Genomic DNA, 72,089 nt, shown 5'->3' with positions numbered 1-72,089 from the left:
AAACCATGGTTGTTTACAGTTGGGAAAATTAAGGCAAATATTAATAATTCAATTACTTATTCTTATTCTAAGATAATGGTATTAAGAATATTCTAATCTATTACAAATTGTGCAATTCATGGTGAACAACTATCTTTCTATCCGACTATTAAGGTAAGATCACTCCTACTGCATAAATTTACCTCTTCAAGAAGAGCTTTTCAGAATGCTGTTTATAATTAGCGCTTCCTCAAATAACGACCTCATTAATTTGAATAGTAATATGACTTGAGCAAGTACGTAGCTTCAGTATCCAGAAATGGATGAATCTTGTTTATATCCAGTATTGAGACATATAAATATTCTCATTTTCAATTTCCTCTTCAGGAAAATCACACCGACACATCAGTTACTTTGCTCTTCTTTTGGCAAACAAAATAATTACAGCCACCTTGGTATTTCTGCAGAAAATATTAATGCCATATCTCCGACTTTCAAGGCTTCACCATTGTTTAGACATTTTGTATTTTGTGATATTCACAGTAAACTTCCTCCACTCATATTATGGATGATTTTTTACCTGCAGAAGCAAATGAGAGTTTTGATACACATGTATCTTCAAATGAAGACAAATATCAAACTAAATTTAAGGACAAATGATACAAACAAACGTTTGTCAAAGAATTTGAAAATAACGAGTTGGGTCATGTTTATTTGTGTAAATTGAATAACTTTCACCGCGTATGTCTAAATTTTTTATTCAAATTCGCACAAAAATGGAATTAAAATTGAAAAATATTTGTATAGATTAATAAGAATGGTTTCCGAAGGGCATACTTTTGAACATCACAGAAGGTTAACAACTGCTTTTATTTTCTACAAATTTATTATTTGCATCATTTGCAATGAAATTAGGCCAAAAAATATATACCAATCCAGACATCCATTTTTTGTTTGTATCATCTGTCCTTAATATAGGTAAATGTAAAGCAAACCCTTTAATCAAGAAAGGTGTTTTCTAATGTTCATTATGTCAGTTGTTCAAGTTAAACATGTTTTTTTGATACATGCATATATGACAATGATTTTGATAAATACAGAGAAATAAGCAGACCATATACTTGTATGTGCTTTTTGTATGTACTCCGAGTCTCCGACCCATATTTTTCAGAGTGGGTAGCTAGGTAGGCTTTTAATATTTTTAACAGTATTGAACAAATTGATAGATGATATAACAATAGGCCCATGGGCCTTATCGCTCACCTGTATAGCTTTGACCATGTTTTTCTTTACCAGATTTCCCCAATGTAATACCTTAAGTGACCCAACCCTACCCCCAGGGGTCATAACTTGGACAATTAAAAATCTACAATACCCAACAATGCTTTTGCATAAGTATCAGCTTTTCTGGCCCAGTAGTTCCTGAGAAGAAAATTTTTTCAAGATATTTCCTATTTATTTCAATGTAAAAGTTGGGTTCCCTATTGTGGCCCTGTCCTACATCAGGAGATCATGATTTGAATAATTTAGAATTTACACTAACCCAGGATGCTTCCACCTAAGTTTCAGCTATTCTGGCCTTGTGGTCCTTGAGAAGATATTTCAATGACCCCATCCTATTTTTGTCATTTCTTCATTATCCCCCCTTGTGGATGGACTTGGTCCCACATTTTCAAAATTTACACTCCCCTTCACGCAAGGATGCTTAATGTACCAAGTTTGGTTAAAATTGGCTGAGTGGTTTTTGAGAAAAAGTCAAAAATGCCAAAAGTTTACAGATGGACGGACGACAGACACAATTTGATCAGAAAAGCTCACTTGAACCTCCAGCTCAGGTGAACTAAAAATCAGTGTCAGAAATTTATTATTGTTTTCATTACACACTGTTTTAAAAAAAAGTTCAAAAAATTAAGGAGAATTAAAGAAGTGTGGTGCATTGTTTGGTAAAAAGTATATCATATCTCATGCAAAGTGATCAATGGAGATTTATGAAGAGACTTACTTTTACAATCGACGACTGACTTTTACAATTTATACATAGACCAACTCCATTACTTAAAATGTAAAAGTCAGCTGTCGAATGTAAAAGTAAGTCTCTTCATAAAACTCCAATAATGCTATGTAAGCTAGGGATAAAGAATAACAGTGCAAAATTATTGGTTACATTTTTTTTCAGTCCCATAAATTTATATGTATAACATTGAATTCTGCAAAATCACAGGCAATTATTCTGTATTTGTCCTGTTTAGAGTATTGATTCCCCGTTTATGCTTTGTAGATTTGCAAGAATTTTTTTTTTTAATCTCAAAATATAATACCCCCTATTTTTGCCATTTTGGCACTGAAAATTTGAATTCATTTAGGATATGACATTCCACACAAACTATCATATTCCACTTGGACAATCGGTTCAAAACTGGAGGAGACAATCCCCCCCCCCCCCCCCCCAAAAAAAAAAAAAATGAAAAAAAAAACAAACAGACAGGCAAAAAGCTATAAAATTATCATATACCAATTATAAAACTTTATTTGTTTAATAAATATTTTTACACACCTGGAGCAAACCCCTATGCATCAGGATGCATTTTTTAAACTTCATAAAAAGATTGCTGACATGAGGAAAAAGTGTGATAAGAAATGTACAATGCAAAACTCTAAGTACACAGTGTAAATTAGATAGAATGTTCTATCGTTAAAATGATATGTGAGGCCTGTACCGAGACACAGTTAGATTATTCTAACTAAGTGTTTATATGTAAGGAGATTGTGTCTGACTTACATGGTCTGTCATAAATATGTATTTTAATCTAATACTTCATCGTGAAATTTCATGGGAGAGCCAGGGCAGAGGTCCTTTCATGTGTCACAATCACAATTTTCAAAACAGAGGAATCTCGGGTTATATGCATGCATTGTCAATAAAATGGAGAGAAACGTACACATACTTAACATTTATAATGGCTATAATTACCTTTTGTCTTCATTTTTTATTATATCTTGGTCCTTTTTCTGCTAATCTTCGCCTGCTTGGATAACTTTCCTTCTCACCAAATCATTTTATTTACCATTACAATGTCTACATATGTACCTCCAGGCGCTAGAGAGTAACCCAAGGGAAGTAATCGGGAGGCAAAAAATGCTTCAAAATGCAGAAAAAATGAATATTTACCTTTGAATTTCTTTTACAAATATCATTTGCCCACCAATTTTAAAACTGTTTTGATATGATCAAACAGCGGCCTTTCATGTTTTATTATTGCCTTATTTGCACACAGCTGCATTTTTTTGTGTTAAGTCTCTAAAAACTGAGTAAAATTTACCATATTTTTTATATTTTGCTATGTACCGTAAATCTGGAAATTTTTGCTGTAGATAAATTTTTAGCAAATTTGCGAGTGCATTGATTTCGCAAAAATATTTTTCTTAAAAATAAACCACCAGTAAGAAAACGTAAACAAAGCAGTGGTCATTCGCAAAATTTTGAAACGTAAAAATTAATCAACAGCATTTTGACCCGAATTCGCAAAATAAAATCGACGTAAAAATTTCCAGATTTACGGTATAACATAACAACTTATGAGCGTGAAATTAAAATTTAACGACAAACATTGTTGTTTGAATCTTTAGTATTGAATTAAAACAATAAACACAAAATTAGATATCCCATTTCATCTCTGGACATGATTTTTCATGAAAAGCACAGATTTTTAAGATTTACCAAAATGAGAAACTTTGTATCCCGTTTCCATGGCAACCAAGATTATAATCAAAAAACTATTTATAGTTTTAACAATCACTCACACATCTGTATTAAATTATGATAGAAAAATCAAAATTCGTAACTATGCGTGGCCAGCCAATTTTGATAATTACAGAGAATTGGTCTTTATTATTTTTATCCCTCAAAAAGAAAATGATTAGGGCTTTTTGTATAAATAATTTTTTCCTAAACTATGTTACAAAGTATTTTTTTTAGCATATAAAAGCGAATAGCAGTTATTTTACGTCCATGATGGATATCAAAATAATCGTCAGATGATGCACGATTTTAATTTGTCAATTGCAATTTCATATTTTTACTTTGTTTTGATTAAAAAATCGGTATTCAAAACCCTAACACGATTATGAGAGAACTTCAAAGCCATTGATTGTTTACAATTTCAATTTCAATTTATTCTCTCAAAACCATGTAAATGGTACATGAGGTACAAAACATATAAAACATGTATACATATAATACAGTGGGTCAAGCGGAAGGTGATAATTAAGGAGAACAGACAATACTATTAATTTTAGAAATGAATGTACATAATTGTTTCAAAGAATCAACATCATTTTGGCACATGATTTCACAAAACTTAATGATATTTGGATAAGAACAAAACTTTTGGTTCAAATAAACTTTTCTTAATTGGTTTAAAGCACTACATTCTAAAATATAATGATACTCATCTCCTATCTGGTTATTACTACATAAGCTACAGACTCTTTCATTTCTTTGAGTACCATTCCATCTACCTGTTTCAATTGGGAGGTGGTGATTTGTGGTTCTAAACTTAACAAAAGTTTTCCTGAATTTAAATGATAACAGAGTTAAATATTTTTTGCACTCAAAATTGGTTTTAAAAATTCTATAATTTAAACTTTTTGAAGATTCTTGAACTTCACTATTCCACTTTTGAATATATTGATCTTTCAATCTTTGTTTGACTGTAGCAGTTATCCATTCTACATTATAAAAATGATGTTCGTGCTCATACCATATATTTGATAAACCACATCTATCAAAAATCTTTTGTACAAATGATATCCATGAATTTTTCATTTCCTCTTTATCATGTTGTTTACGTAAATACATATATACTATTCTACATAATTTGCTTTCTTTTCCATTCACAAGGTTTGCCCACTATTTTATCATTCTTGAGTAAATATTTATGTGTAATGGAAATCTACCAGTTTCTCCTTAAATCATATAATTCGGAGTGCTACTTTTCAAATTCAATATATGTTTTAAATAACGTAAATGTGCTCGTTCAATAATATCGATATTTTCATACCCCCATATTCCACAGCCATATAACAGTACTGGTAAAACTACTTTATCAAACAAATCCAATTGACATTCGAAGGGGAGATTAAACTGCCTAATTTTACGTATCACACCATACATTGCCTTTTGTGCTTGTTCACATAGGTGTTTTCTTGCTTTACATAGTGAGCCTGTACGGGAAAATACAATCCCTAAATAATTAAAATCTTTGACTACTTCTATGACACTGCCATTATATGTAAAAATATTCTTTGGCTGTCTACCCTTTGAAAAAATAAGTATCTTTGTTTTCTTGATATTCACAAATAATTTCCATTCTTCACAATATTTGTAAAATTCATTTAGTGCTCTCTGAAGATCTTCAGCAGTTTCGGCAAGAATTACAGTATCATCGGCATAAAATAAGATAAACAGTTTCATATACAAAAACAAATCATCTTGTATACCTTTGCTAATACTAGACAAACCAACAATATTCTTTTCTGTCAAAAAATCTTCCAAGTCATTAATATATAATGAAAATAAAAAAGGCGATAAGTTTTCACCTTGTCGTACACCAACATTACAATTAAAAAATTCAGATGACAGACCATTCATTTGTATTTTAGATTTTATACCACTGTACATATTTTTAATAAAAGTAAAACATTTACCATTGACCCCACTTCTAAGAAGTTTGCACCATAGTCCCTCGCGCCAGACTGTGTCAAACGCTTGTTTAAAGTCTATAAACGCACAAAACAATTTTCTTTTGCTGTTAATTAATGTCTGAGATAAAAATTGTAATAATAGGATATTGTCTAAAGTAGAGTAACCTTTTCTGAACCCAGTCTGACTCTCTTTAATAAGCATAACTTCTTCTGCATAATTTTCTAAACGACTACCTAATATCCTTGTAAAAAGTTTACCTAAACAGCTTAAAAGGGTAATCGGGCGGTAATTTTCAGGATGCGTCGGGTCACCCTTATTTTTGTAGATTGGTTTCAGGATACCAATTAACCATTTTTCTGGTACGATACCAGTTTCAAAAATAAGATTGAAAAAAAGTTTCATAAATTGGCAAAAATAATGGCAAAGTTGTTTTTATGTGCTCATTTAAAATATTATCGAAGCCCGGGGCCTTATTGTTCTTCAAATCATTGACAGCTGATGTAATTTCCTCCCTGGTAATTGGATAGTCTAACAACTCATTATTATTGTAATTATCTACATGTAAATAGTTCGTCCAGTTAACCTCAGTGTTTTCAATATTACTAGTTTCATTCAAATCTCTAAAATAGTAAAACATCGAGTCAAAATCCGCAGAGCTTTTTTCTGATCTTTTAGTACTATTAAGAATGTTCCAATATTCTTTTGTATTTGTTGTACGTAATTTCATAAGTTTCTGCGATAAGTCTTTTCTGTACTGTTTTATTGAGTTATCCATTACCTTTTTGTAATATTTACTTGCTTTCTTCAGACTTTCTTTTTTTCACTCGTTTTATTTGCGTTATTTATGCGCTTCGCTAAATGAAATTTTCTCCTTGCTGTTTTACAGTTACTGTTAAACCATGGTTTATCTTTTTTCTTTACATTACACGTTCGAAAACTTTTCCTTCCGAATGATTTTTCAGCAGCATTGAAAAATGTATCACACATTCTTGAAATTACATTGTTGACACTTTCATTAGTAATATTATTTGATGTTCTTAAATTTAATAGTTCTTGTTCGATACTTTTTAAAATAGACGTGTCGATGTTCTCACGAAAATCGTCTGCTTTGTCATTCGACCAGAGCGTTACACGTGATTGGTTATTTACAGGTGGGTTACTAACAGTAGATATAATTTGCTCAATAACAATGCTAAATGAAACAGGGCTATGTACGTCTGAAAACATTTCACAAAATTCTAAGATGTCAAAGTTTCTTAACAGTTTGAACATTTCCATACTTGCTAGAACATAATCGACTGTGCTAGTATTTTTACAAGTGAGTGCTCCTACATCTCTATCGCCACCTACGCGGCCATTGACAATATAAACATTATCATTTATACAAAAATCTATCATCTTATAACTGAAGTTATTATTTGAAAAATCTTTAACAGTCCTGTCAAGAGGAATGTCTAAATTATCAAAAAACGTTGCAATATCGTTGTTATCAACGCCAGAATTACATTGTTTAACATTTGTTAAAAAGTCATCTGTTATAATAAAGTCATTCAATTTACCCACTCTGGAATTAAAATCCCCCAACAAACAAACATTTTTACAATCTTCGGATATAGACATGAGCTCTTGTTCTATTTCAGTAAAACAATCTGGGGATGAATACTTGCTATTTTCTGGAGGGATATATACAATACCAAAATAAATGTCCTCCTCGAGATGAAAAAGCGATCTATTACATTTGAACCATAATACATATTTACAATCTGTGTTGATTATTTTTATATACTTGACAATGGAATCTCTAATTAATAAAGCAATGCCACCTGATTTTACTCTTGATAATTTACATCTGTTTTTTTAAAAAGTAGAAAATCCAGGTATTTGCAAATTATCAGTGTCGTCTGTTTTAGTTTCAGTTAAACCAATTATATCATAAGAAGAAATAAGATCATTAAATTCCATATACTGAAGTCTTCTATTTACACCACAAACATTTAATGATAAAAACTTTATTTCATTATTTTCTGTCTGGCCTCCGGCATTGTCCTAGTATGTGGAAGAAACTGGACCATTATAACGGAATTTTTGTGTACCGGTGATCTAGTGTCTGTATCACTGTCACTGTTTGCACGGTTAGTAGCTGCGGGGGTTCCACGATGAGTCCACGGTGTGTTTGCGAAGTTGGCCGAATGCCCTCCTGATGCCTGATCGAACGAGCGCGTCACTTCCATGCGGGGAGCGGATTCCTGATCTTCGGGCACGTACAATTCCCCATCAACGTATAAAGTGTCTTTTACGAGTTTTACACGCCTGCGTTCTTTTCTGGCCTGACGGATTACAGGGTACAGTTTTTTACGCCGCTCTTCAACCTCCGGGGGGTACTGTTCATTGACCCAAACGTGAGTTCCCTTTAATTTCCGAGGGGCTTGTGATCTAACGTACTCTCTGTCTTGGAAGAACGAGAATTTTGCCACTATGTTTCGGGGTTTTGTGTTGAACTCCTCAAATTTTCCCATTCTGTGCACTCTCTCGAACGATATGTAATCGTAGATTAGACATGTACAAGGGACATGGGGTACACAGTAATGACACCTATTGTCTTTTTCACTGACCACTATACCTTGTTTATTTTGTTACAGATTCAAGTTCAAGTTCATTTATTCGCTCAACACCATATTAAATACATGGTACATGAGGACAAAGATAAATATTTACAACATGTATATATATATATATATATATATATATATATATATATATATATATATATATATATATATATATATATATATATATAATCAGGTCAGAGGTATAAGTATATGGTATACACAAAGAAAATGAAGAAAAAAATTAATAGATAAATAAAACATGTAATAATGAGATAACCAAGGGGAACAAATTATGGAGGACAGACTAAATCGTATATTTTTGATATAAACATACAAAGTTTTTTAAGCGACATAACATCTTGTTTTTTCATCTGTTGAGAAAATTTCAAAATATTAGGTCTAGTAAAGTAGTACTCATTAATATACTTTTTCCTGATTTTTGACATTGCATTACATTCAAGTATGAAATGAAATTCATCGGCAACATGTTTTGCATCACAGAGTGTACATAATCTTTCATTTAATGGTATACCAGTCCATCTTCCCATTTCAACTGGTAGACGGTGATTAGTAGTACGGAGTTTAACAAGTATTTTTTCTGTATTTTAGAGGTAAAATACTTAGATAATTTTCATACTCAAAATTTGTTTTAAAAGTCTTATACAAAATACCTTTAGAAGAACTATTAATATCAGAATACCATTTTTGTATAAATTGATCTTGCAATCTTTGTTTAACAACAGCATTAACCCAGTCTTGATTAATATGATAATAAAACTGTTCATTCCAAATATGAGATAGTCCACATGAATCAAAAATGCGATGAACACAGTCAATCCAAGGGTTTTTACCAATTTCATATTGTGAATTAGCAATTGAATATTGATACAATATACATGAAATTTTCTTATCTGTGCTATTCAGTAACTTAGACCAGTATGAAACTATTCTTGAATGTATAATTACAGATAGTGGGAAACGTCCTGTTTCACCATAAACCATATAATTCGGGGTACTACTTTTTAAATACAGAATATGTTTCAAAAATTTTAACTGTACACGTTCAATAATATCTAGGTTTTCAAAACCCCAGATTTCACAACCATAAAGTAACACTGGTAAAACCATTTTATCAAATAAATCAAGTTGACATACTACAGGGAGGTTAAATTGTCTTATTTTTCTTATAACACCATACATTGCTTTTTGGGCTTGGTCACAAAGATGCTTCTTGGCTTTTAAAAAGGAGCCAGATCTTGAAAAGATGATACCAAGATATTTAAATTCTTTGACAGTTTCTAGACTTTCTAGACAGAGCTACTGTGTCCTATCTAGGGCTGTTTGAAATAACATTTTCTCTTTGTGAGAGAACCGTTTTTTTTTCAATCAAAACAAAATAAAAGTATCAGAAAAGCGTTTGACGGATTAAGATTGTGCATTATGAGACGATTATTTTGATATCCAACACGGAAGTGAAATAATTAAAAGTAGTTTAAAATGCTTCAAAAAGACTTTTAGAGACATTTTAGCAGAAACTTGTTTACATTAAATAAGCCAAATTAATCCAACTTTCGGGATTATGATTAATTAATTTGCTTGTATCGTCAATTAAAAAAATAAATAGATAAATATATTGTTCTTTTAACAATGATAAAAATATGTGCTTCAAATCAGTTTTATTTATTTATTTTCTAACAATTGTGTGTAGTCAATTTTAAAATTAGAATAAATTATTTATTTTATTTATTTACCATTTATTTATTTCTCTAACACCGATTTAATCCTCAATATACTTGGAATGGCTTTTTGTACCTGTTGGAAAAAAAATTACACACACATATCTTTACAACAAGAATAATGCTGCTTATTTAAAATAAATAGTTTTTAAAATCAACTCAATAATTGATTTTAAATGGTTAGTGAATAAATAGATGAAACAAATTTACAGCACGTATTTAATCATTGTAAAAAGAACAATATATTTATCTATTTATTTCTTAAATTGACGATACAAGCAAATTAATTAATTATAATCCCGAAAGTTGGAATTATTTGCTTTATTTGATGTAAACAAGTTTCCATTAAAATGTCTCTCAAAGTCTTTTTGAAAAAAATTTAAACTACTTTTAATTATTTTACTTCCGTGTTGCATATCAAAATAATCGTCTCATAATGCACAATCTTAATCCACCAATAGCTTTTTTGATACTTTTATTTTGTTTTTGTTTGTCAAAAATGGTTTTCTTACAAAGAGAAAATGTTTATTCAAACAGCTGCAGAGTGGACACGGTCGCTCTCTGTCACTAAATAAACAAGGTATAGTGGTCAATGAAAAAGACAATAGGTGTCATTACTGTGTACCCCATGTGCCTTGTAAACAATCAATGGCTTTGAAGTTCTTTCATACCCGTGTTAGGGTTTTGAATACGGATTTTTAAAAATCAAAACAAAGTAAAAATATGAAATTGCAATTGACTAACTAATATTGTGCATAATCTGACGATTATTTTGATATCCATCATGATCGTAAAATTATTGGAATTTGTTTTTATATGCTTAAAAAATACTTTGTAGCATATTTTAGGAGAAAGGATTTTTACATGAAAATAAAAGTAAAAAAATCAATTGGGGGGCGGGGTGTATATTTAATCACTATGTCTTGTCAGTTATTAATTAATTTTTATTTATTTTGTTTATCTATGTGTTTGTAGATAAACTGATAAATAAACAAGATAAATAATTAGTTCATTTATTAATTTTGTATTTTTAAAGTCATTTATTTTATTTAATTTTCACTTTCCACCTCACCTTATTTATTTTGTTCCGTGTTTACTATGCAGCTCTGTATTTGTCAAGAAATAGATTGATTTGTTTTTAAAATGATTAATTTCATTTAATTAATTTTATTTATTTTTTCAAGGAAACTATATCAATTTCAAAAACTACAATTTTCCAAAATTCAGCATTACCCCGGCCGTGTTTTTATTTAAAGTTCGAAGTCACTCCAAGTAATTTATGGATTAAATAGGTTTTTGCAAAATAAATAAATTAAGTAGTAAATCAAACCAAAGAATAATTAAATAATTAATTTTTAAAAATTGATATATAAAGATTCTTTGAAGCAACAATTTATTAATATTTCATAGTTATTTCAGAGTTAAAAAAAAAACACAATTAGTCTATTAACACTTAAATAAAATACTACCATGTGTTTAAAATAATGTTCAAAAATTTCTTAGGTAAGTAACTCTGTGTACTAAATTGACAATCCCACATCTTAGGTAACCGTACAGTGCTTTGAGAGTGTGCAAACTTCTTCTTTTTGCTTCAATGAACATATACAGGGGCGTACTGTGGTATATACTGTGTTTTACCGTAGTTGTCTGTAGGAAACAGTAGCCATACAGTGGCAAACTGTAGGCGTATCGGGGCCTACTGTATGTAACTGTGGCATGCAGGGGATACATACAGTGGCATACAGAGATTTACTGTATATACAGAGCTAGCATACAGTAGGATACTGTAGAAATCCTGTAGATTACCGTGAAAATGCTGTAGGATACAGAGAAAGACAGTGGATTTTCATACGGACAGGGGTTTAAAAGCCAGTAGTGTAAGTATATAGTGAAAATGCATTATTTCTTTGAAAATCTTCTTCTCTGCTCCTGGGTATTAAATAAACTAACTAAGAGCATAGTTATGATGAGCAAGAGTGTCTCTACCAAAATTATGAATTTTATGGCCCCAGGGTCAGGGGTTCTACTGTTAGGGTGGGGCTAAATAAGTATATAGTGAAAACATGAAAATGCATTATTTCTTTGAAAATCTTCTTCTCTGCTACTGAGTGTTAAAAAAACTAACTAAGTGCATAGATATGATGTGCAAGAGTGCCTTTACCAAAAATGTGAAATTAATGGCCCAAGGGTCAGGGGTTCGAGTGTTAGGGTGGGGCTCTAAAGATTATATAGTGAAAATTCAAGAATTCTTTGAAAATAATTCTTTTTTGCTCCTAGGAATTGAACTAAGTGCATAGTTATGCTGAACAAGAAAACCTCTTCCAAAATTTTGATTTTATGGCCCTAGGGTCAAGGATTCTAGTGATAGGGTGGGGCTCTATTGATTATATAGTTAAAATACATTAAATTTTTGAAAATTTTCTTCTCTGCTCTTGGGTATTAAGCAGATGAACTACCTATGTAGTTCTGATGAGCAAGGACCCTAATTTTCCAGAATTGTGAATTTCAAGGCCCTAGGGTCAGGGGTACCATAGGGGGGGGGGGTGTACGTATTGACTGAAACTGGATGAATTGTTCGAGATCTGCTCCGTGGTATTAGTCGAATATTTTTGAAAAGAAAGGGTGCCTTTTCAAAAATTGTGCAATGTGTGGATCTAGGCCTAACGGTCAGGGTGTTCATGTGTGATAGGGGCATTACTGATATTTGCTTAATATTACTGATTACTTGAAATATTTTTTGTTCCCACAGCCTGCCTATCGGTATTAAGTAAACAAACTAAGCAGCTGCTAAGTGTATCGTTATGATGATCAAATGGTGCCTCTTTCAAAATTGTGAATGTCATAGCATCTTGCTTAAAACATTAATCAAATTGAATCGCTGGAAAGTTGTTGCATAATGCTCAGGTGACCTATAAGGCCCATGGGCCTCTTGTCTAAATGATTCTGCCTAAGTTGTTAAGTACGTGAAAAAGAAAGTTGAAAATAATTATGACATCATAATAGATCTTGCATCACAAAATCAGTCTAAAGTCCTTCATTAGATCGTGTTGTGGTCGCTACCGTCTAGAGGGACATGGTAGTGACAATCCCCAGACCATCAGTCAATAATAGCAGCTTACATCAGACTTTTAGCATTCATCTTAATGAATCAATTTTCGAGAGAATTCAAACTGAAAACAAGCAAGTAAAAAAATTGGATATTATGAAGCTAAAAAATATTGATGTTCCGACTTTTCATAAATATTTAACAAACATAATTGGAAATTCTTATCCAATTCACTGAAAGCTTTTGAAATTTAATGAGTATGTCTTTTTTTATTATTATTTAGCAACGCTTCTATATAAACTGTCATGGGAGACCTCATCAATCAGTAATAAGCAGACCTTAACGACTACTTTATATGTTTCAAAATAAAAGTCTTAAGATATGCCCTGGTAGAAAGCAACACAAATAGAAATGTTTAAAATATGTGATAGTGTAAGGATGATTTTTCTTTACTGTTTTGTACAAGTTCTAGTTCTGTTACAGACATGCAACTCCCAATGCCTTAATTTATTTGACCCAAAGACTTTGCTCATTAGCAAGTATGAAAATTCATCAATTCCTGGTTTTAATCTTTTAACAAATGCTGACATTTTAACGTGCATGGTGGTTTGTTTAAAGTTTGAGTTGTGTCGCTCGGTGGATTGGATACAAGAAGAAAAGACATGCCGGCTAAACACGAGATTTGACCTGAGGAATGACAGCAGTCTAATGACTCAAGGCCCAGTTTTCCGTCTCCAAAGAGAAACAACAGTAAGAAATAGATCTTTACACAATTAAGAGAATGAATGTACAGGTAAAACTATTTACAAAATCGCAATTCTTTGACTTTAGCACTTCATGGGCAATTGCTTGAACTTCCTCTGTACTGAAGATGAAATCTGTATTGCTGGAAAATGTGTTCCTCTTTTAGAAGGTCAGATATGTCTTAAATTAAATCTATTGATGAAATGTCTTTTAAATTGATTAAGCTTGAATTACACTTTCTTTTGTTAAAAAGAAATTAAAATGTTTAATAATGTTTGATTAAGATTGTAATCTTTTGTTGATATATGTTGTTTGTTCTTTAGATGAGTGTGTTATATCAAGGTGTTATATGATATATAAAACGCTTTATATCTGATCGGACTAATTTATTACATTAAATGAATAATATATAAAACGGGAAACCATTGATAGATGATTTAATAATACACTGATTGGTAAATTCGAATGAGATGTTGCGTTAATGTATGCTAAATCATTCGTTATGGGGAGGTCATAGTCTGAGTACGAGGGTTGTCCTAAATGTTCTTGGACAATGACTTTTTGTGAAAATAAATGGTTCTAAATAAATTTGTTGTATATCAAACTATTTCTTTTTAAGTCAGAATTATTTAGTTTTTATTGATGGAATGTAATATTTTTGTAATAATCAGGGTCTTTAAAGATCGCAAATAGAGCGCACGGACCAAGGTTAAAATGACATAAACTCTGATATAAAGTATTCGGATTAAAATGGTTATTTTCTATATATAAAACAAGTTAAATATTGATAAAAAAAATTATGTTACACAAATAAAGAGGCTATAATCATTTTATGATATCTTAGGTATCCCTTTCTATATAGACAGTGCAAATACTAAACAAAAACCCTAACAAATATGTGTCTAAACTCGACTGAAAAAGCGACGCCGGCCGTCCGAACGAGGCAGCGTCCTTTCAAAAAAGTATTTTTAAAGCATTTAAAACGACGTAAGAGACAAAATATCTGTTAAAACAACTAAACATTATTGAAATATATTAAGTGTATTGATTTGAGATTGGTATGTACGATTTTTCAACGGTATATACAAATCTGGGGGACACTACAAAAATTCAAAAACACACGTCATTTACTGAAAATGGATATTTCTATTCATGACGTTGTTATAAATTTTGTTTTGTCCCGTTCTAGAATTTTTCGATAACGTATGGACTCCACGAATCCTAGGAATGGACTTCAATTAAGGAATAACTGTTTAGTTGCTTTGGTTTTATGATGTGATGAAACATATGAAAATAACGATCAAAAATCCAGAAAACAATGCAAAATAGGATCAGAGCAAACACGGACCTTCAAAACATCTGAGGTGGGAACAGGTGCCATGCAAGAGTGAGCATTCCTAGCCGACCGGTCTCACTCGCCGTATGCTCCTTGTCATGATCTGGAAATAACGGAAAATCCGTCGTCAATTCAGTGTGTAAACAATGGACTAACAATTAGTATGAAAAAAATCAGTCAGTATTTGACTCAGTGATAAATTGTATTTGCTAAAAAGGTCATTGTATCGACACTTAAACTTATGAAATGATGACTTTAAACGAGACGGTTGATATTCCTGTTTCATCAACTTGTCTGTCAATAATTTACCTTGTTTTAGAAATTGTTCATACGTGGAACAATCTCTTGCGTATCGAATCAACTGAGATACATATAACTACATAATTAAAAAATTAAGATAGAAAAGTTAAAGTCATCCCGTTTATCATAGAGCTTGGTTGTAAGATTACCATTACCGTCTTTTTAAAGTTAAATATCTTAATATGAGACAGATGTGTCAGACTCTGTTGTGTCTTTTATCAGAAGCTCACCGGGATATATCGTATAGGAGTGAAAATTACAATTATTTATGGCTAACAATCAGCATATGAAAAGTCAATCAGCATTTTACTAAATGATACGTATTTGCTGAAAAGGTCGTAGTATCGACCAAAGAACTTACGAAATGATGATTTTAAAATAGACTGGTGATATTCGTGCTTTATCAACTTGTTTGTCAACAATTTACCTCGTTTAAGACATATTCATACGTATAGCATGTTCTTCCTTGTCGAATATACTGAAAGATATAAAAACCGTATGCAGGTGATGTAGGTATCTTAGTAAGGGAATTTGACAATTAAAAGTTCACATTTATCATTAAGCTTGGTTGTTATTGGAATGTATTGTATCGATATTAGAATGGATTTGGGGCAAATCCTGCTTCATATGTTGTTGTGTATGAAGTTGAAAAGTTGTACGTTTCTAATTAGTTGTTGATTTTAATACAATCTTGTGATTTGAAATCGTCCAAAAGGTATTTGGTTTATTTTAGTATCTACACTGATTTACACCAATTCTTGAATATGTTTTTCCACAGTACTCTTGAAATTTCTCCCTCACTTCTGTTAATATCTTAGTGAGAAGTAAAGAAAGGGGCTTGGTGGAATATTTACTGGAACCCGCTTTGTGTCTCTATTTGAAAGATTTCTTTACCATGAACGACTTTTTATTCATTCCTAATTTTACAGTTTATTATTACAACTTTTGACTAGATATTTCATTATCCCGATTGTAACTAACTAGCTTTAGATACTAAAAGATGATGTGAGAGGTCCGCGAATAAATTATTCAAGTTTGAAGAGTACTGAAAAATCACATATTTTCGTGGGGTCAAATTTTTATGGTTTGAGAAAAAAATCTTGGTCGGAGTGGATTTGATTTCGTGGATGTAGATTTGTTGAATAGTAACGTATGTCACATTTTACATTTCGTTGTGCACATGAATTCGTGGGTCTCTTCATACATCGAAAACAACGAAAAATACCCCCCGCCCCACGAAAATTTGGGATTCCAAAGTATTCGATTAAAAATCAAACAACATTCATTGAATCTATAAATCTTCAATAAATGATGAGTTGTAGAACGTGTTATCACTTAGATTTGATTTTTTTATTTTACATTGAATAGAAAAAATATATAAAGACTGTTCCGACATTATGCAAAGAGATCCAAGCAAGAAAGGACAAGATGGAGTGTATGTTATTTATGCTGACACTCGGAGAGAGGTCTACTGTGACATGACGACAGATGGAGGAGGGTGGACGGTGAGTAGTGTGTTTATTGTCAATGTTATACATCGACAACACCTGGAGAGAGGTATACTGTGACATGACGACAGATGGAGGGGGTGGACAGTGAGAAGTGTTTTATTGTTAGTTATATACATCAATAACACCTGGAGAGAGGTTTATTGTGATACGACGACAGTTGACACTGACCTTTGAATGACTAATTTGACCTTTGACGAAACCCTAAAGTAAACATGAACTGTAAACTGTTAAAAAACAATCTCTGCCAAGAAGATGAAAAATAAGAGCATATCTTAAATCTGTACTTTTCTACATATTGAATCGCCGAAGAACCTAATTAAGAGTCAAAATCAGCAAGCATCGAGCATTTAATTAAAAAATGTGGAAAGTGGCCTAGAAACAGATTTGGTTACAACTCATATATAAATTTTCAGAACAAAGGGTATGATAGAAAAAGGCAAGCAAAAAATAATTTTTCGCATTGTTGTTATGGAAACCACGCGCCTTTCAAATAGCGTGTTTTGTACTTATCATGATACTTGAATTTATGGTTAAACAAATACTTTTTTATTACTAGTCATTAAAAAGGGCTTCTTAAATTATTATTCTATTTATATAAATATACTCTATTTTAACAACTGTTGATTATTGAAATTCTCTTCACCTTTTGATGAATAAAACTAGTTTTTGGAGGTTTGTTTTGATTTATAAAACAGCAAATTTGAAGTACTCTATAAGAAATCTACAACCACATTAAAGCTTATCAACATGAAATATTTATTAAACAGTATTTGTTCTAGAAGAATCAAGAAAAAAATCTGCAGGCAACTAAAGCATTTATATATGACAAATGATTTAAATCCATAATTTTCTGTCACTTTTGCTTCCAATTACCTCCCTTTGGTTTAGCTCTTTAACATAGGAGGAATAAACGGTAGTTTGCTTACATTGTTTTCAATAACAATGTACAGAAGACTAGCAGAAAATTACAAACTTGGAGCAGTGTGAGCCTCAATTTTGGCGTTTTCATGAGTCTTAATTACGGTGAGTGATTGAAATTTTTACTTACCATTACAACAGTTACTGAAGAATGTATAGCATAAATTAACCATGCAGTAAACTATATTACACTTGGCAAGTGTTATTGCACATTTCAAATTTATTCTGATTGATTATATATATTAGCATTACTTATTTTATAACAATCCCCCATGCAGAGTTGTCGTTCGTTCCTCTCTCAGACACCTCTGCGATGGGCTCAAGTCAAGATTTTTGACATAACGTATAAAACGGGATGGTAGAGAGTGATTTTATAACTAAAAAGAAAAGATTATGCATGGCCTGCGGAACCAGGAGGAGGGGGTATGCCCCACAATAATATTGCCGATATTAAACTATAATGTGATAAAATTAAATTCCCAAATTTAGATTGTTTCTGTGGGCCTAACGTGAAAAAGTTCGTCATGATCAGTTACATAACTGTATCCCAAATTATAAAGTTTAAATTGAATTAAGTTTAAGTTTAATTTGTTGTATTCACGGTATGTATGTAGCCAAAGTCACTCACCAGCTTAATATCATGATCATAACTTGATTGATGGTCAAGTAAATAAAAATTTTGTACAGTATATACATGTAATATAGTAGATATCTTTATTTACCATTTAAGATAATACATGCTTTTTACATGAAAAATTATGAATTTATGAAAACCAACACTTATGAAATATTTGTAAAATGGAATGACCTTTGTTATGGCGTCTGTAAAAAAGAAAAAGAAAAAGGGGCAGGTGGTTAACTCTGTACTTAATATATTTTAGTTTAGGAAAGTGGATTACCTTGGAAGTATTGTGATACAGACAAGTGCATTATGCACTCTAGTGGACTAGTAACTGAATTGTATATATACCACAGTAAAATAATTAATTAAAAAAAAACTTTTTTTAGATGATGTCATCCAGTGTTTACTTATAAAAGAAAATTCATATTCAGCTAACATTTTCTCTGGTACCACTGAACTAATTACGTCAACTAGGTTCAAATAATAAGCATCATTAGATTTAAAGCACGTAAATTTATTAAATGAATATTTCTACTCCATTTTTTCTTGGGGGGGGGGGGGGGGGGGGTATTGGAAAGAAATGAAAAACATGATTGAGAGTTTTGACAAAACCTAGAACCAACTGACCTTTTTATTACAAGTTTTTGGATTTAAAGAATATCTAAAATCAATGCGGTCTCAACTTTGTGTTGTATACTTCTGTTTTTAGAATGAAATTCGGCACTTTGAAGCCAAACTCGGAAAGAAGCAGAAACAGAATTGGATGAGCTGATATAGAAATGGACAGGAAAAACATGTAAATAATACATTTAGTAAAAACGTTAACTTTTTAAAATAAAATGATAAACCATTGAGATTTCTTGGAATTTAATTTATTCCAATAAACATGCTTTGCATTCATCATCATTCCTCAAGCTCAACTAGAAATGGTTCTAAGAATACTATATGACGGCAAAGCTGTATAATATTATTACATTTTAATTTTATCACTTTTTTCAGATTATGAGAATACATTATTCCTGTACAGACCATTGATGCTGAAAGTGAGTGGATAGTGTTACCGGAGACCCAGGGATCCAGAAAATAGACCCATAAATTGTACAGTGTATTTATGAAAGTGGATCAAATAAAAATGTTCATTTCAAAAGTAATATTGTTTGTTTGTCTGTTAGCATTTTTTTATTCATATAAATCTTTTAACTATCAATTTTTAGCATGCAGATTCATAATTATTAGATAGTCAAAGAATCTGAAACATATCTTTATATTCTGCATTTTGTAGTATCATAATTAAAACAAGGTCAATATTAAATGATCAATCAATTAATTTTAAAACTGACAAAATATTTTTGTGAGAAAAAAGAAAGAGGGCTAATTTATATATGATGATGATGATGATGAACTAGTTTAAAGTCAGACGACACGTTCCTCAAATTTATGTTTTGTATCTCTAGGTATTATATATATGTAAAATATTCATATTTGTCATTCTCTTCTGATTTCTACATTGTTTTCAAAATGTTTTTAAACATAAGTACATATGTACAACAAAAATTTTGATATATGCCAATCAAAGGATTACCCATTAGGGTTATTAATGAATATCTTTTAGGGTCAGTTCAAGTTTAGACATTCATATATACATGTATATATAACCCTTCAAGATTTTTTTTAGGCACCAGTAGCTACTGAGGTCTTAGCTGTCTTGCAGTATTGTTTCTTAATTAGGACAGCAGGAGAATATATCATCGGTTCAATACCATAGGTTGCAGTCATTCGTTCTTGACAAACATGGTATCATTTTTGAAAGTGCATGGTGTGGGGTAGGCATTAACAAAATGCAAGAAAAAAGTGGGGAAATTCTCCAAACTCGCGGGCAGGGGGGGGGGGGTTTAACATCATGTTATGTTGAGAAAAAAATTGGTTGGGGATGTCATCCCCCCTACCCAACCCAAACCTGATGCTACATGCCTGATTGATATGGTTTTACTTTAAAATTATGTGAGATGTCATAGTGACTCCTTTTCATAAACTATAATTATTGTGAGCAAACTCATAAAATAATGCTATTGCATTAAATGTTTTTTATTTCAAAAAAGGTCCAAATTATAATTTAATACCTTTTTAAAATTTTGCTATAGCAGATATACATACCAAAAATGACTACGACATACATGTATACTCCAGTCATAGGTAGTAAAACTGTGGTGTTGAGCACAAACTTCCAATTTCTCTTCATTCAAAGTTAAATATGTAAATGTGCCAAATTCATATAGTACACTTTTACTGCAATGACCTTGAAAAAGCTATGTCCCTGAGTCAAGGTCAAACATGTCCAAATAAACTTTGGTCAAGGTCATGACAAACCTACAGCTCAAAAATAATATCCGAGATAAAACTTAAGTCTTTTCATTAGAATGTTACAGAATGGACAAAGATTGCACTTTTCTTCTACCAATGACCTTGAACTTGTTCAAATCACCTTGGGTAAAGTTTTGGACACATCTCTAGATCACAAGCAATCTTAATATCAAGTATGAACTTTCAGTAGAACTTCATTGAAATGTTATGGAAAAGGCAAAGTTTTACATACATATGGATGGGTGAACAAGGTGATTCCTACCCCCCCCCCCCCTTTCCAAGTTTCGTTTATGAGGAATATAAAATTCCTTTTGAAATTAAATGTGCATTTCTTTATCAACAATAGTAATATTATGAGTATGCTTTGATCAGAACCAATATGACCAATATAATGGACACTGTACATGTATTCAAATTACCCCCTTCTAAGGTTGCTAAGGAAATGAATTTCCTTGGATACCAGTCCCTTCATACATTCGAAAAAATTTTTAATTGTGTTTTAGCATTAGGTAGGACAAAATCTTTCATATACCAAAAGCTTTTGAAAAAATAAAATTTTGACTTTCCATTCAATGCTCGATGCTTGCTGATTTTGACTCTTAAAGATATGATTTTTATTTGTGGAAAATTTAAGCGTAAACGCTTTGTAGTTTACAAGCGGTTCTAATAAATCTAAAGGAAAAAGGGAGAGTCAAAATTTCTTCAAATCAAGGCAGGTATACACGATGAGATTTGTAGTATAATACAAGTATTATAATACTTTTGTATTATAATACTTTCTTGTACACACGCTATTACATATCTTATAAGATTGTAAATAAACTATTATTTCCACGTGTTTTCTCCTGCCATATTTCTCTCTCTGTCAAAATAATAAAAACGATAATAATAAGCTCTGCTTCTAGCATCTTTTTTGTGGTAGCTACAGCTTGATATATTCCACAAGTCCTCCTCCCCTTCCCATAAAACCACGAGTTTTTCGATATCGTTACTCGAAAAGTCGGCCTTTATTATTTACCATGTGCTTTATTTAGTAATGATATAAATAGGATGACCCCCAATGTAAGTACATTTGATTGGTTGAAAGTGAAAGGTGAGTTAAGACTTGTATTAGGAAACAGAGCATTGCTCTATTCTTAATACAGTCTTATAAGATTCGAAAAATCTTATGATACATTGTATTAGGAGTGTATACACAGTAAGATTTTGTATTATAATACAAATCTTATAATACAAATCTTACCGTGTATACCGGCCTTCAGATATGTCATGGGATATTATATTTGTCAGTGTCTTTTTGGGCTTCCCTAAAGATGAGTATACTGAGGTTTTCTGTTCATGAATAGAAATACTTAAGACAAGTGTAAAGGGTTACAGTGAATGCCTTGAAAGATTAAAATTATTGAGGGTATGTTTTGCATACTTACTAATTTTAGATGATATCTTGGATTATTTATCGAACGACGCTCGTATTTCAACTTCAACTATGAACCATCCAAGAGAGTTTCATATTACAGAGCTAATTATAAAACAAATTAAATTTAACAAAATCATGATGACATTATGCCTTTCGCTCAGCATAACTAGAAACTGTTTCCGCAGGAGAGTTCTCAAGTCAGTAATTAGTATTCGAAACACAACCATTATTTCTAAGTTTTACAACAAACATTGAGGCTAAACATAACAATAAAATGCACTCATCTGGCAGAGAACAAAATAACTGCCCACAATTTCTCGTGTTTGAGTTGGTTCCTAAACCATTTACACAACGAGTATAATGGATGTTCAAACAATTCTACACTACTACGTTTTCTTATAAAGTGCTTTAATAAAATACTAAAAATATTGGACTGGCATATATTTAAACTTTAAATTTAACTGATAATTAAGAGGAATGAAAAATGGTGGTCATTATTCTTCTTTATTAAAATAAAATCAATCATTGTTTAGCCATTTTTCACAATGACAATCATATATGTGCAAACAATTCTATATTACTTGGTTTTGTCCTATAGCGTATTTGTATAAATAATTACTACATAATGGCATATCTTCTTGTTCGGAAATTTACATATAACAAAGTGGTGGGCTTTTTTTTCGAAAGAGGCAATACAGTTAAATATTAATCATTGTTAATAGGTGATTCAGAAACGACACGATGGTGACGTGGATTTTTACAGGACATGGATAGAGTATAGACATGGATTTGGGAATGCCACTAACGATTATTGGATAGGTATTATCATATGGTTTAATTCATATCGATAGGTATTTAACTTGATCAATTTAAGTTATATTTATTAAAGCAGAATGCATATGTGCATGTCTAGTTCACCTGACAGGTTAAATATTTTCGACAAAAAATGTGGAAAATATTGATGAAAAACAGTCATCCAACAAAATTCTATCTTGAAAAAAATACGAATTCTTGAAAATTAAATGCATTCAATTGTTCGTGTTTATTGTCATTTTATATATATATATATATATATATATATATATATATATATATATATATATATATATATATATATATATATATATATATATATATATATATATATATATATATATATATATATATATATATATATATATATATATATATATATATATATATATATATATATATATATATATATATATATATATATATATATATATATATATATATATATATATATATATATATATATATATATATATATATATATATATATATATATATATATATATATATATATATATATATATATATATATATATATATATATATATATATATATATATATATATATATATATTAGGGAATGATGCAATCCACATCTTAACAAAGAATAAAAACCAAGAACTCCGAGTTGATCTCCAGAGTTATAACGGAGAACAGGCCTACGCTGTGTATACCACATTTTACATCGGAGATGAAGACAGTAAATATACACTGACGGTGTCTGGATACAGTGGAACAGCAGGTGAGTAGTGGGATCCGCCCAGAGGTAGTGGGATCAATGTATTGTACAGGTATTTGAATGTACATTTTGTACAGACATGAGGCGGTACATATTGTACAGGAGATTGAATATGTTGAATATACATATTGTACAGACATGAGGCTGTACGATTTGTACAGGTATTTGACGGTTCATAATGTACAGGTGCTTTAATGAACATATTGTGTAGGTATCTGACTGTACGTATTGTGCAGGTATCTGACTGTACATATTGTGCAGGTATCTGACTGTACATAGTGTGAGTAATTAAATGAAATGTATGATGATTACAAACAATTGACACTGTCGCTGGTGTGACGACAAAAGGTGACCCCTGTAGAATATTGCCAAGGTTTATATTTCTTCATAGACATTTATCCCCATACGCCATTTTCTATGTAGAAAAATTACCCAGTTCCCTGTAAAAAATGTTTCCTTGTGGTCATGTTTCTCCTTGTGGATTGCAGAAAAATGACTTGCTAGAATAATGACCTACTTCCATTTTTTGTGCAATAAATACTAGTTTTGGTATCAATTGCTCTTGTTAGGCGAATTCATACGGCTATTGGACTTTCACGAGAAGCACTGAACTTTCACAGTTGACGATTTACTTGACATTTAAACCTTTGAATTTATAATATGTAATAACACCTTTCTAGTGGTCATAGCTAGTGCCCCTAATCTTGTTAGGGGCACTTACATGTGAAGACCGGGAGTTGAGTGTTGGGTGGTTGTCGTTTACTTTAAGGACAACCGATTTACGCTTTGAAATAACCTGTTATTTGGTTGAATTAAATGTTGAGCTAAATATTTATATCGTAAAAGAGCTTCCGTATGTTCGTTCTGGTGTAAAAGTAAGATGTAAACTGTAAAAGTCAGCGCTACTCGTAAAAGTCAAAGAGTCAATCAGCCTTACCCCCGTTCACACATAGACGCCGCTTCTACTACGATCGAAGTGTGGCAGAAAGCGTGGCCGATCGTGAAAAATCGCAGGAGAAACGTCGTGGAATCGTCATAAGCGTACGTAGTATGATCGCAGTAGGGTCTTCATGTTCGGAGAGCTCTACGCTCTCACCACGCTTATTTTGAACATGTTCAAAACAAGCGTACCGGGATCGTGGCCAACAAGAATCGGGGGTTAAGTCGTAAAAAGAGCGTAGTAGAAGTGCCGTAATCGTACAAGCAGCGCGGAAGCATCGTAGAGAGATCTTCGTGATCGTAGTAAAAGCGCCGTAAGAGCGTAGGAACTTACCAAGTACGCTCATACAGTGCTTCCTCTACGTTCTCACTACGATCTCTCTAAGTTCCTGAAGATCCTACGAAGACCTTCAATGACCTTACGCCGATCATATCACGACCAATCCGACAGGAGTTTGTTCTTATAGCGCTAATATTTGACCAATCATCATCTGTAAACTACATGAAAAGGGTAACACTATACATGTACTTGACAATCATTTGCAACTGAGAATTTCCACATCTTCTTACAGTTAAAATTGAAAATACCCTTAAACCATGTGGTAAAGACCGCAAAAAAATGCGGTCGCAAGATATGTATCATCTCTAAAATCGTAGTACAAAAATATGCGGTTGCAAGATATATAGATTTACATCATCGTCAAAATCGTACTAGAAGCGTAATGCAATCACAATATGATCGGCACCACCGTAGCGACATCGCCGTACAGTGATCTAGGTCTGCGTAGCGTCGTCGTATGGTCTTTAATGTCGTAATGGTAGCATAGCGTAAACGCAGTAAACACGGCCGCTTGTCTGCAACGGTCTGCATAACATCGTACTAGAAGCGTGTTAGCATTGCGTTTGACGTAGCGACATCGTAGTACGGTCGTCGCGAAGACCATAATTTGTGAATATTGCTTTATTTAGACGCCGATCGGCTGCAATCTGCCCCGATCTAAAAGAAATTCAGATCGTGGCTTGATCGGGGTGATCGCCGTATAGTCGCAGCTCTGTGTGATTGTGGGGTTACCAACAGAAAAAAAACTACTACAGCCCATTGAGCTCATTTTTGTGGGTTGATATTTATGTGTTATAACGAGAAACTTTTTCGAATAAACGTCTAACTTTCGCGAAATTGTTCGCATTATAACGCGCAACTTTCGCACACTATCGCAAAATTATAGCACTATGTATTACTTTAGAAACCTTTGATTTTGACTGATACACAAGGACCATGACGTACGGGGACCTCTTATCAATTTATATGAACGAGATTTCCTCAGAAGATGTAAAGAAGAAAAGAATAAGACAGATTAGTCTTCAGAATTTTGCATTTTATTTCAAAATCCTTTTAATAAAATCAATTCTAAAGATTTTCTTTTTCTCATTTTCTGAATTCAAGAAATTCTTTAGACTGATACTTTTAAAGGAAAATTTGCATGTCACTTTTCAAGGTGTTTAACTTTTCAAATTCATAACAATTTTATCACTAGTAAATTAACCAATCCATCATTTTAAAATAAAATTACACACTATAGAAACCTGGCGTACAAGCTAAGAAACATTTATTATTTCAATAGCATAACGCGTCATATGATGCTTTATAGAGAATATCTATTATTGGATATTGTTAATTAATTTACCAAATCCTGTAAATTTTCAAAAAACTTTATCTTAATTTTATTTCCTTTTGTATAGAGATTGCTAAAAATTTACGACGTAAATTTCCGAAATCATAACCATAAATTTTCACTTTGGAAAAATTTGCTTAATCTTTCATTGTTTTTAACAGCGTTGAAAAAAAGACGAAATGTATCGTTAAAAAGATGAAGAAAGAGGAAAGACACATACAATGGCGAGAAAACTTAAAATTGGCTTGTAATGGTCAAGAGTTCAAAATAGCCTTTTTTATCGTTGTAATGAACTTGATCATAAAATCAAATGAAAAGACTTCAGCAAATATCTTGGTTTAACAGCAAAGTTCCAAGTTATAACGAAAAAAAAAGTTTTTACTCCCGAAGGTTTCCCTGTATGTTTGTCCGCAAAAACTTTTACCTTGCTCATAACTTCTGCATGGGTGGGACTTTGGCTTTCATATTTCTCAAGTGTAATATATGGAGATAACAAACTGCACTAAAGATCAAAAGTCCATATAACAGTACAAAATAAGAGCAGAGCAAACACAGACCTCCGAAACATTAGAGGTAGGATCAGGTGCCATGGAGCAATGAGCATCCCCTGCTGATCTGTCACACCCGCGTGTGCTCATTGTCGTCAATGCAGTGTATATATAATGGACTAAAAATGAGTAAAACGTCAGTAAGCGTTTGACTCAATGATAAATTGTATTTGCTGACAAGGTCATTGCATCGAACATAGAACTTACGAAATACTTTAAGAGAAACTACTGATATTCCTGTTTCATCAACTTCCTTGTCAATAATTTACCTCGTTTAAAAAATCGTCATACTTACAGAATGTGTTTTTGACTGAGATATATAAACAACTTATGCAGGTAATGGAGGTATTTTGCTGCATAACAAAGGGAAGTTGACGATTGTAAAGTTAACGTCATCATGTTTATCATAAAGCTTGGTTGTTAGATTATCATAACATTTTTTTTTCAAATAAAATGACTTAACATGAAACAGATGTGTAAAACTCTGTGGTTTCTTTTATATCAAGTTCATCGGGATATATCGTATCGACATAAGAATGGAAGTTACCATTGTTGTTTCACAAACGACGTCGATAAAATTAAATGACTGTTGAGTTGAAGGCCGCAGCAGGTGTTTTCTTTTAACAAGATTTTGGACAAATTCTGCTTCATATAAATTAAAAATGGGTCTGCTAATAACGGGGTGCATTAGTTCCCATGGGAATTCCAGTAGATTGTTGGAAGACCTGGTATCCAAAATAGATACTGTCAGTCAAAAACTCCAAATCCAAGTCGTTCTGAAATGCATTTTATATAATGAGCCTTACAAACGAAGACAATGTTGTTTTCGCCTCTAAAGCTCAGGTCAATGACAAATACAGTGGATGTTATTGTGTAACGAAAAATCGTTATAAATTAATATATTTTCATGTTGTCCGGATGCTCCTTGACATGTGGCAATTTATCTGTAATTGGAATATGGCACCAAAGATCAGAATGATGGCTATACTTTCAATATACTCTGTTGCAGGTGACAGTTTGGCTTATCACAATGGTGCGAGATTCAGTACTAAGGACCAAGACAATGACAACAAGAGTAGTAATAGCTGTGCTTTAATGCGGCATGGAGCCTGGTGGTACCGCAACTGTCTCAGGTCAAATCTTAACGGAGAGTATGCCCAGTCGGCAGTGTTCGGTTGGAAATACCCGGTATGGGAATACTGGAAGTATAATGAAGCGTTGAAACAGACTGTGATGATGATTAGACAAAAAATCTAGAGTTTATGTACATTTATCTCGTTAATCCTGAAATTTTAAAATAAAATTATTGTGAATGCTGACTATTCTTAAGTTCTATCTCAGTTAATAGAGGGCGTGTTTTCGCTATTCGAAAGGTAATCACATTTTTGACTACTGGTACTTTGCGGAACGAAACGGAACCCAACCAGTTGTAGCGCAGCCGGGGGGGGGGGGGATGGAATAAATATCAATATATTATATATAAAAAAAATATATATATATAATAAAAATTAATATAATACGTTACTTAATCACAAATTATTCTGCCATTTTATATCTAGGGGAACCAACCAAAAAGTGTCAAGTGTCTGATTTTAAGTAGAGAACCATGAAATAAATACTGTCAATAGCTTTTAATAAAAAGAATATCGTTTTATAAATATGTGCAGTCTAAAGGTAAAGAGAGTTGTCGCGCTTTGCCAGTATGGTCATTGTCTGGTTCCGTTTCGTTCCACTAAATACCAATTACCGTGTGGATATTAGTATTTAGAGAAACAAAACGAAACACAAGATGATACACATAAAAGTATTTTGTTGTTATTCATTTCATCTCGTCTTTTTATTCATTAAAAATTAAATTTAGGGGAAAAAATAAAATGTAAGAGACAAGGATGTTTGAAGAGAACAGTAATTCATCCATCATATATCCAGCACAATAAAACATATATTTATTTTACCTTTCAAACTTCTTCAAAAGTCTTATCTTTATATCAGTTATATATACAAATACAGTTGCAGGCCTTGATGTTCAACTTAAAGGTACTTGGACACAGATTTGAAGTCAATATTTTCTCTATAATATTACGACTTATATATTTTAATAGCATTTCACACAAAAATTAATTAAAAATCTTATGTCACAGCCGCACTATACTTGTTTCTTCATATAAATAACAGAACAGCTGCTGTGGGTTCATTTGTTTATCTGTATATCAGTTACTTTGATGAATATTATAAGAAGAATAACAAGTAATAGAAGGTGACCGAATAGACAGGTTTAATTTGTCATCATTATTAAATGAAATGACTATGAATCTGGAGAGGAGATAAACTCTTCCTTTCTCCTGGTTGTCTTAGGGTGGAGTGAGTTATTAAGGGTGTTTGGCGCCAAGCATGCGTATTGGGTACCAAACTAGTAAAACCACTCACACACTTCTCACACTGAAATATCAACCAATCATACACCTTCAAACCTCACCCATTTTGACACAGACACCTTTGACCTTTCACACTCTCAAAATAACCAATGAGCATTCAACCCCATGAATATCAATGAACGACTTTATGAATGACTGAACACATAGTAAATTCCAGAGTACTGTAATTCACCATGCTGTATAATAGATGAAAATGATGATGATGGTAATGAAATGATTAATATATTAGGTCACAAATTATTAATGAATAAATTATATAGTATTTATAATAATAATAATTTATTCACCCTGTGAAAAAAGTAATAAAAACTTTAAATTTTTTGGTGGGTTTGATTGACGCATCCTTGCACTTTCACAAATTTTAGTCTTATGCTTAATCCTAAGTAAAAGTGGCAATTTTGTTGTGTATTAATGAGAAATATTTAAACTTTTATCCAGAAAAATAATTTTATTCAGAGTTGAAATGTTAGAAAGCAAAACTCCTTCACAAGTAATCGTCATTCCGAACTAAGAGTTGCCTACAGAGTTTAGCAAATCGAGCACACTCGTGTTATGTACACAGTTTTTGTAAACAGGGCACAAGTTATGTTATTGTTTATGTTTTGCAATTCACAGGGTGCGTTCAATCCAGTCAGCTTACCAAAATTGCACGGACTGAAGATATATTATGTGTTTGTTTTGCTTTCGAAAATGTCTACTCTGAATTTTCTGATTATAGTATTAATATTTTTCATTTATACACAACGAGACTGCCACTTTTCCTAAGGATTAAGAATAAAATTAATTTGTGAAAATGCAAGGATGTGTCAATCAAACCCGCCAAAAAATTTGAAATTTAAATATCTTTTATTTTAAATAAGATTTTTAATTAGTTTTTGTGTGAAATGTTGAAAATAATAACTTCAAATCTCTGTTCAAGTACCTTTGATCGATATGCGAAATAAGTTTAACATTATTATGTAAAGGTAGATCTTAAAACGCGTGAATTGCAATTTGATGTATGCTAATAAATATGTTTACTACCTGAACCTTGATTGTTATCTTAAAATATTCAGTTCTGCGCTGATAAAAAAGAAACACACACAACAGGTTCCGTTCCGTTTCGCAAAATACCATTATGCACTACAATATAAGTACTTTGCGAAACGGAACGGAACTACAATATCAAAGGTTTTAAAACCCTGTGAGTGAACGACGTCAGATAAGTTTTGTGCCCTGTAAGGATGTGAATTAAAAAATCACGCTTAGCAAGAAAATTAATTTGACCGGCGACAGTCCGAAAATTAAGATTAAAAGAACATCAGCATTACTTCCAAACTGCGTATCCTCAACTCATATGTAGAGTCCATGTGTGATGCAGAGACGTGAAGGTTGACCAAAGCAGAACCAGATATTTTACAACACCTGTCTGGTGGGCATCTTCAACATCCGATGGCCTGTAAGGATCTCCAACAAGGATGTTGAAGAACTATCAAAATCAGCAGGGTAATCTAGTCATACCATTCCACTAGTGAACTCCTGAATCTACTTATACTTTTAGAAATAGTAGAAGCCTATTAGTTATGCCTTAGGGTTCCCTGCCATAAACTTTGGACATGGGGACAGCTAAATCTGATACATCTATGCACTAGACTAAGTATACCTTAGAACTCATTGAACAAGCAGACTTCAATCATACAATGCAGCATTTAAAAAAAACTTTCAAAGAACCCATTTAATCCCTCTCCACCAAAAAGAGAATCAACAAAAATTCCAAATGCAGAATGAGTTTATTGTGTCTAGAGCAACTACATCTGATCAACAGAAACTTACAGCTCTCTACAAAAGTTCTCACGCAGATCTGAACAAAACTTGCTATAGTTCTGTACAAAAGTTTTCAAACAGATCCTAAAATATAACATTTATTATGGCAGCATCGGTCATTTTTCGTTTGTCAGAAATAAAGTCAGAATGTTTCTATGCATTGTTTAGACAGAAGTTGTGGTGGAATTTACACTCACTTGACTTTTACTTCTGTTTCACTTTATTTGCTTGCTTAAGAAATCATTGCCAAATATGTCACAAACACGGGAATATATTATGACAATCTATTTGCTTTAAATTGGATATATATTTAACGAAGACATTGTATCTATATTAATTGTAGGAAGTCCACACTACATATTTATCCCAGATTTTGACAAAGAAATCCAAATTATACATAAAAAGTACAATGGTAATAGCTGTAAACCAATTCCAGGATGGGTCGGCGTTTCTGTAGAACGTTTGAATTAATCAAGTATAAGATTTGTAACTCTATGGAATGTGTCTGGGTTGACGTTCTTTAATACACGTGTCCGTGCCAATAAACAATCACAGATAATTGAAGTTCTGCATAATGAAAGAACTAGGACCACTTAGGCCCTATCTTAAGAGTCCAAGCTATATTTGAGGTATCAGAAAACGGCCATAGTCATTTTAAACTGACCATGACCTTTATATGGGAGTGACCAACACATTTTGACATCAATTTAAAATTCACCAACAATTCTCCTTATTTTGATATTTACATATAGTATATTCCACTATATAATTTTACAACATTGAATAATATGTGTATATATCAATATTATTTTAATGTATTTTAGCACCATTATACTAAAACTTAACATTAATATTTCCATTTATACCAATCAGAATAAGAATCAGAAAATTTTATTTTGAGTCGGATGATTACAACAGAAACATAAGCTCTGTAGAGCTTTTGACCGACATTATATTAGTACTACATATTATAAATGACTTTATACACATATAAAACAGTTAGGATTACACTGTCATGCATCACAACAATCATATTTACACATACACACAAACAACGACACAGAAAGCACATATATCATGCATATGAATAAGACAAACACAGAAAATAAATATAAATGACTGTCCAAATAGCACTTATGCTCTAAAAGAATAGTCTATGATTTATGTATTTGATAAAAATTTTGATAAAAATAGAACAAATCTGTTAAGTTAAAAGTATATTTTTACTAAATTTTTACTAGATTTACTCACTTTAAAACAAACAAAAAAAAATAAACTTAGAACAGGAAAACAAAACCAAAAAAAAATTAATAAATAAAAAATAAATAAACAGATAAATAAAACGGAACTAAAAAGAAATTGAGCAAAACTGAAAATTAAGATCTAAGGATTAAGATTTGAGGATTAAGATTTGCAGGAGCCACACTTGCAGGAATCTCCATTCCAATTGTTAATTAAACTTTGAAACTGAGTAATTGTAGTTGCATTTCTAATTGTTTCAGGGAGGTCAATCCAAAGTTTGGCTCCTGCATATCTAAATGAGTGTAATCCATGTTTTGTAGTTCTGACCCTAGTTACCTGTACTGTATTAGTTTTCCTAAAATTATATGAGGTTTCTTTAAAAGTAAATAAATCAGATAAATATGCAGGACTCTCATTCTTTAAAATTTTAAAAACTTCTATGGCCATTGTTCTTAATCTTCTAATTTTTAAAGTTGGTAAGCCTGACTTCAGTAATAATTCCTCATAAGTACTGTTCCTGTCATCATAAATAAATCTGAGAGCCCTTTCTTGGATTTTTTCAATTTTTCTTGTGTTATTTTCTCCACAAAAGTGCCAAACAACAGGACAGTAATTAAAATTACTCATAAAAAAGAATATTAGATGGTCAGTTTGCCCAGTTTAGTCAGGTGTTTACCTATGCGTTTTAATACATTAAGTTGTCTAGCTGCTTTTTTGCATATGTTTGAAATATAAATCTAAAACTGTAATAACTTTGTTTAAGTCATAGTCTGAATGTGACAATGAGTTGTCATCAGCATAATTATATAACATTCCTTCCTCAACAAAACTAAAAATGTCATTTAAAAATATGTTAAATAGAACAGGATCTAATATAGAACCTTGGGGTACATCCTTATATATATCTTTAAACGTGCTAAAAATATTCCCTACTTTTACATATTGTCTCCTATCTGACAGATAACTTTGTACAAGTGTTAGAGCAGAATCTGAGAGGCCATACATTTTCATTTTCAACAGTAGCAGGTCATGCGGTAAGCAATCAAAGTCCTTTGAGAGATCCATTAACACAGCCGCAATATACTTAATATTATCAATGGCTTTTTTCCAGTCTTCAATGATTTTCATTAACACAGTATTACATCCATAACCTGGCCTAAATGCTGATAAATAGTGATGGAATATATTATCAAAGAATTTTAAAATATAATTTTACAATATAACACATGTTCTACATTGGAACAAAAAATGATATAAATTGATTAGTTTAGCACTCGCACAATACAAGAGTTTATAACAAAAATGAATGAACATCCAACACTTGTGACAGCTTACTACTTAATTTAAATACATTGTTGAAAACAATCTTCATACCTAACATGCTGGCTTCATCTAGATCTGCAATCAATTAAAAAACAAACAAATATAAATGTGCAAAAGAAAAGTATGAGGTCATGGCATAAAAATAGCCATGGTAACAGTTACCATGCCAACAGAATAAAAGCACAACCATTCTCCCTTTCTCTCCTTACTAACACTTCCGTTGTTTGTGACGATGACTTATGGACTACACAGTAATTATATACACGTGATTTTGACTTGCTGACATGGCTTTAACACACTGACGTGATTTTGACTTGCTGACACTACTTTAACACATTGACGTGATTTTGACTTGTTGACATGACTTTGACATACGTACGTGATTTTGATTTGTTGACATGACTTTGACACACGTACGTGATTTTAAATTGTTGACACGACTTTAACACATTAACGTGATCTGGGTTCTCAGCTCACACTCTCTCAGACAGAGGGGATGAGATTAACAAAACTGTTACAATAGAATCCTCACAATTGCACAACTTAATGACTAGCTGGCCTCTGGTTCTATGTGTTTCTATGTTGTAACAGAAAATGTAATAATTTTAGTCCACACTTCTTTACTTTAAACATACTGACTCAATGATAAATTGTATTTGCTGACAAGGCCATTGTATCGACCATAGAACTTACGAAATGTTTACTTTAATCGAGACTGCTTAATTCTAGATCTTGTTTCATCAACCTTTTGTCAATAACGTAACTCGTTATAGAAATTATCCATGCGTAGAGTACGCTCCTGTGTATCGAATCAACTGAGATATATACACTCCGTATGCAGTTGATGAAGGTATATTGCTGCATAAGTAAGGGAAGTTGACGATGGAAAAGTTAAAGTCATCACGTTTATCATAGAGCTTGGTTGTTAGATTACCATTAGTGTGTTTTTCAAGTAAAATATCCAAGTATGAATTAGATGTGTCAGATACTTTAGTATCTTTTATCTCAAACTTTCCAGGATATATCGTTTCGACATAGGAATGGAAATAACCATTGTTAATTGACAATACATCGGCTATATATCTTAATGTCGAGATGAAGGCCACAGTGAGTGTTTTCTTCTTTTCAGGCTAAACATTTTGCACAAATTCTGCTTCATATGAATAAAATAATAGGTCTGCTTACAACGGAGCGCAATCGGTACCCAGAGGATTTCCAATAGATTATGAAGTCCTGATCCCAGAAAACCTCATAGATATTGTCAATCAGGAATTCAAGCATCTTTTGATGTCAACTTCAGAGTACTTATAAAGAACATTTATATTATTAATTGTAATTGCATATTTTTCCTTAGCCTTACTGGGTATTAAATGTCATCCACTTAAAAGATAAATAAGAGCATCAGAGTCCTATCGAAAGTTATCGAAGGATATGAAGATAACAAACAACATTCAATATCAAAGTTCATAAAACAATACAAAATAAGAGCAGAGAAACACGAACCTCCAAAACATCATAAGTAGGGTCAGGTCCCATGGAGGAGTGAGCATCCTCTGCTGACCGGTCACAACCGCCGTGTACTCCCTGTCATGGTCGTGAATTAAAATTGTTCTTGCCTTGAAATATATTTAAAAAGGAAGCGTATTAGTGTCACTTGGACACTTTTTCTTTTGATTTCTACACTAGTCTTTGATCTGGAAATGTTACACTTTGATGTGTAAATTTTTTACTTTAATTTATAATTTTTTACAAATTAAATATAACATTTACACTTTAATCTGTAAAATTAACACATTAATATGTTTATCAGTATTGTGTTCCAGTTTCAAAACGTTTCGTCGAACGAATTGATAGTAAATAAAAATTTTGCAAGTTTTGATGATACAAGTAGTGAGCTTTTTAAAAATATATATATTCTAAAACAGAAATGTTTATTTCACTTCAGACGTCATTGCCTAGGAAAGGTGATAGGCATTTAATCTACAACAAGTGTTATAATATAAAACAGTTAATTACAGTCGCAATATGGTAAATGATTATAAAAATTTGAAACATTTCAGCTTCATTGTTCCTTTTTACTGTTTGACCAACAATAAATTACAAGTTAAGTTTGTTCAGTAATAGAATATTTGTCTACATGTCATCAAAGCACAACGCAAATTATGTATCATAAAGTTATGTGCCTGTCCCCCCCTTTTAAGGAAATGATGCAATCCATGAGTTGACAAAGAACAAGAACCAGGAACTCCGGGTTGATCTACAAAGATTTGATGGCGCTGAAGCATACGCTCAGTACTCCACATTTTATGTCGGGGATGAAGCCAGTAAATACGTACTCACTGTATCGGGGGATTCAGGAACCGCAAGTAAGTGTACTCATTTAACTCTTACATAATGTTCAGTCATCACAAGAGATTGAAATTTCATTTTGTAAATTAAATCAGATTATTTTGACTGGATATAAAATATAGTGTATATATTGTAAAGTTTGTTTCTTACGTAAAAAATTGACTTACATTGAGAGAATTTGTATGTCATACAGACATTTTGAATTGATATTATCTTAATATTCACACATGGAATTGATAAAAAATTATATTGTGAGGAAAACTATAATAACTACGCATATGAAACTAATCTTGTAAAAAAATAGATTGCACGATTTTATGTGTCGCAGGCGGGCCTATAGGTCGCCACACAAAAGGAATACTATAACAGTTCTTTAGATACATCACATTTATTAAAGGATTAATACATATGTTAAAGTTCTAGTATTGGTATGTTGTTTGGGTAGAATGGTTCCCTGGACCAGTTTGAGATCTACAAAATCATAGTAAATTCACATATTATGATAAATGTACATAAAATATACTAACTTGATTCGTGCTCATGCATATCATAACATTTACTGTATACTTTGCATTTTATTGCATATTGCATTTTACTGCACATACTAAAGCATTTTACTACATACTGCATTTTACTGCAAATACTTAAGCATTTTACTGCAAATATTTAAGCATTTTACTGCAAACTGTGCTTTACTGCATAACTCCACAAAATATTTATACAAAATATTTGTGTACAATAAACATGTACTTTATACCAGACTTTGTAGCTACTACATACTATAATAAGACTATAATACACTCGTAAACTATTAGCATTCTACTAGTACTTGAAATGATAGCAATGCAATGAAATCAAATGATCAAATGAATTATAGATTTAAACATAATCTCTACTCTGTTCAGGCTGACGGTTTGACTCAATTCAATGGAATGAAATTTACAACAAAAGACCAGGACAACGACAAAAATCCTAGTGAGAACTATGCTTTAACATATCACGGAGCCTGGTGGTACGCCTATAGTTATCAATCAAACCTAAACGGACTGTACAAACAGTCTGCTGAAAAAAAAATTGGAAATACTCGATATGGAATACCCGGAGGTATCAAGAAGCATTAAAACAGACTCAAATGATGATCAGACTGAAAAACTAAAGAATATTTATTATCAAGATCTGACATACCATTACAAATCTGTTATATTTCTCTTTTAGTCAAACGAATTGAAACTTAATGTTGTTTTCACATTCAAGTACAGACTTTTAGATGATAAGTACAGCAAGTTCCTTCTTCTTCAATATTTCTACCATTGAATTAGATTTCAAACAATCATGTTTTCTTCCTATAAACGCATAAATGTTGTTTATAGAATAGGTGGCAGTTATAAGCAATAAAGAAACCTCATAGCAGACAATGTGTGTAAGTTGTTTTTACACTTCATATTTGCATACAAAAATATTTTTAAGCGTTATATTCATACTGCTCTACACACGACAATTTATAAACAGAGACCAGCTATTGTTAAATAAGTTCATTATAGAATTCTATTTACAGTCTCATTTGAAGTCGATATGTCGCAAATTCCCAGTTGATTCGATGACATTATTAGCAAATATAGCAAAAAATCTAACGTTTTACATAAAAAAAATTAATGCCAGTATTTTCACACTCATTGTTTACAAACTGTTCTGTTATACGCATTCATGACCAAGAACACTCGACGGGTTAACCGATCATCAGGGGATGCTCACTCCTCAAGTACGCCTAATTCTATCTGTTTTTTTTAAATGTCTGTATTTTTTCTGCTTCAAATTTTAGGTCTTTTAAATGGTCTTTTGAACTTGATTTCAGTCTTTTATTTTCATTTTCGTCTATGTGCTCTAAATCTAAGTTTCTATTCTTTATACTTTGAACAAAAATTATGGTTTTACAACTTTGATTACTTTTAAATAACAATATAAAGGTAGAAAGACTAGTATCGTAGTCATAATGAAGAAGTCTTAAAAAGCAGACGAGGCAGGAAACAGCATTGTTTTCTTTTGTAAGGCGCATTCTATAAATTTTAGAAATTTACAATTAGTTCTACAAGTAATAATCCAACTTTTATTCACAGTTCCTTTTCTAAGAAAATAAATTCTTCAAAATTTTATGTCAGTTTTGAATATATTTAATATCCAAAAAAGCACTTGAAAATGACTTTGAACTACCATATCTACGAAACAAATGGAGATAACAAACAGTATTCAAGATCAAAAGTCCATAAAACAATACAAAACAGGAGTAGAACAAACAAGATACCTCCAAAACATTAGAGGTCGGATCAGGTGCCATGGAAGAGTGAGCATCCCCTGTCGACCGGTTGCATCCACCGTATGCTTCTTCTCATGATCAGGAAATAACGGGAAATCCGTCATCAATTCAATGTATAAATGACGGACTAGCAATAAGGTACGAAAAACGTCAGTCAGCATTTCACTCAATGATATATTGTATTTGTTGACAAGGCCCTTGTATCTACCATCGAACTTACCAAATGATGACTTTAAATGAGATTGCTGATATTCTTGTTTCATCAAATTGTTTCTCAATAATTAACCTCGTTTTAGAAATTGTCCATTCGTAAACAAATTCTTGAGAATCGAATCAACTAAGTTGTATAAACCCCGTATGTAGGTGATGAAGGTATATTGCTGCATAAGTAAGGGAAGTTGCCAATAGAAAAGTTAAAGTCATCACAGTACGATTTATCCTGGTGAGCCTGAAATAAAAGCTACCACAGAGTCAGACACATCTGTTTCATATTTATATATTCGTCTTGAAGACGTTAATGGTAATCTAACAACCAAGCCCTATGATAAACGTGATGGATTTAGCTGTTCTATCGGCTACTTCCCTTACTTATGCAGCAATATGCCTTCATCACCTGCATACGGAGTTTATATATATTAGTTGATACGATATGCAAGAGCTTTCCCTACGCGTAAACAATTTACAAAATGAGGTACATGTATTGACAAACAAGTTGATGAAACAACAATTTTAATAATCTCTTTTAAATCCGTAATTTCATAAGTTCTATGGTCAATAAAATAACTATTTCAGCAAAGACAATTTATTAGTATGTCAAATGCAGTTAATGTTTTGCAAACTAATTGTTAGTCCATTATTTAAACATTGAATTGACGTCGTTTTTAGGTTATTTCCAAATCATGGCGGAGCACACGGCGGATGCGACCGGTCGGGAGGGGATGCTCACTCCTCCATGACACCTGATGTTTTGGAGACACGTGTTTGCTCTGCTCCTATTTTGTATTGTTTGTGGACTTTTGATCTTGAATACTTATCGTTATCTCCATATATTTTCCATATTCATATGTTTCATTATTTATTTCATAATGATGTTTGTATCAGACGTTTTTTTTTTCATTTATATCAAAAACTTAGTTATAGTTGTTTTCTTTCAGAAACGTATAATCATTATATTTTCTAAGAGAATCATTAAGATATTTTTGTCAAAAGCAACATTCTGTATGCCTTGATCAACAATTAATGTTTATGAAATCAAGTTGATGTTATGGGAATTTCAACAACGCCTTTAAAAGTCACCTGTTTGAAAACTTTATGCTTTATTAACCGTATGTGCAGAACACACTTTATGGTTGTCAAGTATTTTGAAAGACACATACTATTAATGTAAATGTCATTGTTGTATAACTAATTTGACTACGGATAACTTAATCTTCCTAATCAATAATTAAAGCTCCAAACAACAGGAAATGTCTACTTTTTCTTAATATCCCCACTGGAGACTTCGGAGGTCCGTGTTCTATGCCTTGTACAACAGATGAAGGAGATCGATTACATTATTCCCGCCTTTATTTTTTATATAGTTGTAAGTTAAGATTGACATATTAAAACATTTTTTCTTTTATTAAAAAAAGAATGGATTCTCCTACAATTCTTGTAAATGTTTGTTTATATTCTTAATCCTTTGAATTGAATTACACCTGTAATGTCCGACGCCGATACTGTCTTGTAGATGATTTTGATAAAGATGATATCATTATTGAAAACAATTAATATGCATGACTTTATTATTTTTTTTTCGTCTGAAATCAATATACTAAGATTTACTTATACATCCCTTTCACTGTCTGAAGAAAACCAAACTTCTTTTCAACAATTAAATTTCTCCCTTGCTATAAAAAGTAGAAGATATCATTATCTTAGATAGAGACAAATACTGAAAATGTTTACAGTTTCAAATCCAACCGATTTCATGAACTTTTTAAAATTAAACAAAATAATAAAAATTTCCATACTTGAACTCGTTATTTGAACATCCCCTTAAATTTTACAGTAATGAAAGATAAGGAATTACGGTAAGAAATTTATAAAAAAAAAAAAAATAAAAAAAAAAAATAAAATAAAATAAAAAAAAACTGCAGTAGCACGTAACAAGTTGAACCTTTTAATTAACGCGATTTATGATGATTTTATTTCACTTCTAAATTTTGTGTAGATAAACAACGTTACCCTTACAAAAATCATGTTACACAACAGGAAAATCTGATAAAGTTAGTAGTTTAGAAAATAAATAACAGGGAAGATTGGTTTTTATGAAGTCAACATTTTGTAAGTTCTACGGTCGATGCAATGACCATGTCAGCAAATACAATTTATCATTGATTCAAAAGCTGACTGAGTTTTCCCTACTAATTGTTAGAGCATTATGTATACACTGATTTCACGACGGTTTTTTCGATACTTCCCGGTCATGACTAGGAGCACACGGCGGGTGTGACCGGTCAGCAGGGGATGCTCACTCCTTCATGGCACCTGATCCCACCTCTGATGTTTTGGTGTTTTGGAGGTTCGTGTTTACTCTGCTCCTATTTTGTATTGTTTTTCGATCTTAAATACTGCTATTTACATCCATATGTTTCTTGAAATAAAAGTAAAATAAGGTAAATCCATTTTCTAATCTAAATAAATTATTTACTTGCCAATTATTCAATTGTGTCTGAATTTTTCGACATTGACAAAATATTGATCCTACCGTTATGCTAAGAAGAAGACCAAAAAATGAAAAAAAAAACTTAATGATCTTTCTTAAGAGTACATTTATTAAAATAAACAATGAAAATATCTCTCTAAATGGAAAATGAATGTCTCGGGAGGTGGTTTCCCTTCTGAATAACGCAGTTATCCAATGATACACTATAAGAAATTGCTAATAATTCACTTATTATTCTTGATGGAATGTATCGAGATAACGAGCAGTAGTAAAGCTCAAAAGTCCATAAAAGAATACACAAAATAGGAGCAGCGCAAACATGGTCCTCCAAAACATCAGAGGTGTTGTAAATTGTTTGTAGATTTCCTCTTGGTATTAGTACATATAATATGTTAGCTTTTTTAATTTGATGGAATCGACAAAGTTCTTGATGTCATGACAAAACCCTGACATAAACTTCTTGCTCGAAAACCAAATGCAATATCCCGACGTGCACTGCGCACCGTTTTTTTCCAGATATATAATTCTTGCCCATTGATGTTGATAAATCTTCCAGCTACAAATCAACTAAATAATATAGAGAAATTGACTACTATGTCATCTGGTATCTAATGAATTGACTTGAATCCACCCGACTTCCAGTTTCCCAATTTTGTCGATGAATCTAGAAATTGCTTTTTAGTGATTACTTAATGCCGTGACTATTTATGATGAATTGATAAATTTTCTATGCTTGGAAATATATTTGCACAATTTTTCATTACAAGAATGCATAATTTTAATTTTCTTTTAAAATAAAATTATCAGAAGAACCCCCTGTAGACACCATGCTGTTTGCTTTAGCATGCTTTTAAAGGATCAATCACCAAACACATTCTGATATTTTTCTCAGAGTTTTTTTTAATTAGTATTAACATTGAGAATCTAGCACAAAGAAGGAATTATTTCATAAAGGTATTGGCACAAATTTCATTTCCTCTATGAAATTGATATGCCTCAGTGAACACTGTGGCTATTCATCAGTCCACATATTAATACTTCATTTTTAAACCAAAATACTATATTATTATATATGAAATATATCATTATCAAGTTTTTAAATGTAAAACTTATTCTCTTTGACAGTTTGAAGAGGATTTTAATAGTTTCTATTGTCATGAATTGTTTAGAGGCATTAATCTCCCAATCAAAACATGATTCATAAAATGGCCATATTGTATATAAATGATATGTTTAATTACAAACTATAGCATGCATGTCTATTATCGCTTCGTTTACAGTCAGCTGGCGAAGAAAGATAGAAGTAGTAACAGAGAGCTTCTGGATTGTTAGTGTAGAAAGAGAGAGCTTCTGAATTGTTAGTGTAGTAATAATTAACTCTTCTGAATTGTTAGTGTAGTAACAGAGCCTCTGAATAGTTAGTGTAGTAATAATTAACTTCTTCTGATTGTTAAAGCAGACGTTACATTAATTTTCCTTAAAGAACTGTACGTGTTGATTAGATCGAGATATTCTCAATTGATTTTGCAAGAATGCAAAGAGAATTTTAAAAGTATACTTATTAATTTTCTGGTCTGTTTCTTACCACAGACACAAAAATAAATGGATTATCATACATCCTTTCATTCTACAGGCTTGAAGTAATTGCATGTAGTTAACCCGTACATTAATTAAAGGTTTAATTTATCGAAACTCTCTCTTGGACGTGAAGACAAGTACTCTTTGTCATGACTGGGCAAATGCTAGAGACACATTTATAGGTCTCATGTCACAGTAAAAGTTAGAAATTTGGCGATCATTTATCGCACAATGAAAAATTATGCCGAGTTCAGCTCTAAATTCACTGCCTGAATAAGCATAAGCAACTGGATGTAAGAAAAAGCCCACCTCTGACGTGATTAATTACATTGATCTTACAGTGCAATAAATTAATTTGATTTATTTTACAGGGCAATAACCGACATCAAATCAGTTTCCTGTAGTGTGTATAACAATGCTATTATTGAGGAGCATTTCACGTGAACGGCTTTATTAATTTCTCCTTTATGAAAAAGGGATATAATAAAATATGATGTATTAATTTTTCTTAGTTTCAGCACGAAAGGGGAAAGTTCAACACTGTGCTGATTTACTGTTTGGAATGATATTGAAATGATATCTGAGACCGTGGTCTTCCTCCTAATTCTGATATCACTGACCAGGTCATGTTACCGTACGACTTTTAATTATCCATCCGGAAAAATTATCGTGAATGCCTCATACTCTGTCTTCTCTACAAATACCCTGCTATCCTGTGTTAGGAAATGCAAGTTTCAAAGAAAATGTCTATCTGTCAACTTTGATACCATAGGGAGGAAATGTTATTTAAACTACAAAGGACACCTTACACCTGGAACACAAATGGAAACTTCCGGTCACGTCAGATCTTATGACGTCGATGTTTGGAAAGATGTATGTACCACTTGTTAAATTCAATGTAGTATAACTTTTTAAAAATAAAACTAACCAGCATATAGTGGTCATTGGTTAGTTTTAATTTTTTGTAGTAATTCAGGTCTTTTTATTTCTCTTCACATTTTTAGCTCATCTGAGCTGAAGGCTCAAGTGAGCATTTTTGATCAAAATTTGTCCGTTGTCTGTCGTCGTCGTCCTTGTCATTGTTGTGGTCGTAACTTTTCACATTTTCTTCTTCTCAAGAACCACTGGACCAATTTCAACCAAATTTGCTACAAAGTATCCTTGGATGAAGATTTTCAAGTTTGTTAAAATGAAGGGCCATGAGGAGATAATTATGAATTAATGAAAAATTAACGGCATCTTCTAAAAACCTTCTCCAGAACCATTGGGCCAGGAAAAATGTAACTCATGTGAAATAATTTTCAGGTAGTGTAGATTCAAGTTTGTTCAAATCATGACCCCCTTGGGTAGGGCGCGGCCACAATGGCTGATCAAAATTTTACATAGGAATATATATGAAAAATCTTTACAAATATTCCTCTGCAGAACAACTGGGCCAGTAAATATGAAACTCACGTGAAAGCATCCTCAGATAGTGTAGATTCAAGTTTGTTCAAATCATAACCCCCGGGGGTAGGGCGGGGCCACTATGGCTGATTAAAATTTTACATGAAATAAAGGAATTTATAGGAAAATCTTTAAAAATCCTCTTCTACAGAACCAAATGTCCAGCAAAGATGTAACTCATGTGGAAGCATCATCAGGTAGTGTAGATTCAAATTTGTTCAAATCATGACCTCCGGGAGTAAGGCGGGGCCACAAGGGCTGATCAAAGTTTTACAAAGTCGCGGAATACATTAGACATTTAAAAAAAATCTTCTCCAGAACCAAATGACCAGGAAAGATGAAACTCATGTGGAAGCATCTTCGGGTAATGTTAATTCAAGTTTGGTCAAATCATGACCCCCGGGGTAGGGTGGGGCCACAATGGCTGATCAAAATTTTACCTAGGAAAAATCTTTTAAGGATTTTTCTCTCAAGATCAGCAAAGCTATGATTGGTGATTTTAATATGGAAACATCCACAGTTAGAGTAAACTCAAATTTGTTCATATCATTATCCCTGGTGGTAAGGTGGGGCCATAATGGGAAATCAATTTATTTTTTATAGAAATATATAGGAAAAATCTTTGAAATTCTTCTTCTCAAGTATGGCAAAATTATACACGAATGTTTTATTGATATATAATGACATTCTCAAATAATAAAAAAATTCAAATCCCTTCTCCCCCAACAAGTAAACTTTTCAATACTAAGCTGAATTGAGTTTTTTAACTAGCTGATGTGCTCAGGTGAGCGTTGTGGCCCATGAACCCCTTGTTATATCTGTATATGCGAGTGATCTAAACAAAATTCATGACACACAATTTTGTCAATGGAATGGACTTAGAAACTGTTCGTCTTCTCCATATATTTATATCATAAACATATCATATACTTTAATATTATTATCTGATGGAATTTCTATTTGAGTGTTTTATTTTTAGGACATATGTTGAAACAATAATCAAATTGAACCAAGAGTAAATAATGATTTAAAAATTGGTATTCATTTAAGACACCTTTTAAATAAAAATTAAAATTTTTACACCCTCAAACAACACTTTGAAAATCATGACACCAATCATCTGTTTTTAAGGCTATTAAGATGAAAATTTGACATTTTATTAAAATTTTGATTCTGGTTTCACTGATTTAAATTTGAGTTCAACGTTTTACATAGTATCATAGAAATAGAAGCAAATGTAATAGTTATATGCGTATATTATTCCAAATTTTGTTCGTGCACTGAAAGACCTTATCGGCCTTCATATTAATCGTCCCAATATAATTAATATGAAAGATATATATTTAAGAATTTAGTGTATTTATGTATATAACGAAATTTATGTGATCTAAATACGTAAAAAATTTTGCATTTTTATTAATCACTATTTTTTGTGAATCCATGGGTCCCAACGGGATTTTCCGGGTTTTATATTTAAAAACCCTTTAGTTACGGCTATTAGCCTATCCTTATCAAATTAACTTTTGGCTCCGAAAATGTGGTTTACAATTTTTTTTTGCGCCCCACCTTCTGCTGCATTCTGAAATTGTAAAATATGTAACCTCATGTGGCATTTCTAATAAATGCTCTATACACACATACACCCTCTTTATTCTTTAATATGCTCCAGAACAGAGCTGCAAATGTGCTTCAGATTCGTACGAACCGAATTGTTCATCAGATTTAGTATTTAAGAGCACATAACAATTGCAAAGAACATTGAATATATTATGTAGATTCAAAATTTGGTTAGTATTGGTTGCATGTTAACCAATTTAAAAACATTGTCTACAACCCTCGTATATCTATATTTGTAAATACTTTATTCTAACTAACAGTAGTAAATTTCCAGGGGGATTTTTCGCTATGTTTAGGAAATATTTTCAAACAGTTTCTGCATGAATTCAAAAACATAGTTTTGTGCGTTTCTCTTTACGTGTATAAAGATAAAAATGTGTGAACAGTTTTCAATCATCACATAGTCATATGACTATAATTTTTTTTCCCAAAAAATAATAATAGCATCTAACAAGAGGATATTGAAAGGATATTAGGATTTCATAGATACACGTGAGTGTTCTGTCTTCTATATACATGTTTTTTTTATTAGGAGGACCTGTACATGGGAAGCTGTAGCAACCACAGTTGTAGGTATGACCTGATCTGTGAACAAGGTAGTGATCACACAGCGCCCTACACGTGTGTACAGGACACACAGTGTCAGTGGAGAGATGGCTGCTCAGGTTGTATTCAAGGTATCTTCCGGTAATTTAACTGTCAAATATATGAAATATATGCGGTGCATACAATGTACATACACACCTGAATACTGTTCTTTATCTCCATATATATCTTACATGCATACACTCCAATATGTACACGTACATAAAACGGACATGATTACTTGTGTAAACATGTTATTTTAAATTTTAGAGAATTTATATCAGTGGTTTTTCATTACAAAAGTGCATTTTATAATGCTATTCAATATGATTAAAAAGTTATCATTAAGAAAAAAAGTTTACATAAAAGGGTTTTGAAATAAGAATTAAAAAATTGTTTTAGATATAAATGTGCTTATTTGATTTTTATGGGAGTATTCAACCGTTGCATTGTAGACAATGGAGAGATGATCCAACCAAACACTCAGGACTTTACGCCTATTGGCTGCTACCACGCTGCCGGTGCTAACTCTGGATTTCTGAGTTATGTTAATATGAGACCCCAGATAAACTGGTATGACATTGGCGCGACAGTCCGGGCATGTGCAGAGGAGGCCAGAAACAGAATGTTACAGTTCTTTGGTTTGGAGTTTTACGGGGAGTGTTATATGAGAAATGATACACTGGATGTGTCATAGATGATTGTTACAGTGAATCAGTGCTTCGAGAAATGTGCATTTGGTGTTGGAGCTGCTGATATTATTTTCTTTTACCAGCTAATTTGAAAGGAAGAAATAAGAAAATCAACTATATTTCAATTCTATTTATTCAGATAGATATTTGTTATATTATGTTTATTGTACTATTGTAACGAATAGAGTTGTACAAAAGAATTAGATAATTTGATATGATATTCATTACTGAGTAACGTTAAACTCTGCATCATGAATCAAATCTCCAGCTGAAATTAACAAACATAGAAACACCTTTGTCTTTTTAAGGAAGAAAATGACTGGCTTATGCAGATCTTTTAGAAATTCTTTAATGTGGATTTAATTCTTTTATGTTCTTACATTGAAATATGCTGGAAATCAAATTAAGATGGAGAGTGCATGAAAATGAATTTAAATTTTTTTTTTCATGTTTGACTTTACTGATTGTAGGAAATGCATAAGAAAACAAATCTTTTCCGAGTCAACAGGACTGTAGCAAATCCTTTAAAGGATTAGTTAAATGTGCTATCGTCATTCCTTAAGACATTGTGCACTATTCTTATCTTTAGACCATCGACTTTTACAATGCGGATAATCATCATCATGTTCTTTGCTAGAGGTTTAACTCTTTTTATATGGTTTGAGACGATATCTTCCATCCTTCTACAAAACATTAACCATGGTGACCAGGTCATCACAAGAAACGAACTTACCCAGGAGATCCAAGGTTTGAAGACAATCATTGCGCAGATGAATCCTACTAACTTAAACAGGAGATCCAACGTTTCAAAACAGTCATTGAGCAAATGAATGCTACGATAGTTAAAGGTAAATTCTCATGTCCTCCACCTCTTTCTTAAAAAAGTATACTTGGTTTAGATTTTTTCATTTAAAAAAAATGATAGACCAATTCAACGCGTAATAGCGTTTAATATGTCTTATAATTTATGAGGGAACATAATATTATTGTCTGTGTAAAGCTATTTATATTAAAATCATATCCTGGACATAAATCTGACATTTTTATTTTGAATGCATTTAGAATACGGTGTGCCATTGTCTATAAACAAAATGTTACATGGGCTTTACCCAAGATTATTGTTCAAAAAGGTCATTCACATAAAGTTCACTATGGTACTGAATAGTAAATTAATCATCCAGATTTATTATCAAAATTCCTTGATTGTATAATTTCAAAACCGTGGCGTATACGTTCAATGGTTTGATTTTAATCAGTGCACACAGTGATTACATTTTATGAAGATCGATTCATGATAACTAAATTTAAAGAAGAAGAAATCGACAATACTTGTTTTTTCATAGATTCACAGGAAGTAGACATAAAATATATGCATGTTCAAAAAGTATTATTTGTTATTTTCTATTATTAAATAAATTTATGTCTTAAAGGAAGACGGAAAGATATGGTTAGGGATAAATGAAAAAAAAAATTGTTATTAAACGTCATAACCAAATTTGGTACATCCAAACAACTTCCACATCCTTTTTGGCAATGTGAAACTTAACGACGGAAATGTGTACCACCCTACTCACGGAATATTTGTCGCCCCATATCCAGGAAATTTACCACTTCGCAGTGGAAATTACAGCGCCTGATTATTCTGACCATCACCTTCTTGGACACCAACAAGCACCAATATCTGCGCATAACTCGATCTATTGTTTTACAATTCAACACTGGGGATAGTGTTTGGTGCCAAAGGGAATACATGGGTGGCCAAAACACAATTACTGGTGGAGATACATACTCAATGTTCTGAGGGTTCATAATACATCTGACTTATTATTTTTTTTTTATTATCAGAATAAAAATAATTAAGTTTTATTTCGATTTTGATATGCTTCTATATGCAGGTTCTTTAACCCGCGCCCTTCTACACATGCAAATTTGGCATGTTTTATGATTCTCCCAATAACAGTTTGTTTTTAAAAATATTGTGTTTATTGATTTCATCTCGTTATATTTTTGCTCACCTCTGAGTAGGACTGATAGTCAAAATTAAAATGTATTTTCTATATACGTACTTCGTTAACAATTATGGTGTTTAATTAGTGTTAAGATTTTACAAATATACGAGTATACGAGGGTTGATCAAACAGTCCATGGACTGATGCATTAGAATTAATACATTTTCGTCGATTATTATAAAATTTATAAAGTACCGGTACACAAAAAAACCAAACTTTAAGACAATGTAGAACTTTTAGCTTGATATGTTGATTATTTTGCATATAATCTTAAATAAAAAATGATATCAGATGTACACCCGGTTCTGTTACCGTTTAGTTTCATGATGTCTGACTGCGTCATTATTTCTTAATGTCAGCCACCTCTGCCTCAATAAAATTAAGACATCAACCTTTCTTGTTTGTATGACTTTACAATTTCATGAACAACTAATTTTAATGCATTTATATTGTAAATGAATTTTTAGAAAGGAGAAGATAGATTTATCATGGCAGTATGATTTGTTTGTCGGAGGTCAATGTCTACTTTATATGATCAATGTCACCTTTCCGATGTGACTAACTTAAGACACTATGCCTAGAAATCGACGTTAGTTGTGCATCTGTTCTATGCCCCGCTCATCAGATAACAAAATGCAACATAAAACTAATCTTATGCAAAAATTAAAGCATATTGTCCAAGATATAGAACATTTCTTTTGTTTGCTTTTTTGTCCTGCAATATATATTTTTAGAACTCCTAACTATATAAGCTAGAGCTTTTAATTGTTTAAGATGATATTGTTGAATTTTTTTTTTGTAAAAGATTGTATATCCTCATATTCTTAGTCCATTATTTATGCACTGAATTGACGACGGAATTTTTCCGTCATTTTTCCATTATAACGAGGAGCGCATATCGGGTATCAGTCGGCAGGAGATGCTTACTCCTCTAAGGCAAGCTGTAATAGCCACAGATGTAGACATGATTTGGTCTGTGAAAAGGGAAGGGACCACACAGTGGCCTACACGTGTGCACAGGACACAATGTCAGTAGAGTGATGGCAGTTCTGGTTGTATTCAGGTAAGCTTAGGGTGAGGTTTATGGTTTCAGCGCCCTACACATGTGTACAGGACACACAGTGTCAGTGGAATGATGACTGTTCTAGTTGTATCCAAGGTAAGGTTGGGTTAAGGGTCGGGGTTAGGGTTGCAGCGCCTCATACGTGTATACAGGACACACAATGTCAGTGGAATGATGGATGTACAGCCTGTCTTCAAGATAAGGGTCAGGGTTAGGGTTATGGTTAGGGTAAGGGTCAGGGTTACAGTGCCCTACACGTGTGTACAGGACATACAATGTCAGTGGAGTGATGGCTGTTCGAGTTGTATTCAAGGTATCTTCCGGTAATTTAACTTACAAATAGATGCGGTGCATACAATGTACATACACACCTGAATACTGTTCGTTATCTCCATATATGTATATTTCATGCATATACTCCGATATGTACATATACATGTGCATGATTACTTGTATAAACATTTGATTTTAAATTCCCTTATGAGAATTTATATCGGTGGTTTATCATTTCAAAAGTGCATTTTATAATTCTATTCAATATGATTGAATTATTCAAATAGAAATTACTTAGAAAGAAAATATGACTTTTGGATTTTGAAAATTTAAAAAAGCAGAATTCTAGATATAAATGAACTTATTGATACAACAATGACTGCATTGTAGACAATTGTGAGATGGTCCAACCAGAGACGCAGGACTTTACACCTATTGATTGCTACAATGCTGCCGGCGCTAACCCTGGATTTCTGAGTTATGTTAATATAAAGCTCCAGAATAACTGGTATGACATCGGCGCTACCAGTCAGGCGTGTGCTGTAAAAGCCAGAAACAAAATGTTACAGTACGTTGGTCTAGAGTTTTACGGGGAGTGTTTTATGAAAAATGATTCACTGGATGTGTCGTACACATTGGTTGCTGTGAACCAGTGTTCCGAGAAGTGTGCATTTGGTATTGAACAAAAGATGGTCAGAATAATGTTCTAAAGATCTTTAAGAAATTCATTAATGTGGATTAATTCTTTTATATTCTTATATTGATATATTCTGCAAATCAAATAAAGATGGAGAGTGCATGAAAATGAATGAAAAAAGTTTTTTTTTCAACGTTTCACTTTACTGATTGTAGGAAATGCATAAGATGACAAGTCTTTTCCGAGTCAACACGATTATAGCAAATCCTTTAACAGATTAGTTAAATGTGATATCGTCATACCTTAAGACATTGTGCACTATTCTTATCTACAGACCGTCGACTTTTACATTCCTGATAAACACCATCATGTTCTTTGCCAGAACTCTAATTCTTTTGATAGGTTTTGGGACGATATCCTCCATTCTTCTGGAAAACATTGACCACGGTGACCAGGTCATCACAAGAAATGAACTTTTCCAAGAGATCCAAGGTTTGAAAACAACAATTGCGCAGATGAATACTACTAAACTTGACCAGAAAATACAAGCTTTGGAAACAGTCATTGAGAAAATGAATGCTACGATTGTTACCGGTAAATAGTTATGTCCTACACCTCTTTATTGAAAAAAAGTATACTTGGTTTTGATTCTTTCAGTTTGAAAAGAAATCGTTATAGAACAATAAAACAATTCGTTGCATAATTACGTATAGTATGTCTTACTATATTATTGTGTGTGTAAATCTGTCTATGTTAAAATCATCTCGATCTATTTTGAATGCATTTATAATATGCATATGGTGTGCCATTGTCTACAGACAGAATATGTTTCCTACGCTTTACACATGATATTTGTTCAAAAAGGTCACTAAAATAAAGGTCACTATAATACTGAATAGTGAATTAATCATGCAGATTAATTATCAAATTCCCTTGGTTGTATAGAAAACTTTCAAAACCTTAGCGTATGCTTCCCATGGTTTGAATTTTAATTAGAGTAAACAGTGATAAAAAGATTCTATGAAGATACATGTACATCATAACTGAATTTTAAAAAGAAGAAATCGACAATACTTGTTTTTTCATAGATTCTCAGGAAGTACACATATGATGTATATGTAATCATAAAGTATTATCTGTTGTTTTATATTATTTTTTAAAGGAATAACATAATATTTACATTTGCAAATGTTTTCCTTTATATAACATTACTGAAAGCAATGTGTATCTATAACTGTTAATTAAAATATATGTCTACACGAAAGATGGAAAATAATGTATGAAGGTCAATCTAAAACTTTGTCATTAAAAGTCATAATCAAATTTGGTACCAAAATATATTTAAAAATAGATGTAAACAAATGGAAAACATGAATAAAATATATCTTGATATACTGCAGAAACAAAAAAAAAATTCATGGGGATGAAATTTCGTTGATTATTTATGTAAAATGGTTTTATGGGCATAAAATGTAGTTGCTTCGGCAGTAACTCTATTGAAAACATAGGCATATGAAAATTTCGTGTGTTATATAGTTTTGTTGATAATTGTTAACAACGAGAAATTTACATTTCCAATGTCTTTGTCCGCGATAAAATAACACAAAGAGAAAATGCACATTTTCCCCATTAATATATTGTTTCATCAATAGGCACGGTTAAATAAATCACGTGCAGGGCGAGACAAATAGCTAGACGGAGGCAGGACGTAGAGCACATGGATTGACGGAATCAAAACAACGTAAATATACGGAATAACTGTCAGATTTTTCCATTTCATGACGTTGATCAATGAATTGGCTTGCGTGATATATTTATGCAGAAACGCGTTCGGCGTTTATACAAATTATGACACAAGCCGATCGATTGATCACTTCATCAAATCGAAGAATAAGACAGTTATTCCTTTAATAAACGAAACTTAATCCCAATGAAATTTTCTGCTTTTACAGTTTTATTATTAGAAATATTAACGATGAAGTATATGTTGATAACGAACAGTATTGAAGGCGATAACAGAATATACCTTGATAAAGAAGGAAAGTTAGCAATGAATATTATTGTAATGTAATATGTGGAGATAACGGACAGTATTCGAGCTCAAAGTCATCTCCTTTGTCAATTAGTTTATTTGGTCCTATAATAAAACTGTTTCAGGACAATTTTTACCTTGCTCTGATATTTTCTTGATCTTATCGTCATTTCCACATTGCCTTCATTTAAAGACTATATTTATCTTTATAAATATAAGTCATAGAAAATGAATAAAGCTACTAAAATGATACAGGTGCAACCATTAACTTAACGCTTATTATCAAAAACTGGACGTGTTTATCTTGCTACACCTATCATGATTAACTATTGTAGAGAGAACCAGGTCCAATGTTGCTTTTGTGGCGGAGCTCTCAAGGAGTATTACAAACCCGACGAACAAGTTCCACATCCTGTTTGATAACGTCAAACTAAACTTTGGAAATGCTTACCACCCCACTCACGTAATTTTTGTCGCCCCTATCCAGGAATCTACCACTTTGCAGTCGAAATTTCAGCACCTCCTACTTCTGACCCTCACACGATGCATGTTCGAATTATGAAAAAAACACAGGCTGTGGCCATCACTTTCTTAGACAGCAACACGCACCAATTTCTGCGCAGAACCGGATCTATTGTTCTACAGCTTACCACTGGCGATGACGTTTGGTGTCAAACTGAATACATGGGTGGACAAAACACAATTACTGGTGGAAATACATACTCAATGTTCTCTGGGTTCATAATACATCCGATTTATAAAATTTTGTTAACATCAGAATAAAAGTAGTTAAGTTTCATTTTATTTTTGATATACTCCTGTATACAGGTTTATTGTTGCCCCTACTTTTGCCCTTCAACACTTTCAAAACATTTCGATCCGTTCTTTAGTATTGTTAAATGAAACAGTGTTCTTTTATTTCATCTCGTTTATAACTGACCACCTCTAAATAGGAGAAAAGGGGTAAAAATGAAACAGGGACACAAACTTTCCTTAATGCTATGCATTTGTTAGTATTTTATTGATTAATTATTTTTTAAATATTGCAAATCTATTAGTATACCAAAAATGTCGTGGAGCGATGATAGCGAAATTATATAGATATATCAACGAGGCATTATCAAATAGAATGGTAATTTCCATGCCTATGATATAAGATTTATCCCGATCGGCTTGAGAATGATATGGAGATAACGAACAGTATTCAATCTCAAAGTCCATAAATCAATACAAAATGGTGGTAGCAGAGCAAATACGGCCCTCCGAATTATCAGAGGTGGGATCAGGTGCCATGAAGGAGTGAGAATTCCGTGCTGACCTGTTACATCCGCCTTTGGCTCCTTGTCATGATGGAAATAACGGAAAAATCAGTCATCAATTCAGTGTATAATAATAGACTATCAATAATTATGAAAAAGTCATTCAGCATTTGACTCAATGATAAATTGTATTTATTGACAAGGTCAATGTATCGACCATAGAGTTTAAGAAAGGATGACTTTAAACGATACTGCTGATATTCTTGTTTTATCATCCTGCTTGTCAAACATTTACCTCGTTTAAGAAATTGTTCATACGTAGAGTATGCTCTTGACAAACGAATTGATGAAATAGGAATGCCAGGAGTCTTGTTTAAAGTCATCAATTCATAGGTTAACGGTCAATACAATGACTTGTCAGTGAATTCAATTTATCATTGAGTCAAATGCTGACTGAGTTTTGGAGACCTAGTATCCGAGAATATAGATATTGTCAATCAGAAACCTGAGCATGTTTTTGATGTCAACTTTTGAGTACTTGAGTGTACAATTAGTTTAGTTAAAATAATTTAGCAAATAATGAATGACAAGATACGTTTATTTACTATTTCCATTTTAATTGAAAAAATGCTGTTAATGATATCAGAAAACCTGGACTTAAATTTATCGTGATGAATGGTTATGTATAAAGTTGAAATGTCAAAAGTTTTAAGCCAACATTGATTTTGATCAAATCTTGTGATTTTTAATTTTCCAAGAGATCCTTGTAGTTTTTGAATATCCACATCTGATTTAGACCACTACCAGAATATACTGATGCACAGTAATCTGAAAGTTTTTTCTTTCACTACTCTTGGAATCATAGTGAGGAGTAAAGAAAGATGCTTGGTTGAAAATTTACTCGAATCCGCTATGTATATTTGTTTACGGATTTATGTATGTTTAATGTATGTTTAATGTATGTTTGATAACTAATTGCAAATTATAACAGGTTTGCTTTTCATCACTGCCTTACAATAGATGTCGAAAAACTGTAGAAGCATTAATAGAGAGATTCTTCAGAGCTGTTAGGTAGTAACAATCATCTTCTTTAGAAACTCTAAAAGCTGAAACATCTTCTTTCTGTTAAGGACTGAAAGTGCTGATTAGATAAAGAAGTTAACAACAAATTTTGCATAGAATGTATTTCTTATAATGTGATGGGCCCGTGGGGATCCGGGTTAGCATAGGTCCTCAGTACCCCTTGCTTGTCGTAAAACTGAATGGGGCGGTCCTTCGGATGAGACCCTATAAACCAAGGCCCCGTGTCACAGCAGGTGTGGCACGATAAAAATCCCTCCCTGCCCAAAGGCCGTAAGTGCCGAGCATAGGCCTACATTTGCAGCCATTCACAGCCAATGGTGACGTCTCCATATCAGTGAAATATTCTGAAGAGGGACGTTAAACAGTATACAATCAATCAATCTAATAATGTGATGCTTTGCTGTGGAGAGTTACATAAGCTTAACAAATTAATTCTCAAGGTATACACTATTCATTAATTTTCTGGAAGGTTTCGTTGCCATAAAAACAAAAGTAAACGTGAAAAGCATTTATTATAGAGTTGTGAAGTAAGTACATGCACATGTGGTTGGCCCTAACCTTGATGGTTTACTAATCGAAACTCTCTGTGAATGCAAGACTTTCGAATACCACTGACGCAATACTAGGTCTCATGCCATGTTATAGTAGTTGTTTGAATTTTGGCGATAATTTATTACAAAATGAACAATGATGCCAAGTTTAGCTCTAAATGAACAGTCTTGTAACGGCATCTGTGGCGACCGAATACACGTGACAAGTTATAGGACTTCAGGAAAACTGGAAAGTAGACTTCTAGATATAAAGGAGCTTATTGGTACAACACTGACAGCATTGTAGACAACGGTGAGATGGTCCAACCAGACACTCAGGACTTTACGCCTATTGATTGCTACCACGCTGCCGGCGCTAACCCTGGGTTTCTGAGTTATATTAATATAAAACCCCAGATCAACTGGTATGACGTCGGCGCTACCAGTCTACCAGTCAGACGTGTGCTGAGGAGGCCAGAAACAGAATGTTACAGTTCTTTGGTCTTGAGTTTTACGGGGAGTGTTATATGAGAAAGTATTCACTAGATGTGTCGTATACAATTGTTGCGGTGAACCAGTGTTCCGAGAAGTGTGCATTCGGTTTTTGGAGTTCCTGACATTATTTTGTTTTACCAGCTCATTTGATAATCAGTATTTTCTTTTAACTGAATTTTGTCAAGTGAATATAAGTTGTGCTTATTGTACTGTACATCGAACTACGTCAGACAATCTTACTGGTAAATGTGATAATTAGTTCGTACCGTAATAATGTATCTTAAGAATCTCTGTATAGCAATCAAGTTTACTGCAGAATTGAATAAACATGTTTTAGAAGAAAATATCTTGCTTGTGCACGTTTTTTTAAAATCATTTATTTGAAATTGAAAAAAAGATTTTATATTGATGATAAAGACGAAGAGTGCATAAAAGGAGTGTAAAATTTTATATAACAATTTATATTATAGATGGTGGGAAATAACTCAGAGCAGAAATATTTTCTAGTTAAGTCCTATTTTCATAGATTCGTAATTATTATTCTTATATAAGTTAAATGTACTTCTGTTTTTCCTTAAGAGAACACGTGTGCACTACTCTTATCTACAGGCCGTCGACGTTTACAGATTAACACCATCATGTTCTTTGCCAGAACTTTAATTCTTTTGATAGGTTTTGAGACGACATCCTCAATTCTTCTGGAAAACATTGACCATGGTGACGAGGTTATCACAAGAAATGAACTTGACCAGGAGATCCAGGGTTTAAAGAAAACCATTGCGCAGCTGAATGATACCATTGTTAAAGGTAAATTATCGTGCCCTAAATTAGTTCAAACACTAATGATTAAATTTTCTGGAGATATGGTGTGTTAGATTAATCATACCTGGTGACTGATCTCTTCCACTATGATCTCTTTGCATTGATTAGATTGAAGGGACTTTTCGTGGTTAAATTCAATATAAGGTCTATCAACTGGTTTGAAACTAAACCAAATTTCGACCAAATAATACAAATCACATGTTAACAAATTCATTAAAAGGATTAAAGATTTTACGAAATATCACCTTTGGTGGAGGTTGTTGAAATCTCTGTGAAATCAAGTTATCTGTCAGTAGCCTTCTCGATGTTAAATTAATCGTACTCTTGACATGCTTTTGGGCATCGCATAAGTTGGGAGATTAAACACCATATATATATGTACAACGTAGGTGTTGACGAATTTTATTCATAAAACAGGAAAGTTAAAGATGAAAAAATTGAGGTCATCTTGTTTGTTATAATAGTTTAGTTGTTAGTTCACACTATAATGACAATGTTTTTGAAAACATATCTACTTTGCTCTGGTATTTTCCTTCTTTCAAATGCAGGTTCTATGATCTTTTCAATATTTCCACAATGCCCTCTTACTTAAGGTCCACAAAACAATACAAAATAAGAGCAGAGAAAACACGAAACTCCAACCCCTATGCTCCAAAACATATATCTTTGCAGATAATTTTCAATATTATAGCAGCTCAAATGTAATATCAGGCTGTCATTGTTAACATATGACACTAAGAATAAAGCAAAAATGTAATAAAAATCGATTAAACTACAGTGTAGCATTTAAGAGAGATCTAAAATTTAAGCTATGTCACAGAAGTTGAATGAAGTGAATAAAATTATACAGGTTGATGATAATCAAAACATGGAATTGGTATCTGATAATATTTATCATTATTTATTACTATAGAGAGAACCCGGTCCAATGTTGCTTTTGTGGCGGAGCTCTCAAGAAGTATTACTAATCCGATAAACAACTTCCACATTGTGTTCGACAATGTCAAGCTTAACGCTGGAAATGCTTACCAATCCATTCACGGAATATTTGTCGCCCCATATCCAGGAATTTACCACTTTGCAGTAGAAATTACAGCACCCCCTAATTCAGATTCTTCTCACATGATGCATGTCCGAATTATGAAAAAAACACAGCCAGTGGCCGTAACCTTCTTGGACGCCAACACGCACCAATATCTGCGCAGAACCGGATCTATTGTTCTACAACTCAACACTGGGGATGATGTCTGGTGCCAAACCGAGTTAATGAATGGCCATAACACGATCTTTGGTGGAGATACATACTCAATGTTCTCAGGGTTCATAATACATCCGATTTATTAAAATTTTATGAAGCAGAATTAAACAATATAAAAATCATTTTTCTTTTGATATTGTGCTGAGGCTTATGTCCTGGACGACTGCAGGAGGTTGTCGGTGGTCGGGACATACGCGGGCACGAAGCTCACTGAAGCAAGAAGACATCACTTCTAATTCATGCAGGTGTTAGATGGTTCGTACCTGAACTATTCGGTTCCACAACACTCCTACCCGTTTTATTCTAATCCATCGTATAATGCTTAAAGTTGATAGTTTCGATAAGCATAAACAAAATACAAATTAACTGAAAATATCAATTTCAACGAAGACTTGAAAAGGAACTAACAGTGATACATCTACAAATATAAACATTTTGACCTTATAATAATGATGTAGATGTTCAGGACAAGTCATAATCTTCCAATGGCTTTGGCAGCTTAACACAGCGACGCTCTCTTGAGTTTGCTCTTTAAGCTGGACTTGACTTTAATTTGGTTGTAAGATTTTCACTCAATTTGTTGGTGGCTCTTGAATTTTTATTTAGAATGTTTTTTCTCTGGTCGCCATATCATTCATCTTCCTCCTCTGCTTCTTGTTCTTATGGCGGTACAGCTGTTGTCACTGTCTGTCTCAGTCTGGTCAGCCACACTGGGATGTCACAGTCAAAGCATTTCGTCAATCTGTCATGATGGACCACTTTCTCCTTCCGCCTATTCTTTATGCAGTTAAGGACTGGTGACAGCTTCTGTGTCTAAATAGATGGACCAATCCAAGGTTTCTTTTAAGCTTTTTGGATTGTCCTTTGTTTGTTGATGAATCTATCATGTAGACTAAGTCTCCAACATCAAATGTGTGGTCGAGAAGCCGCAAATCATAGGTTTTTTTGACGCATTTGTGCATTGTGTATATTTTCTCTGGCAATTGCGTGGACTTAAGACATAACTTCTCCTAGCTCCTCCATGTAGTCATATGATTCTCGCGGCTGTTGGTTTACACCACATCCATTATGATGTCTGTTTGTCTGTTTACAGTGGCCCTTATAGCACCAGCAATGAGTTGGAAATGTCGATCCCAATCTCGCTGGAAACGCATATTTTTAAATAGCAAAGGTTCGACTGTAAAACAGTTCCATTGTCCATTCGCACATGGTCTGTATGGAGTTGTGTGTATTTTCGTTATCCCTAGCATTTACAGTCTTAATTGAAATAAGTCACTCATGGAATTTTTACTTTCATCCGAGTGGATCTGAAGAGGACACGCCATTTTTGCAATGAATCCTTCAACCAGTGACAAGTCCACTTATTCTGCTTTTCCCTCTACCTGATTCTATGAAGGGCCCTAGAATGTATACATTGTATGTTTAGTGCAATACATTCAGTTAATATGACTTCCTCTAAGATTTCGTTTTTCTTCTTCATACGAGGTCTTCAAGGTCGATCTGAGTGCTACATACTTTTTCTCCATTGCTAACATGAGCCATAAGGAATGTGCGTCACTGAAAAACTTTGGATAGTTCTTACGGGAACATGAGATGTACTAGTTTTTCTTCTTCGAAAATATTTACTTTTCCTTATTGAAATTTTCTTATGGCTTTAGCTCGGCAGATCTTTAAATCTGTAAAATATTAGCAATTGATTCACGATCTATACTTTTTGGAATGAACTCAGGAAGATTTGCATCATTAAGATTAAGTGAATCAAATTTCCAAGATCTAGTTCAAAACGAAGAAATTCAGCTGCAAAATTTTCCTGCAAACTTTCCTGGAACTTTTTGTCAATTGATTTTTCTTCTCTCAAAATACTGGGGATTTCCTCTGTTTTTTTTTTCTAAAACAGTGACTTGGTTCTGCATAATATTGTAGATTACTGCCAGCTTATCTTCCACAATTGTATCGACAATCTTGTGAATTTTTTCTCTGTGGTTTCTGAAAGCTAAGATCGGCGTTGAATGCTGTCAGAATTTCTTTTTTCTTTAACATTTCATCAAATGTATTCTGAAGTGTTTGAATGATCAAAACTTCTAGTTCTGTAGTGCCTCTTTGAATTGTTTGATGCTTTTTTATGCTTTCTTTTAATAAATTTGTGCATTGGTTGGCCTCGTGTGATTGTATTATACACATTGCACAGACAGCAATTTTACAGTCCGTGCATATAGAGGTACAGGCACTGCCATGATCTTTGCAGTTTGGCCGGTCGGGTTCCGCGTTTCTCTCTGAATACCGAAATTGTCCTCTCGAGGCGTACTCTGTCATGTGTCCCTGCTGCAGACCTCACAAAACTTCAGATTGCAGCTCTTACATCTTTTTCGTCTTTTAAAAATAATATGACAAGTTTCCATGATAATGAAAAAAAGTCATTTATTTGCAGTTTAAACACACTTCAATCAAAGAAAGCGGTTTATTAAATGTCTTTCTGGGGTTTGAGATCAATGAAAAGTATTGCTATTTTCAATTTTTCTGTGCAGGTTTATATATGTTATATACATTTATTAAAATTCGTTTTTTTAACCTCATGTTTCTATATAATTATACGATGTCATTGATTGATTGATTGATTGTATCTTGTTTTACGTCCCATTCTTTGAGAATTTTTCACTCATGCAGAGACCTCACCAGATACCGATGGAATTTACAACCCATGATCAGGACAATGTCAGAATGGTATAAACAGTGGTATATCATACCGCGGGGTGGTGGTGTTATTATTGCACTACTATGCAAATCTAAAGGGACGGTACGGACAGTCTGGGGCGTCTAGTTAGCAATTCACGGTGTGGTATAGCTGGAAACGAACAACCGAAGCATTAAAAAGACTTTGATGATGGTTAGAAACATAAACTAGAGTTTTTGTATCAACAATCATGAAATATTCATTGTGAAATTATACCGAATGTTGACTGTTGCTAAATAATATTTCGCTGGAGGGCGTAGTTCCATCAATCAGAGGTTATAAGCATGTTTTAGATAACTCAGGTGACCTATTGCTATCAGTTTTCATCTGCCGTTGTGCGTCTTGCAGTGCACCACTTATGTTAACATTTGAAAATTTTCAGCTTCTACTCTGTAACTGCTCAATCAGTTTCAACCAATCTTGGTATAAAGCATCTAAGGGTGAAGGGAACAACAATTGTGAATTTTTTGGTCCCTGCCACACTGATCCAGCCTGAGGGGTTGGGTCAAATTCACTAAAATTAATGCAATCTTTAAAAATCTTCTCTTTGACTCCAGGATATTATGCAGTCAAACTGTTGGCATGATTTTAATCAGCAATGCGTCCAAAATAGTCAATTCCTTACCCCAGGGCCAGGGGTTCTGGTGTAATCATAGCTATAATATTTCTTTCGGGTCAACCCATTTTATGTTTGAGTACAAGTATTAGCCAATTTTATGTATTAAAAGATATATTTGCTTAATGGCTAAGAATATTGTAAATTCCTTAGATGTTCTGCATTTTACAATAAAATCATTAATATTTTGTATCTTGTCTTTTCTTTGATTTTACCTTGTCAATAACATATTAGTAAAAGATTCTATATTTGTTAATCATCATTAAGAGCTAGTACATTTATTTTCTTTGCATTAAATCAAGGGTAAAATCAGCATTGAAAAAGCAAGACTCGACATCTACAGATCTCTGTAAATCACGAGACTAGGGGGGCGCTTAAATCAAGTTAAATCAGTGTCTTAACGAATAAAATCAATGTACATCACAAGACTAATGACATGAATCCATTTATTTATTCCTTCGGAGTGGTAGATGCTTAGATAAACTGACATCTCATGACTAGTAGAACATATATGTTGACACTGCCACGAAAAAGATCTCTCCTTGCTTAAAGGCCCTGAGTGCCGAGTATACTAGTTTCAAGTTTGCAGCTTTCCACTGGCAAGTGCTGGCGTTTCCACATGAGTGAAAAATTATCAACAGGGACGCTAAGTAACATACAATCAATCAATCAAATACTTCTCAAACTTTTAAAATGGTATCTGATAATTACCTATACATTTAATTCCCAGTTTTAATATATTATTTACATTTTAAACGGTTCAACATGCCATTTATGGTTACAGAAGTCAAAATAAGGATCTTTCAAATCCATATTCCAAAACCGTAAAGTTTTTTTTTACCGTTCATAGGTCCCTGCATATGTTGTAAATTACAAATTTAATATAGGCCCTTTATATGTTACTACTAGTCCAAAACCCCGCCACCTGTCCTCCAATCAGTCTACGAAGTAGCACTTACCACTTCTTTCTTCGTCATGTGACATTACAGATGTCGGGCGCATTGTTTTACTTGCTTGTGTGGGGGAATATAAATTGTCTGTTGAAGCTCTTCTGAATTTCCGCCTCTTTGTTTGAGCACAAGAAACTGTTCACCTGAGAGATTTTCCACAGATATTAGATATCGTAAAATGTAAAAAAAATCTTGAAATATATCTATTCAAAAAATACATAATTATACATTTAAAGTAAACCAGGATTTTTGATTTATTAATTTTCAACATTTTGCAGGCCGTTGTCATAACCTTGTCTGTACTGAAGATGAAATCTACGTTCGTGGTTCCTGCCTGCCTGATTTAGAAGGTAACATTTTTCCAACCTGATATTATATTGTTAAAGACACTGATGTTCAGGTGAAAAACACTATTGCTAATCGTATGTCTTGGACAACTTGTTATAAGTAACAATTAACATCAATGTGAATTTAAAAGACAAAAATAGCTTGCTAAACAGCTTTTTATCAAGTGTACATTGAACAAAAACACATTTCTTTATATTCCTTAAAATGATTTTTCTTTACTTTTGAATAATACAAGCAAAACAACATTATTTATACAGAATATATGTTACCAATGGAAAAAAAACAGATGCGATATAGTTAGCCTTGACTTAAAGATGGCAATAATAGCCTTAGATCTAGAAATGATACAATATGATTACGGTATCAAATCATAAGAATTAAAAAGACTTGGATAATTTTGGTATAACATCTTTGACATATAGAGATTAATATTTAAAAAAGAAAGATATATGAATATAATGAACAGTAGCACCATTATCCGATTTAACAACACAAATCAGGCCTGGGGAGCAAACAAGCATAATGACGTGTCTTTGAATGTTTCAGCAAGTATGAAATTAATTAATATTTTTTTTACATTATTTCAAAGACTACGTATACTTCACGTCGTTGAAATGTTCAGTTAGACAACGAATGCTCGTCTAGAAATGGCAAACGTAACGCATAGATGTTAGTATCTTGCAAAGTGTGAACATCTTTAAATTGAGATCAGATTACAAAAATGGGCTTATTCAATTTATATCAACATAGGCTCAGTTAAGTTAAGTAGCAACATACTGCTCATTAAGAATATTTCAAAATGACATTATTCCTGGAGCATTTTTAATATAATCTGGCAAGGTATTCTATTGTTTGACTGTAGAGGGGAGTAAACTTTCCATATAAGATGTTGTTCTAATATTAGAAATTTCGAATTGAGCATTATTAGTTCTAAGATTATACGAATGACTTGATGGGCGATAAGGTTTAATCAGATCATACAGATACTGTGGAGAATAACCATTAATAATTTTATAAAACAATATTAACTTATGAATTTTTCTCGTTGTTTTTAGGAGATCCCATCCAAGTTCATCATACAATTTTGTACGAGAAGAGTTACACCTTAATCCAGTAATAATTCTACCTGCTTCAACTTGTATATCTTCTAAGAGTTTAGAATTTTTTTCAGAACAATTGTCCCACACTACATCAGAATATTCTAACACAAGTCGAACAGAAGCAAAATATATTTTAATGAGTGTTTTACGTGAAACCTGGTATTTGAGCATTTTAAGAATGTTTAATCTTTTTGAAGCTTTTTCGTGTATTATCTGTATGTGTGATGTCCACATAGCATCTCTTTGGAAACGTAAACTTAAGGAGGCTGGCGGGTCAACAATTTAATCCCATATTAACCACCAGATTTAACTTATTTTTTTTATATACGGTATATTTAGCTGTCAACTATCATTTGGCAAAGAAAAAATATATTTTAGTTTTAAAATTTTACCATTTTGTATATCTTTATATGGAGCTCTCCTTTTAAAGGAGATTGAAATAGTCTAAAAATGGCTGCCACCCCCTAGCCTCGTTAAATGGGTATGAGAATCACTTTGAATAATAGGTGGGTCATATTCACCAAATTTAACAGGAGAATATACAATATTTTTTCTACTAAAATTTAAATTTACAGTTTTGTTAGGATTAAAATCAACTAGCCATTTCTTTGACCATTTATCAATATGTTCTAGATCATCAGTAAGTGATTGTGTAATATTTTCTTTGTCTACAATAGCATTTAAAGAAGTGTCATCAGCAAAAAGTCTTATATTGTTGACTAGATCATCACAAATATCATTAATATATTACAGGAATAGGAATGGTCCTAGGACAGAACCCTGAGGAACTCCAGCATTTACTGTTTCAGAGTTTAATGTAAAACCATCTATTACAACTTTTTGTTGTCTATCAGACAAATAACTCTCAATCCAACCTAGTACATTGCCATTTATACCATAATTTGTTAACTTTGTTAAAAGGCCTTTATGCCATACTCTATCAAATGCCTTAGAGATATCACAAAAATAAATCTTACATCTTTTCCCTTATCAAGATTCGAAATGATAGTATTATTTATTTCTACCAGTTGATTAACTGTTGAATCTCCAGGTTGAAAGCCAGACTGATATTTGTATAATATGTTATTGTCCTTCATAAAGTTATGTAAGTGTTTAAACAGTATTTTTTCCATCTATTTACACAAGACACTTGTTAGAGATATTGGTCTATAATTAGATACCTCTTGAGCACTCCCTTTATTTTTAAAGACTGGTGTTACTTGCGATAACTTCCAGATGTCTGGTAGTTTTTTCCCTTAATGACATATTAAAGAGAGTTGTTAGAGGCTTTTTAATAGATGTGGATATTTCTGTTAGTACTCTTGGAGATATGCCATCAGGACCAGGTACTGTTATCAATGATAGTTAACTGGTCATAAATTTCAGCTTCAGTGATAAGCATTTCGGAGAAAATGTTTTGTTGTGGTGGGCCAGGTCCATGAAGAAGAATATGGTTCATTATCAATGGAGGAAACTTTGGCAAAGTACTTATTTAGTTTCTGTAGCTTTTTCACTCGATGGAAAATAAGTTTGCCATTTGATTTTAATGGTGGAAGGGTCATAAGTTTTATTAAGTTTTGATATTGATTTAACAATTCTCCACCATTTCCCAGGAGGAATTGATTTATCAATCATTGAAGACATTTTTTAATTATACCTTTCCCAGGATTTTTGAATTTCATCAATGACTGTATTTCTAAGTTCTCTGTATGATTGCCGATGCAGAGGATTGTCTGTATGTTTAGCTTAATAGTGAGTTCTATTTCGTTTTCTCATGAGTTTGCGTATTGTATTATTCATAAAAACTTTATCCCTTGGTCTGATGGTAATTGTTTTCTTAGGAATATCTTTATCAATACACTTATTTAAAGTACAGACAAAATTAGAATATATTTCATTAATATTTCCAGAATTGAATACTGTATTATCCTAGTCAACTTGTAATAATTCCTCATTCATTTGACGATAATTTGCATTTTCATAATTTCTCACTTCTATTTTATAAGCATTCTGTTTGTATATAGTGAATTTTACTTCTACACTAGTCACACATGAGAGCTACAGAAGGGTGCTGTTGTATCATGATTTGCAATTAAGCTGGTATTATTGGTCAAAATGAGATCAATACATGTTCCTGATTTGGTTGTAAAGTTAGTAGCATCGTTTATAAGGTTTGTTAAGTTAAGCCTTTGTAACATTAGTTTAAATTGTTTACTTTGGTCAGACAACATGTTTACATTGAAGTCACCTAACAGTATGGTAGGAATATTTAAATCAAGGACTTATTGCATGTTAACTAGGAAATGATCCCAATATTCTGCCCTAGAACTGGGCGGCCTATAAATGACACCAACAAGTACTTTATTATTTTTTACAACAACTTCTGACCAAAGAATCTCCATATGTATGGAATCAAGATCTTGTATGTATGTTTTTGATACATAAAGAGCAACGCCTCCTCCAAAACGATTTCTGTCTTTTCGAATAGATTGATGATATCCGTTAAGCAAAATGTCATCGTCCCTGATCGAATTATCTAAGTGGGTTTCAGTAAGAGCAATAATATCGAAATCAGATAACTCAGTTGATATTACATCAACTTTTGGTAGTAAACTACAAACATTATTATGAGAAATAAGGAAGTTTGTCATTAGTGGATATGGTGGTCCGGGATTTGTTTCAATGCCAGATAATATGAGCAAATACTCGACCACAAATAACAAGAAGTGGATATTATTCATAAGTGATTTACATATAAGAAAACGTACATACCTAGTAAGAGATAAAGTCCATGGCCATGTTACTAACCGTGGTTGTCTAATCACCAGTATCAAAATAAAAAAAAACACTCACAAGGAGAAGAACTGGCCATGGACATTAATAATAGTATAACACTGTACATGTAACTTTTACATCGGAAAGTAATATAAGCTATGTAACTATAAAACCGGTACTGGTAGTGTACTCCGGATTCCGGATTGGAGAAACACAAAAAACAAAAAACAAAATATATGAATAGCGTATAAGCAGAGGAAAAAATTCCTCACATCATACCTCTCATGCAAGTACGAGCTATTGCATGCAAGGAAAAGACCTATATACAAAAACCCATATTCTGGAGGCATTTTCAAAAAGAACAAAATGCATAAATCTATACAAAAGAAGAGTTGAGAAAAAAGAAAAAGAAAATATATCACATGGCACCGACAAAAAAGATTTTGAAATTTATATTGATCATTTCAACTGACTAGGAAATTAACGTCTATTAATCCACATTATATAACTGGTTTGCGCTTAATCATAACTGTGCTATAAATAGCCTATAGGGATTTCCCTAAGAATGTAAACAAGAAGAACCTGAGGTGTCACTTACAGGGTGCTGGAGTAGATGTTCACGGTTTCAAAGAAGGGTTTGACAATCTGTCAATGTCACCATCGTCGTTGACAACAAAAATTTTGCCCTTGTTCGATTTAACTACGATTCTACCATCGTGGGACCATGTACTTTCGATAATATTGTTTTTGACGAGTTGTCGAGTTCTGTATAATAGACCAAAGCGTCTTTTCGTCAGCGCTTCATTCAGAAATATTTTATAAGCGTTAGACTCGTTTTCATTGAATGTTTTCAAGTTGCTTTTCCTGGAGAATACCATGGCTTTGTCACGGTAGGACAAGAACTTGACAATGATGTCACGTGGACATCTGGGACCCTTGTCATCAAGTTTAGGTTTTCCTACTCGGTGGGTCCTGCACACTCGATCCATTTCGATGGTAAGGTTGTCTTGTTTTAAAACCAAATTGTTGAAAACGTTGAGTGCAATGGCGTCTGTGTCCTCCACCACGTCAGCACCCGGTTCTGGAATTCCGGAAATTTTAATGCAATTTCGTCTGGAATATTGTTCCATTTCGTCCATTCTATGTTTTAAGTTTTCAACCTCAGTTTCAAGGGCATTAATTTTAGATAGAAGTGTTTCAGATATGAATGCTCGAAGCGACTCTTTACTTAGTATGATGTCAACAGCTAAGCGAGATGCTTGTTCATCCCTTGCTAGATTATCTAGTATTTTATCTAAACTTTGCAGATCAGGATTCTGATGTGATTTTGCTGCCATTGTACTAATTGACGAATCTCCACTTAAAGATGTGTCACTAAAGTCAATTCTTGGGCGTTTCTTCGACTTTGACTTATTTTTCTTGTTTCCTATTTATGAACACAACTCATACAGTACAGGCCACGAGTTTTCCGCAACGCTCGGTGAAAAAAACACCGTGTGAAACGCTCTGTGTTACACCGTGTACATGGTGTAGCACGGTGTGTGTGGATTTGAAATATACAGGTAGGCACTAGAAAAATCTCAGCTAGTGTCCTCCGTGTCGCACCGTGTCCAGTAAATTTATAGTCAGATTAGATATCGGTAAAAAAAAATGTGTGTGTCTAGAAATTTATGTTAGTAAATTTATTCATCCACGTTACAAAATCAAAATTATGAATTTTATTTTAAATGAATAATTTAAACTCATGTGTTCATGTAACAAAGGAAGACGAAATGGCGTCGAGCTGCATTCGTGTCACATACACTGTATAGTACAGTTTAAAATTAAGTCAGAGCTGTATTTATCTTCATGGTTTTAACATGCACAGTACTAGTGTACGATCCAAGCATTATTAGGTTTATTCCTTATTAAAATGCATTTATTGTGTTCATCTTGAATTATTCCAAATGTGGAAATCGTCAACAGAAACACGAAATCAATGCAATAATTTTAAAGCGTATTTCTCGTAACAGCAAACATTATTTTCATAGAGTAGTATTCACTACGTTGTGTTTTTAAAATCCTTTCAGTGTAAGTAGTTATTTCAGTAAGTTTTTCTTTTCTTGTAAAGTGTATATAAAGAGCAACACCAGAGAGAGAGAGAGAGAGACAGAGAGAGACATACAACCCCCTTTTAACATATAGTCTGTATGTTTTTTATTCTTCGTTTTATTTAAGTTAAGGAGGTCACAATTAATCATTAATCATTCTATAATTCTATTTAAATGCCACATCTTTTGTTCATATTCAACCCCTTTAATGCAATTAATTTGTTCTCTGTATATGCTGTACGCACAAAATTCTCGTGCATCACCTGCCAATCAAAATACCATGACGCTAGGTGACGTTGAAAGTCTGTTTACGCGGAAAGAATTTCTCTTGTGATTTAAAACAATCTTATGGTCAGTTCCGAGTTCACACCTGTTCAAAAATATATTGGGTCTCTGCCGGTGGGCCAGGGGCGCCGTATGTTTATCACACCTTTCAAATTCTTTAGCTCTGACCACAGCAAGTGTATAACATGTAACACACTCAATTGATATCATGAGAAATTCACCTTTCAGGTTTCACTACAACAAAAATTATAAACTTACAATTATTTGTTAATTTATTAATCCTTTTTCAGACACAAATAAGAATGTATCCTGTAGATTAAGATTTTAAAAAAGACATTACATAAATTTGCAGACTTCTGATAAAGTATTAACCAGCTAATTCGTATCGCTTTCTAGAAGGGGGGGGGCATTTTTAAAAATCGTTAAATATTTATGTTTTCTCAAACCGTTTTTTTTTTCTTCTTTTCACACGATATATTTCAGAATGAGGTAATATTCGCACTGAAGTTAGCACATTTCATTTGCTAAAAATTCGGCTGTGATTTTTGTATTCAGCGTGTTTACTAAGTTTATCACTATTTTAATTGATGAAATATATCAGATTATCATCTCTGCCTGTTCTGCAGATTTTCGAGTTTACCGCATTTAATATTTATCTCCATAGTTTACATAATTACAGATTTTCAGACAGTGTTAGTCACGGCAATAATCCATATCTGAACCTCTCCAATCATTCGCCGAGTATCGGTATCAAAGAGCAGAATTAATGTACGAGTCTGATACGCATTTTTTTTTTAAAATAATAAAAATAATCTAGACACAGTACATGTACATTTAAATTCTTACAAAATAATTAATTCACTTAGTATAATCACGCATCTGATATGTTATACGAAGGGGAAAACGATCTTGTATCAGCGATTTAATTGAACACAGTTAAAATCAAAATCGAAAGTAGAGACAATTATGTAATTCAATTATGAAAGTGTGTTTCCTCTTAGTGTAATATAATAATAGTCTAATGAACTTTTTATGACTAATATAATTAGGATTTAACTTGAAACGTGATTGTATATTTTTTTTTGCTGGACACGAGTGCGTTGTTATTAAGTTTTAAGGCATCTTATTAGTTTATATCTGTATGCGATAAATTACCGATATTTGTATTAATTTATGGAAAAATTACAACAAATATTTCGAAAGAAAGTTGATTTAATTTTATTAAATAAGGACAATGAGAATGTTTAAAATATTTATCATCAGAACTGTGACACACCGCGTTACACGGTGCACAGAAACGCTGACTTCAAAGACGCCGACAAGGTTCGAGCTCCACGCTAAAGCGTGGACTTGCGGTCCACTGGGCCCGGTGTTTTTCGCGGAAAACTCGTGGCCTGTACTGTAGTCACAGTCACACAGCGTTATTAACACGAAAATTTTACATGTCAACAAAGTTACTCACTTTTATAATGATGATAATCAAAAAGATTTGTTCCTGGAACCTGCACTAGATGAAAATACGGTCCAGTTCGTACATTTTGTTGATTTAAATACTTGCAAAGCTTCAAATCAAAATTATAAAGTACAATCATTAATTATAATGAAAATATAGAGATAACTGGTAATTTTACAAAAGTTGTTTATTTATATATATATATATATATATATATTTTGACAATGATTAAATTGGTTATTATGAAATGAAGACAGTAACTTTTTTTTAAATTCTACTCAATGGTGTTGATTTGCGATTAGTTGTGTAAATGTTGAAATTCTTCTCTTAAGGTCAAACTACGAGTCCCTTAATTATGGAAATTTTAACATACATGTAATTGTTGCACAAAAAGTCTCTTTCATTATCATTTGCTGTTTCTCACGGGTACAATTATAAATTAATGAAACTCTATAAATTGATTGAAAAAATGTACATTTGTACCTGATGAATTTGTCTACATGTATTAAATTATTTCACGGAAGGAATTTACGCAATAAATTAAATATTTGTATATAATGTCTAAAGCTTACAATCTGCGGTGTATCCAGAAATCGCAATTAAGATAGGATTCTTCTCTGGTTTCTGACTAGATGAAACATTAAAAGTATATTTGCTTATATGGCTTATATTTTGAGGTGTAAGGAATTTAAAAGACCATATTTTTCTTTCCTCATCACAATTGTACAACTTTAGATAGAAATGGTCAACTGCGTTTGAAAACTAGCAGGGACTATATTTTTGGCGGAATGGTGGCGTATGAAAATATTTTCTTTTCTGCCTCTCAAAATTATAATAGAACAATGAATTTAGTTATAATCTTTACACAATCGAAGACTTGGAGAATTTTGAAATGTAAGTTAGATTAATAATGAGGGACTAACTTTCAAAATATATCAAATAAATATGATTTTTTAAACAAACTAGATCTTTATTAGCTTTTAAACACTTGCTATCAAAGTGCAGATTTGAGCCAAAAATCCATGAAAAGTATTTTTTCTCTCTTAGTAAACGATAAAAAAAATTGTTTTTGTATCATTTTGTACATTTATAAGACTACTTTATTATATGTGAAAATAAGAAAAAGTGAAATATAGGAAGCATATGAAAATAACTAATGTATCCTTAAATATTAAGAAAAACATAGAAAATTCGGAT

At 32.5% G+C, this 72,089-nt stretch overlaps 4 protein-coding genes across 4 annotated transcripts; all 4 read left to right on the top strand.

Moving 5' to 3' along the window:
- Positions 1-13,911: 13,911 nt before the first annotated feature.
- LOC134269010 (fibrinogen C domain-containing protein 1-B-like) lies at positions 13,912-28,252 on the top strand. The gene is made up of 5 exons (XM_062751238.1): positions 13,912-13,987; positions 16,823-16,959; positions 23,006-23,102; positions 23,674-23,838; positions 28,005-28,252. The coding sequence occupies exons 1-5, from the start codon at positions 13,912-13,914 to the stop codon at positions 28,250-28,252; spliced, it is 723 nt and encodes a 240-aa protein (XP_062607222.1).
- Positions 28,253-46,344: 18,092 nt separating this feature from the next.
- Positions 46,345-47,088, top strand: LOC134268997 (uncharacterized). The gene is made up of 2 exons (XM_062751229.1): positions 46,345-46,483; positions 46,847-47,088. The coding sequence occupies exons 1-2, from the start codon at positions 46,351-46,353 to the stop codon at positions 47,086-47,088; spliced, it is 375 nt and encodes a 124-aa protein (XP_062607213.1). The 5' UTR covers positions 46,345-46,350.
- A 4,305-nt stretch (positions 47,089-51,393) lies between these two features.
- LOC134269040 (uncharacterized) lies at positions 51,394-53,659 on the top strand. The gene is made up of 2 exons (XM_062751266.1): positions 51,394-51,659; positions 53,433-53,659. The coding sequence occupies exons 1-2, from the start codon at positions 51,434-51,436 to the stop codon at positions 53,657-53,659; spliced, it is 453 nt and encodes a 150-aa protein (XP_062607250.1). The 5' UTR covers positions 51,394-51,433.
- A 3,398-nt stretch (positions 53,660-57,057) lies between these two features.
- LOC134269031 (complement C1q-like protein 4) lies at positions 57,058-58,659 on the top strand. The gene is made up of 2 exons (XM_062751257.1): positions 57,058-57,271; positions 58,200-58,659. The coding sequence occupies exons 1-2, from the start codon at positions 57,103-57,105 to the stop codon at positions 58,628-58,630; spliced, it is 600 nt and encodes a 199-aa protein (XP_062607241.1). The 5' UTR covers positions 57,058-57,102; the 3' UTR covers positions 58,631-58,659.
- The last annotated feature ends 13,430 nt before the right edge of the window (positions 58,660-72,089 follow it).

This window comes from Saccostrea cucullata, unplaced genomic scaffold, assembly GCF_032062105.1.
Source record: "Saccostrea cucullata isolate Sc308-1 unplaced genomic scaffold, CSIRO_AGI_Scuc_v1 ctg5746, whole genome shotgun sequence".
NCBI classification, from domain to species: Eukaryota; Metazoa; Mollusca; class Bivalvia; order Ostreida; family Ostreidae; genus Saccostrea; species Saccostrea cuccullata.
The sequence above is the reverse complement of the archived record's forward strand: the minus strand, read 5'-3'. Positions and strand labels throughout refer to the sequence as shown.

Coding starts and splice junctions, on each gene's coding strand:
- LOC134269010 (XM_062751238.1), top strand. CDS start 13,912: ATGGGCAATTGCTTGAACTTCCTCTGTACTGAAGATGAAATCTGTATT. Junction 23,103..23,673: donor CACTAACGATTATTGGATAG/GTATTATCATAT, acceptor TATATATATTAG/GGAATGATGCAATCCACATC. Junction 23,839..28,004: donor TGGATACAGTGGAACAGCAG/GTGAGTAGTGGG, acceptor ACTCTGTTGCAG/GTGACAGTTTGGCTTATCAC.
- LOC134268997 (XM_062751229.1), top strand. CDS start 46,351: ATGGGAAGCTGTAGCAACCACAGTTGTAGGTATGACCTGATCTGTGAA. Junction 46,484..46,846: donor CTGCTCAGGTTGTATTCAAG/GTATCTTCCGGT, acceptor GTTGCATTGTAG/ACAATGGAGAGATGATCCAA.
- LOC134269040 (XM_062751266.1), top strand. CDS start 51,434: ATGTTCTTTGCCAGAACTCTAATTCTTTTGATAGGTTTTGGGACGATA. Junction 51,660..53,432: donor GAATGCTACGATTGTTACCG/GTAAATAGTTAT, acceptor TAACTATTGTAG/AGAGAACCAGGTCCAATGTT.
- LOC134269031 (XM_062751257.1), top strand. CDS start 57,103: ATGTTCTTTGCCAGAACTTTAATTCTTTTGATAGGTTTTGAGACGACA. Junction 57,272..58,199: donor GAATGATACCATTGTTAAAG/GTAAATTATCGT, acceptor TTATTACTATAG/AGAGAACCCGGTCCAATGTT.